The sequence below is a fragment of the Urocitellus parryii genome, chromosome 9 (assembly GCF_045843805.1).
Source record: "Urocitellus parryii isolate mUroPar1 chromosome 9, mUroPar1.hap1, whole genome shotgun sequence".
NCBI lineage: Eukaryota > Metazoa > Chordata > Mammalia > Rodentia > Sciuridae > Urocitellus > Urocitellus parryii.
In genome coordinates this window covers 126,604,513-126,676,601 of record NC_135539.1, presented here as the reverse complement: position 1 = coordinate 126,676,601, position 72,089 = coordinate 126,604,513, and positions in this window count along the sequence as shown.

Here is a 72,089-nt window from a genome sequence, read left to right as displayed (position 1 = left end):
TGGTGCATATATTTTGAATCTGGAGAGTGGAATCTCTCTACTACGGATCATCCTTTGAGCCGGTTCCATCTGCTAATTTCTTCCACTATGTTGCTCTGCCTTTCCTGGAGATCTGAAGAATTAATCTGGCTGTCAATGGAGTGAGAACTCGGAAACCCTAACCCCCAAATAAACTCTTCCTCTCCTAAAATTGTTCTGGTCAGATCTTTTAATCACAGCAATGAAAGAGCTGTCTGAACCAAATACATTTTAAGTGATTGTATAGCTGGAAAAATAATCTTCATAAAGAAGAACATATTTAAAGACATTACATTTCCTGATTTCAAACTGTTACAAAACTATAGTAATCAAAACAGTATGGTACTGGCATTTACAAAAAAGACACTTAGACTAATGTAACAGTATAAACAGCCAGAAATGAATGAAAACACATATATTCAAATAATTTTTTAAAAATCACCAAGAAAACACCAGAGGAAAGGATAGCGTCTTTCATAAATGTTTGAAAAACTGAATATTCTCATGGAAAAAAAAATAAACTCACCCTTACTTTCAGCTATAAAAAATCAACCCAATCTGAAGAGGTAAGGGTTCTTAGAAAAAAATGTAGGAAAAATGTTCCTCAGCCTTGGCCATGGTTTCTTAGTCTCACATCAAAATTCAGGTAGCAAAAACAAAAACAAACAAATAAACCAGAATTTAATCAAACTAAAAATCTTACCTAGTGCAAAGTAAATATTCAACAAAATGAAAAGACAGACTATGGATTGGAAGAAAATATTTAAACATGTATCTTATGAGAAGTGAATATCCAAAACATGTAAGAAAAATTTACAAGTTGAAACAATAATAAGAAAATCAGTAATAACTGGTCACAAAATAGGCAAGGACCAATAAACACATTTTTTCCAAAGAGCTTTAAAGTGCATTCTTTGTAGTGAAAAGAATGTAGTCTATTGGAGAAAATCAAGTTCTTTTATCAATTATATTGAAGGTAGAGGAAGGAAAAAGTACACATCATAAATGTAGTAGGCAGATTATCAGGATAAAGGAAAGAGATCTGGGGAGGAAGGACAGAAGATAAGGAGAGATAATGGGGAATTGAATTGATCAAGCTCTATTATAAGCTACAAAGAAATTCACCATTATGTATATTTAATATGTACCAAAAATAAATAAAATAGAATAAAAAATTAAGAACTGCATGTTCAAATTCATGTGAGAATGTACTCTTTGCTACAATATCCATGTGAGCTGCTCTGGCATGCTAGTTTAGTAAGTATGCAGATTTAGAGTTATGAAAAATGCATGTGTGTATATGTGTGCATTCACATTTTAATATTGTGGTATCTCAGGACAACATTAGAATTAAGTTTAATAATTAAATGTCTTTTGTACTTTACTTTTTTATTTATATATTCATGTATGTATGTATTTGTTGGCACTGGGGATCCAGTCCAGGGACTTCCTCATGGTACATGCACTCTACTACCAAGCTATACCTTTAGCCTGCTTTATTTAAAATTCTAGAATTGGCAACAATTCTTTCCATAAATTAAAGCAAGTATTTTGATAATCTGAGCAAATCAGGTGGGTTTTATGCAGAGAAGTTCTTGAAGAAAGCAGAAACAAAAACAAATGTCAGATTGGTCATTTCATTCTTGCTCTTTGTAAGACAGGGACAAGGAGACAGAGCAATGAGAAAATCAGCATCACAATACTTCAGGTTACTCTTTTTGTGTGTGGGTTAAGGCAGAAGAAAATTGATTATCATGTCAATTGAAATGAGCTGGTTTGGAAAATTTGGCTGTCATCTCTCCATTTGTAATTCATCATATATTTTCTCCCTGCCTCAATCAAATAAACAGCTCAGTTGTAGCAGGTGGCATGGAACTTTAGCATGAGGGCCTCCATTTTTATTTTTCTCCTAATCTGTGCAGGATCTTAGTACAAAACCACATCCTCCTATAATTTTTACTAGCAGTTTGTGGAAAGTTTAATAAATTATCAAAATAAATTGAATTTATTTTTTTGTCACAGAGAATGAGAAAAATTTAGAGTGGAAAAAATAGAAGACAGTTCTGCAGTGTGTGGTAGATGTAGACCATGGATTTGAAGTTGTTTTGTTTGTTGTTTGTTTTGTTTTTAATTAACACAATTGTCTGTGTTTATGGGATGCAATGTATATCTCCATACACTCATACTTTGGTTGTTTCACTATATCTAGGACCTGAAACACAAATGTCAGAGCAAGAAAACTGCACAAAGAGTTAATATCAGATAACTCAAACTGAGTGTATAATAATGTATAAGTCATGGACTATAAGGTTCATTTGAAAGGAAATCTACTGTGCTAGGAAGCAGACAGCATAATTAAGACATGGGATTCCCCCTAGGCTCAAATATAGATTGAATAAATTATATCATCATTATAATTCAGTTCAGTTTTTCAATATTCTCATTGCTGTTGCTGTACTTACCAGTCTTTCATAATTGCCCTCCAAAATTCAACCTCTGAATAAAAACCAGCAATCTTCTCTAAGTTTTAGTAAATTGCTGGTTTTCAACCACAAATTCAGATATTTAACAAAGTTATTTCTATAAATCCCAATCACCTGATATTACAATAGTATCATAAAACTTCTGTGTTTTTAATCTTTCCAATGATCTTGGGAAACTTTCAAGTGTTTCATCCTGAACTCTGATACCATTGCTAGCAAATGATTTTGACTTTCACTTCAAAGGAAAAATAAAAATAAGCAATTTTTTTTTCAAATCATTTTTACCACATGTACATAAAGCTGAATTTTCCTATTTTAGCTTTCTTAAACACTCTGTCAAAAAACAAGGCATTCTCATTTCCATTCAATATAACCCACACATTCTCTAAATGACAACAGTTTATTTATCACTGAGGCAGGGTTCTACTAAATAAATTCACTTTCTCTCCCACATCTTAATCTCCTCATTTTCTTCTGTTTGTTTCTCATGAACAGAAAGTCACAAGGATGTTCACTCTGAACCACCAAAATATCAAAGTGATTCAACCTCTTTAACTTTCACTTTCTACAGTCTTATACTATATCATTTAGTATTTTGCTCCTTGACGTCTTTAGTTGTAAATGATTTTTTTCTCAATGTATTATTATGATTTCACTCCAAAACCAACTAACTGTCTTCTTCACTCTTATGAAACAACTGAAGTCAATCAAGAAACACATAGCCACCAAAACAATGGCTTAAACTGGGCCAGGGTGGTGCATGCCTATGATCTCAACAGCTTTGGCGGCTGAGGTAGGAGGATTGCGAGGTCAAAGTCAAGCTCAGAAAAAGGGAGGCACTACGCAACTCAGTGAGACCCTAAATCTAAATAAAATAGAAAATAGGACTGGAGATGTGGCTCAGTGGTCGAGTGCCCCTAAATTCAATCCCTTGTAACCCTTCCCCCAAATAGCTTTATTAAAGTTATATCATATCACAATTTTTACCAGATATTTATCTTTATTCTTTGGCTTATTTTAGCATCACCCACATGTCTTTCTTATTGCTATGAAAATTCTTTCCCAGTGATTTTGGATTCATCTCTCCCACCTGCTTTAAAGATTGACAACGACTCCACTGTTTCTTCTATCCTTGCCTCTCATGTTGGACTATAACTAAAAATCTAGACATGTGTGTTATCTCCATTTTTCATGGTGCTTGACAATTCCAGGAACTTTTTGAGATGATAGTAAAGAAAACTAATAGCTAAAAAAGGTGGCTAAAATTTTGCCATTTTGAGGGGACAGAAGGCTTGAATGCCTTCTTGATAATTCTCAAGAAAAAGTATAAATTCTCAAGAAAAAGTATAAATTTGCAGATTACAGAATTTGAGTTGTAAAAGTAAAATCAGTTCTGAGATTCATTAGGATATGAATGAGGATAAATTATTTAAGGTTTTTAAATTTGTTAATTCAAAATTAGGATGATGTGCACATTGTGAAATAAAAATGGCAATCAATGGAGATAAAATATGTAAAACAATTGGCCCAGAGCCTGGAATACAAATCATGTCAGTATTACAATTATGCACTTATTGTCATTTTTATGCCTGTTGTTTTTTTAAAGGTTTATGTATTCTTAACTAAATAAGAAAGATTCTACCTGGCACTATGGGATAGAGATAAAAACTAACAGCTGAATGAGATGAATTCATTCATTAAAAATTTACTGTGCCTTACAATGCACATAGCATTGGACTCTGTTCTATATAACTGAGTGTAAATGATAAAGAAATTACAATATTTTCATTTATTCATTAGCAACTTGTTTTGAAAATACTATTTGGGAGTTACTATATCAGAATTTGAATGAAATGTGATTTTTTAAGAGCTTTTGTCCAAAAAGAACTATTAAGTCAGTCAGCAAACACATTGAAAATACTTTCAAATCTCTGAACTAAAGTAATTGACTGCTAAAAGAATTAAAGAGAATAATTCTGGGCCCCAACTGCCCAGAATAACTCTTTCTAGGAAAACTCTATTTAAGCTAATATTTGCAAGATGAATTTAAAAAAAAATACTATCAGTGTAAAAAATAGTTCAATAAAAATAATTGGATCCATGTAGATAAATATCCTATAGATAGGAACATGGAATCATAGAAAGAGAAGAGAAGCAGTGTAGTCACAACACAGGGAGTTAACAGGAAATGGCTGAGAACTGATTTTGGATAGAGACTGACTCAACTCCTTCAGGATCTTATAACCAACACTATAAAATGTAAATGATTCTGAGCAGTGGAGTGACTCATTTATTAACCATCTATTAATGTTTGCTTCATTTCATGCCAGATTTTTTTTTTATGAATTAGGGGCAAAATGTTATGTGCCGAGGAGATATTTGAATAAATAAGTAAATTATAGAGTATGTGAGAAAATGTGAGCAATATGGAAAAATAAATGTTAAAAGGAATAAATCAAGCCAATCAGTTGAAGTAGTAGTCTTAGGGATACTGCAGTTTTAAGTGGGGATGTTAGAAAGTTTATTGAAAAGATGGCATTTATTCTTTTATAACTGTTTAATATATTTTCTTTTTTTAAGAGAGAGAGAGAGAGAGAGAGAGAGAGAGAGAGAGAGAGAGAGAGAGAATCTTTTTTTGTAGATGGACACAACACAATGCTTTATTTTTTTATTTTTTTATGTGGTGCTGAGAATCGAACCCAGGTCCTGCCCATGCTGGGCGGGCGCTCTACTGCTGAGACACAATCCCAGCCTGTTTAATATATTTTCAACCTAGTGACATCAGTAAATTTACACTCATTGTAAACATAAATCGTCTCCTACTTTCTACCTGAAATATTTGTCATGTAGTGTCATATTTTATGGTAGATTGAGCTATCGCCAAGAATTACAATTATATTTACAAAAGTCTTAATTGTATAGTCTTTCCACTTTTCTTCTTTGCAATTTCAATATATCTCAGCATCTCACAATTTCAGAACACTTATAAATTTCTCTTTATGTTTTATTATCTTCTGAGATTTTGATATTAAAGGATTTCTACTAGTTTCACACTAATAAACATAAGAATGATTCCTTGGACAAAAAATATTTCAAAATAATATAAGGAGATAATCATGAACATATCTTTTGAAAACATGTAATTATCTCTGTAGGGTTTAGGGGCATAATAACTTCTATTAACCAAAAACTGCTTTGACAGCAAACTCTAGACTATTTTTCCAAAGAATGGATCAGTTCAATATTAGCCAACAACACTATTAAAACATGCCAGCTTTGTATTCTTATTTTTCAATGATCACCTAGTTTTCATAATTTTTCAGTAGGACTAAAATAGTTTCTCATTATTATCATTTAATTTTCTTGAATTATGGGTAATTTTATTTTCTCATTGTTATCAGTGTTAGTGTCCTTTATTTGATTCACATTTTCCTTTTTGTATTTAAATCTCTTTGGTTATTAAGAAAATCAGATTTTTCTAAATGTGCTAAAAATACTTTCCTGAAGTCTTTTAACTTTTTTTCAGTCATTGAATCTTTATTTATTTATTTAATTTTAGGTGCCACATACATGTGAGGCAAGCACTTTACCATTGAGCCACAGCCCAGCCCTCATTGCATTTTTCTTTAAAAACTATTTTATATTATATATAGTCAAAATCAGTAATATCTTTCTGGTTCCTTGCTTTTGAGACCTAGTGGATTTTGCTTTGAAATATATTCACGTCCTATTTTTATGAAGCATTCATCCACCATTTCTTGTTGCATGGTTTAATTTCTCATGTTTCAGTTATAATAATTTATGACATTTGGTTTGAATTTTTAAATTTTGGTAAAAAATATTTTTCTTCAAACAGTAAACACTTATTATAATATTTTGATAAAATGTATCTATTCCTTGGTGATTTAAAATGCTAACAAGACCTACAGATTGGAAAGGATGAAGTCAAATTATCTGTTTGTGGATGTCATGATTCTATATACAGAAAAACCTAAAGACTCCACCAAAAGACTTTAGAAGAGAGAAATATAGTTAGTAAAGTTACAGGACACAAAATCCATGTACAAAACTCAGTAGCATTTTTATATGCCAAATAAGAAAATTTCTGAGAAATACAACTCCATTTTCAATAGCTATAAAAGTAAAATAAAATAAAGAAAAATACTCCCTTTACAATAAAATTATAATACACTAATGAAAAAAAATTGTAGAAGACACATACACAAAAAATGGGAAGGCCTTCCATGTTCATACATTCGAAGAATTAAGACTGTTAAAATGTTCATACTATCCAAAGTAATTTACAGTTTCAATGCAATCCCTAACAAAATACCAACATGGTTGTTTGCAGAAACTGAAAAAAAAATCCTAAAATTTATTTGGAATATAAAGTACTTTTAAAAAAAGTAAAAGCAATCTGGAACAAAATGAATAAAGTCGAAGATATCACAACACCTTATCACCAGACATACTATGGAGCTGCAATGATCAAGACAATACAGTACTTGTATAAAACAGTGACATGAAGGCCAATGTAACTCAATGGAAATCCCAGAAATAAACTCATGCATGTGCTGCAAATCAATACTCTATGAAGGTGGCAAAATGCTACAGCAGAGAAAGAACAGTCTATTCAATAAAGAACACTGAGAAAACTGGGTATGCATATGGAGAGGATTGAATGTTGAAACTTATATCCCAAAAATTCAACTAAAAATAGATCAAAGATCTAAATGGAAGACCTGAAGACATGGATGACAAACTTCAAAACTTTATTATAGGTAATATTCTTTTTGAAGCTAGATCCCATAAAGCACAAGCAGCACATATTTAAAAAAAAAAAAAAAAAAAGAAGGCGTGGGGTAGGGGGACAATTAGGATTATACCAAGCTAACAAACTTCTGCACAATAAGGGAAATCATCAAGCATGAAGAGGTAACCTGCAAAACAGAAGGAAGCATTTCCAAACTGCACATCTCATAAGGATGACTGTTCAGAATATATAAGAAACTCTAAAAACTCAGTAACAAATACAATAACAAAATTAAATAATCCAACTACAGTAGAAAGTGATTTGAATGTTAGTTCTAAAACAGAGAGAATAAAATGGCAAATAAATGTATGAAAAATGTTTTTACATTATCATCAATCAGGAAAATGCAAGTCAAAACAGTAAGATACCATCTTGCCCCAGTTAGAATGGTCATTTCATAAAAGTAAAGGACAACAAATACTGGTGATAATGCCAAGAAAGGAACTTTTATTCACTGCTGGTAACAATGTAAATTAATGGAAGTATCATGAGAACAATATGGAGTTTCTTCCAAAAATTACAAGTAGCATATGATTCAGTTAAACCTATAGGATGGAAAGGAAAAACACATATCGAAGGATCCCTGAACTCCAGTGATTTTTTTCAAAATCAATTTATTTGAAGTCTATAGGCAAAAGCTTGGATTGAATTATTTACTGTGTAGGTAATGGATGATTCTTGACTGAATTTACAATCAAAATTATAATTAAAGACTAAAAAGAAGGCACAGGTTTATGATAGAATTTGTGGAAAAAAAAGAGTAATTCTGATCTTCTAAAGCAGATATTATTTTCACAGTTGCCCATGGGATCTGAGCACCACATTACAGATCATGCATTGAGAAAAATAATGCTATCAAGCAGATTTAAAAGGTAAAATAAGACATCTCAAATAGTTCAGAGCTGTGGCTCAGAGATTCACATAGTACATTTTGGAGTTGACATATCTTGGTGTTCTATTTGCTCTGGGGTAAGATTCCTGGAAACTTAAATGTGCCTTAAAAAAATTTATATGGATGCTCATTTCTTAATCAGGAGCATACTAGGTAATAACTCAAATGTTTTTATTTTTTTTCAGACTATCAGATCTGTGAATTCCACTGTTCTTTGGGTTAGATTATCTACAATTAGATGTTTGCATCAAAATATGACAAATAAAACTTGTAACCTTTTATAAAAGGAATTATTAAATATATATTATGCCACAAGTGTAATCCAAGAAAAATATCCTGATACAACCACCACTATGTCATTCTTCTAATTAAAACTGGAATTCTCTTTTCAATAGAAAATGCCCAGGAATCCAGAGTATATGCAGCTTGGTGTGGACTATGTCTCTTTTAGATAGAGAATATCATTTGTTTTTGTTCTTTTTCCTCAAATAGAAACTGTCAGTCCATTGTGAAAATTAATGAAAATTTCCTTTAACCTCTGTGAGGTGGATATAAATAATAATTTTTTTTACAATTCATTTGTAGAAATTTATGTCAAAAATAAACAAGTAGAGTTATCAAGAAAATTATGAAATATATAAATAAAACATATTTTCTTTGTTAGCATGTCTTTTTGGAAAGTAGGTGTGTTTCTGTGTGTCTGTAATTGAAATAATGCTTTTAGCTACTGAATTAATTTTCAAAGTAACACAAGAGGTAGCTTCTGTAAGTATATTCACTATATGCCTAGAAAGTGAGGAACAATACAGTTTGGGGGTTCACCCTTGACCACCCAGGTATCAAAATGCAGGACCCTTTTAGAAGAGAGAGCCCCTCTTGGCCACCAGCAGTGTCAGGTAAATACTCTTCCTTTGCCTGCTGTGACTCTGATGAGAATGAGCATGTTGCTGATCCAAGCCATGCTCCACCTCACAATCTCTACATTTTCTCTCCTGTTTCCTCCCCAGAAGTGCATCCCAGAAAAGAAAAATCACAGGAGAATATGTTAGGAAATATGCTCAAAGCCTGGGACAGATCCATTTTAGTTAACAGTTTGTAAATATGTGTTTACAATTAAAACAGTGTACAAAAATTCAGGGGGGTGGAGGGTCATTGAAATTCATCAATGAATGCAATATAAAAATGGTGTGATCACTGTAATACTTTGATTTTGTTTTGAGTAGATAGCTTTCACAAGTTTCACCAAGAAATTATTTAAAATAATGAAAGTAAACATACAGATAACTACTGTATGAACAAAACCAGTAATCTTGTAGAAATATTCTCCTTTTTGACATTTAGATACCAACTAGTCATGTAATGGTACACTGACATAGAGATTTAAGTACCAAAGATGTATCTCATAGAAACTTTTAAAAAGCTCATTTGCAAAAAGTTTTAAGTAACATGTACAATTAAGAAGATTAAACTAAAAAAGGATTTGCCCCATTTAATCCTTACTTACAGACTTTTGAAACACTGGTTATTGATGGATTAGTTTGTCATAAGGGTGCTATATCAACATTTCTATAGCATATACTGATTTTCTGTACTTGATGGCCCAAGCACAAAAAGCCACATTGGTTTAAAGATACCCATTAGCCCATCTATTTCAACTAAAAAGGTGTTTTTAAAATTTTATGTCTATATGTACTGGGAAGCTATGATCTCTATATTAAGTCATATCAACACTTCAAATTTAAGTTGTAAATTATTTGGCAACTAAATGCAACCAATGAATATACAAAATAGGCCTGCAGAGAGAGACCTGGTTGTTGATATTGATCTTAAAATTATTTTGTTAATGTGTACATGTTACTGTGCTGTCTTTATGAAGCTGTCTGTGGGACTCACTCCCTCTAGCTCCTTTCATGTCTTTAGTTCCACTTCCTTCAACAGATATCGGGTGCTCATTATAATAATAATATCAACCATTTCTTTTCAAGCTTTCCCCCATGGTTTAGCACTTCCAATTGCTATTAAATGTGTAAGAATAATAAAACAGATATTTGTAAATACCTACCACACAAAGAAGCAAAGAAGTAGAACATTCTAGAGTCCTAATTATTGAATTTTTTTAATTTAGAAGATTAATAACAAAAATAACAACACATTGCAAAACACCTTTCTTCATTGAGCACCTGCTGTGTGCAAGACCATTAGTAGATGTTTTCTTTAGTCACTTCAATCAAGGAAGTTAATATTATTCTGTATTTTTGTTTGAAACCCAGGTTCTTGTACAAAATCACATTGTGAGTTAAGTATCAGTGTCTGAAAAGGACCCTGTCATGTGACAAAATGTAACATTTTGACAACAGAGGAAAACTGATTTATAGAAGTTAAAAATAGCTTCAGTCTGTTCAAGTTAGAATTTAAATCTCATTCTTAGTGATAATATATGTGTATCATTCATATGATACACTCCAAGTATACTAAGAACATAAATGGGAAAAGAGAAGATATTTTTTTGTTGGACAGTTGTCATTAAGCAATAAGTAGCCATCAAAGAATTTACAAATTATGATCAAAATGAAAAAACAATGATAGTGATGTGCAATGTATTTTGAAAATATGGCAGACAGTTGTGCAATTAATTATCCATCTTTGCTGTAGAATCTGTATGATACTGATCACATTTTCTTGATCCAATTAGTTTCTGCACAATTTTCATGCCAGGGACTCTGATTTTCACAAGCCCAGCTTTATTCACCCTGGCTAGGCTTTCTCTTTTCCCATAGTTTCTTGAAATTTATTCCACAATTGGACCACACTCCACCATTTTTCCTAATGTGCTTCAATTTTTTTTATTTTAATATTTTTTTAATTTATTCTTTAACTGATAAATAAAACCATACATATTTATGGGGTCCCATGTAATACTCCATAGTTGTATATATTGCATAATGTTTAAATCAGATTAAACATATTTATCTTATCAAATGTTTATTATTTATTCATGATAAAAACATTCAATGTTCTTTCTTTTAACTTTTTGAAATGTGCAGTACATTATGGTTAATTATATATATATCATACTGTCCAACAGTGCTTCAGAACTTGCATCTAACTAGAATTTCATACCCATTGATCCACTTTCTCCGCCCCCATCCTTAATTGTACCTAGACTTTGGTAACCACAATTCTACTCTCAAATTCCAAGAGATCAATTTTTTGTTTTCCATAGAAGAGAAAGATCATGGGGTATTTATCTTTCTGTGCCTGACTCATTTTACTTAACATAATAATTTCTGGTTTATCTATTTTGCCAGGAAGACAACAAATTCATAACATATGAATTTTACTATTGTACTCTGTCTCTGTGCATTTTATTTATTTATTTTTCTTTCTTTCTTTTCTTTCTTTCTTTCTTTTTTTTCTTTCTTTTTGGTTTCTATTTTTGTTTTGGATTGAACTCTGAGGTGCTTTACACTGAACCATATCCCAGGTCCTCTTTATCTTTGTTATTTGAGAAGAGGGTCTCCCTAAATTGCTTAGAGCCTTTCTAAGTTGCTGAGGATGGACTGAACTTGGGATCCTGTTGACTCAGTGTCCCAAGTTGCTGGGATGGCAGGCATGTGCCACCTCACTGGGCTATGTGCATCTTCTTTATCTTCCTTTCATCAGTTAATAGACATGTAAGAACAGGGTTGGGTCCCTTTATCCTCTTCAAGGACATTGCCCTAGTGTCCGCAAGACCTCCCCTGAGACCCACCTCTTAAAATTTTCCAAAAATTCACAATACTACCAAACTGGGGACTATGCTTTTACTGCATGGGCTTTGGGAGAACTTTCATTTCCAATCTGTACCAACAACTGAGTTGTTAGTATATACCTAAAACTCAGTGATTATTTTTAAGTTCCTTAAGTTCATATCAATTACTATACTGAGATTGTTATAACTAGCTACTAAAGAAACTGGCAGTCCTGAGGTCAGTGGGTCAAATTCAAGGTGTTGCAGTAACAATCTTCAAATAAACTCAGCACAGGAGGATCCCAAGTAAGTCAGTGATTAGAAACTTAATGATTCTAATTCGCTTATCCATATGCAACAAGCAATTAGTTTTTGCCAACTTCTGAACACTGTAATGACCAAGGCATGGCTATTTCAGTGACCTGACCCTTCTCACAGAGGAGATGGGTCTGAGGAAAAGGATACAGGGCAATAGCTTAAGGAAAGTTTGCTTTTCACTTTCCTGCTTAACACTCATTTTCTTCTCTGTATGTCCGTCTAGAATTGAGCCTCTAGAATTGAGTCCAGGCCATGAGTGAGTTCTTTTGTTATGCACTAAAGAAAGCATTTTTCCCTCTCTTTGCTCAAATTCTGATCCTGAGGTCCAATTTGTCAAACACCACAGCTTAATCACATACTTTATTGGCAGCATAAGTGGCCATTTCCATATTATGCTATGAAATCTTGCATTTGATGGGAAATTAATTCCTTGAAAATATTTTCAAATTAATTTTATGTGTCTCTATAAAATAGATATTTTCTTGGTAAGTTTTCCTCATTAATGTATAAACATGTTTCATGAGTGGCACTAGTATACTCAGCATTTCTGAACTTTCAGTAAAATGCTGATGTGTAGCAAAATTCCTCGCTAAACTTAGTTTTTGCTCTAAGGTCATTCAGGTTACAATGATTAAAAATGCTCAAGGATGCACTTCATATTAATCTTGGGAGGGGCATAGATTGACTGACCTCTGTTGAAATTAAATGTTATCTACAAAGCTGCATCATTCTTTGAATCAGCTTTGTTCATCTCAAATTATTTTTCAGCCCATTACTTTTGTAAGTTTTTGTTTCAGTTTAATATATTACATAGCCTATAGACAGAACATCCATAAATTTATTCAAACAAAGTATTTTCATAGCAGTAGAAAGAGAACATAATAGCCTCAATTCATATTATTCCTTCTCTAAGATTCAAAGTATGCTTTGGCAATAGTTTTTGTCATCTGCAAAACATCCCTGAAAATATTGCATTAATTTATTAATAAGGCTGTTCCATTAAGGACACAGAGTGCGGAGTGGAATTTTATTTTAATATATCCTTGCATTGACTCATTCACCCCAATCTAAACCTTCTGAAATAAAGTCAGATTCTGAAAACTGTATATCAACTGTGAATTTGAAAAAAAAAATTCCTTTTAACTTTTCCTAGCTATTTGCTAAAGTACTTTGAAGCCAACCTAACCACTGAAAGGTTTTATATCAGTTTTTTAAAAAAAATTCATGGTTGGGTCAGAGAAATGCTTGACAGCTTATACTAATAGTTTGTCTTCAAACTTTCTTGGAAGCATTAATATAAAATGATTCTTCATGCTACATCATTCATGCATTGTAGTAAGCTTAGTAGAGAAAGAATTTTGACAGGCTCCTGATCCTCTAAAGGTTGCAATCTCTAATATCTGCATGTGCAGGATGGTGGTAAACATAGATCCTGAAATGCTTCCACATTTTACTTTGACAAAAATATGGAATATCCAGGTTGTTTTTCATTTGTTTTTGTTTTTTGCTCCAGTCCCAGTTGGATAGTTTTGTTTCCATATTACCTGTGGTGAATATTTTTGAAGGGAAGAATTTAAGGCTGTATTCAAATATATGAATCTGAATTCATAAAATTAATTTTGGTAGGCCATTCACAAACTGTGTGATGAAAAATGTCACTGAGTATCCTGCTGGCTGGGGGTGTCAATTTACTTATCAGTGTTTGATATGATTTTTGAAAGAACTCCTGGAGGGAAAATGCAGGGAAGATTTGAACACCTTTTGGAGTCTCTAGTTCATTTCTAAAGTGGCTACCAAACATATACAATTCCTTGTTTTAACGTCCAAAACATAAAATGATATTTCTAAATGTTAGGCAGGAACTTTTAAGGGGGGAAAAAAAAAAGCTGCTGTTCCTTTAAATGGTCACTTGTGTTCCTTCACATTCCTTCAAGTTGTCTTTTGTTGCTTGTGGTCAGGTCCTCAAAAACAAAACAAACAAACAAACAAAAAAAACAACCTCAGGAACCAGCCAAAATTACTGAGTCACTGAGATCCACAATTCTGGGTGACCTAACATATAACCTGCTCATTAAAATCTCATTATAATGCTAAATTCTCTGTGGGAGAGGAGGCTTTCACTATTTTTGAAAAATGCGATATATGTAGCATGACCTTAAGCTGAAGATGCTTAGGGACGTGCCTGTCTCTATGAGTGAAGAAGAGTATTTCAAAATGAATATGCACTAGTGTCCCAAATAATATCACCTTACCTTGTTTTTTCAGGGAAAGACTGTGCTTTGGGTAGTTATCCTGTGCTCTTCTTACAGCTGCAGGTCATAAACCTTTCCACACTCTTTTATTCCCTGTCGGTGCATGAGGGCTTTGGTTCACCTGTTGTATTTTTCCCCTACATTACAAGGCATGGACCTTCTGGAAGCTGAAACAGCCACCAGGTTCTCTCCTCACTGGTTCTTGTGATCATGCCAGAGAGATTTGAGACATGTTACTCAGAGAAGCAGATTTTAGATGGACAGAGAAAAGGGGACACGCCACGGAGAGAGGGAATCCCCTCAGAGAAGAACAGATTGACATGCTCCTCCTGCCCTCCAGTTCCATTGGAAAGGTCCCCAGAGGTTTCCCAGAGTACTACTCGGGCCTACCTTTTGACTTTTGATTGACAGGATAGCAACTGTGTGAACTGCCTTGAAGAAGGGATGAGGTGGTGCTCCTGCACCAGGAGAAGGAAGGAAATTGAATGGCCCTGTTTTGGCCTCAATTTTCTTTTCCCTTAATGGATTAATTACCTTGTGCATACCCCTCAGCAAGTGTTCAATTGCCAGGGTGATTGGGGATTGTGACATAGTTTTGGTGATAAGGGATGGTCTTTTTGTTAAGGGAATGTAATTAGGGCTGGGGGAGGTTGTGACATCCAAGGACCCCTCTTCCAGATACTTGCATCTCAGATAAGGCTCCCTGTGATTTTCAGTCACCCTTCATTGCCCATTTCCTGCTCACCCACTTATGACTGACTAGCCACCTAACACCAATAATACCTCAAGAAATGTAATTCTTTTTTTAAAAATCACTGTCCACATTAATTTGTGTTTTTCATGTGAACAATCAACTCCCAAGTTTCACCTTCTTATGTAGTAAGTATGAGATAACCCAGTATGTGACAGACTTTGTCACCTCTCTAGTGTCTCACAGTCAGAATTCCCATCTGTACTAGGACCTGGAAGCATGCTATAACAGTTTTTCAGGAGTTCCATAAATTTCTACTGCAAATGACTTGAATTTACTCCACTGCACTGAAAGCCTTCGTTTCCTTTCTCCTATTGGGTTTTGCCATAAACATCCTATTACTTTTGTTTTTTTCTGGCATCAATGTTCACAATAATATAGTTAAAGAAGCAGGGCTTCTTTCAGTGCAGCATTTAATTGCTCCAGAGACCATCCCTGATCAGATCACCACTGGAAACTATGGTAGTGTTTGGGGTCACGTGTTTCACTCAGTATATCAGTGATGCATGACAGCCATGTTAGGGATAAAATGAATCCAAAAACCAAGTCTTACCAGGCATTGTGCTTATTTCTTTGTGATAGAATGTATATGGTATCCTGATTAGTCCATTTCCCACTCTGCATATTCTCTCTAGATACCTTCAGTGTCTAGTACTAATGCAAACATATTTCTGTCTCCAGAATATGTGCTTAGTTAATTGAGCTTAGTATTTTTGTTCTTAGAAGTTTCAAAAATATAGTCATATTAGTTTTATTTATGTGCACAGCTTATTTCCTTCACATACTAATTTATTTGTGTCTTCGTGTTTGCACCTATCGGCAACTCCTGATTACTTATGAATAATGCTCCAATGAATGAATGCACCACAATTTGTTTATCTGGTTTTCTGGTGAGGGACATTAGAGCTCTTTCCAACTTTCCGTTATTACAAATGAAACTCCTGTGGAAATTCTAGTATAAGATTACTTCCGGATGCATGCTATCATTTCTTTCAGATAATAGTTTTTTTCTGAGCTGGAGGATATGTGTTTAGAAAAAGTCGCCAAAGGACTGGAAATACAGGTCAGTGGTAAAAGCCTTACCTGAAGCGCATGAGGTGCTCAGGGCCAGAACTAGAAAAAAATGAGAGAAACTAAACCTACCAAAATTTGTTCAAAGTATGCAACTATTAAATAGCAGATGAGTCTAATGCTATTAACCTTATCAGTGATGATACTGCAGTCTGTTACTCTATATCTGCACCATTTGGTGTTTGCCATTTTGACAATTTTTACTTCCTTTGTGAAAAGATTTATCTGTTTAATTCTTTTGTCTATAATTGTATTTTCATATGAAGTTATTATATGTTGTGTTTTTACTCATATATATGCATACACACTTATGCTATTTGACTGAAATATATGCTGACAGTACTTTCCCCCAGTGACTTATTATTTATTTTTAAAATTTTATTTATATAAATTTGACATTTAAAAAAATTCATCAAGTATATATATCTATATACACATACGTATATGTATATATATATATATATATATATGTATGTGTGTGTGTGTGTGTGTGTGTGTGTGTGTGTGTGTGTGTGGTGCTGGATATCCATGCCAGGGCCTCATGCATGCCAAGAAAGCTCTCTACTGCTTAGTTACATTTTTAATCCCCTGTGATTTGTGTTTTCTATGTCCTTTCTAGGACATTAACATTTACCTAAGACATAAAGAAATGATCCATGGTTGCATACAAATTCTTTATTATTTCAGTTTTACATTTAGCCTATCATTTATCCCTCATTAGTTTTGAGTATGAGTTGAGGCTATTCACTCTATGAATGAATATCTTATTTTTTTCTGAGTAGTAGCTTTTAGAGATTTTTTGTTTTGAATTGCTTTGAAATTAGTTTAAAAAGTGATTCAGATAATTTGGCCATACAGTTCCATGTCATATGTGTATAAAATTAATAAAATGATAAAAGAAGTAATGGCCTATTTCCAGAAAGATATTTTATTGAAGTCTATCTCTACATTTAATACATATGCATGCACACAGATACATACTTACACCGTCACAGACATATATACAATTACAAACACACACACACACACACATACACACACACAGGGTACAATGTATGAACATACCAGGAAAACAGGTGTGTGTATATATATTCTATGGAATTTATTTAATAATAGTGACCTGTGAGTTGTGTCTTCCACAAAATCTGCCAATGAGAGATATTTTTATATTTTGTCTTATGCCTGGAAGTGATTGGTATATTTAAGTCAAGGCCACAATTATAAATTTCTATCAGAAATCAATGTCATTGCTTCCTTTTCGATAATTAAATCTTTTGCTATACATATTTATAATTTTCCATGTATATTTATGTGAGATTAACCTAGTTATTTTTAATCATGTTCATCATTTTGAGTAACTGAGATAGTCTTATATCATTAGGTTAACTTGAAGATATTGATTAGAATCAGCAATTATGGTAACTTTTAAAAATGTTTTCAATCTTTTCTAAAAATAAATTAGTCTTCAAATAATTATTAAAATAATTTGCCTTATAATTAGCTAAATAATTTGTCTTCTTATCACATTTTTAAATTTATACTTTCATGAGGAATCATAATTTGTGTCTAGCATTATAAGTTTGCCACATGCAGAATTATCATATAATTATAATTTTTTCCATTTTTTTTGGTCTAAGCCTATGTGTCTTTGTATTTTTAATTTCATTTATTTGTATAAACGTTTTTTAAAGCCTTATAAGAGATTAGATTCTGAATATATTCAAAATCATCTTATTTTATTTTTGTATATCTCTACTGCCTTTTGTATCATCTTCCATTTTATAAGTATTCATCTCAATATTAATTTCTTCATATATACTATATCACTATATTATTCTTTCCCATTTTTTACCTCACAAACTCCTTCCTATTAAATATGTTTTATATTACAAGGAAGACATGGAAGACTATAAAGTATTTTTTGCCAAGTATTTTAATCATAATATTTTGTGCAAAATTTACATTTTAAGTTGTGAACATGTAAGACATTCAATTTGCCTCATTTCTTTCTGTGAATAAAAAAACACATAATAAAATATAAATTTTAAAAAATATTTATCTCACTGTGTTGTATTACTTATTTTTTATAGTTCATGTTATTAATTATGAAATAGATATGTCAATGTGTGCTGCTTTCATACTTTTTATGATTAGAAAAATTTAGCACATATGTCTTTGGGATTAAAGCTTTTATTCAGTTTTTAATATTACAAATAAAAGGTTTTACTTTGAAAGTCATTTTCTTTTAAGTTGTTCTTGAAATATTTGTTTTAACATTAGATATTTGTTTAAACTAGTATTTAATAACTTTAGTAAAATTGTCTTGAACTTTCATTCAAAATTGTGAAGTCATAATTTATTTTAATCATTGCATTGTACATAACACAAAGATATTGATTCTGATTTAGCACATATTTAGCAAAATAAAGGATTTTTTTCTTCAAAAGCCCATATCCATGCAAATGTGTATCAATAAAGAGGATAGTCTAACCATTTATGTCAGAGCTGAAGTCAAGTTGAAGTTTTAGGATGACAGTATTGCCGTTTATCAGAAATGTTGGATGAGTATGAAAGAATGCAGAGCTTTATGTATTTACAGAAATGTGCTCCAACTCCACATTTTTGTTGAGACATTCCTTCAGTTTTGTTTTCAGAATTTGGGTATTTTGAATTCACATCTCATTAGTACGTTGCTCCAAGTTGCTGTGATAGTTGGTGGGCTTCTGAGTTCACATCACATTTTTTGACTAGTGGACATGGTAGTTACTTTAACAAAATCATGCATTCTGTTTTCTTATTTGTTTCTGGCTCATGGCCAACAGAGAATAATCTTGGTAATGATGAGATGTATTAAATGACGACGTGTATTAAATGTTTCCACTGAAATTTTATCAAGATGCTTGTGTGTGTCTAAGTTATGTAAACTAAATAAGTACTTTCACATGTTTATTACCATTTTATTCTGTTTCTTAACTTTCTGACAATGTTTTTGTTTTTCCTAGGATCCTTCTGTATTCTCATTCTCAATCAATCTGTCTCTCTCTCTCCCCACAAATACATACACTTCCTGTTCTCTCTCACACTTTCACAAGTTTACTTCTTGAACATTAACTAATTTCCATATCCAATTTCTTTTTATAACACACTCAGTACTTTAAAGTTGGAGATTATTGTTGCTGTTAGCAAATTGTTTTCTTTCTATTTTTAGTGAGGATTTAACTATATTTCTATGCTGTACTTTTTATTTATTTTATATAATGGTTTTCTTTTTATTTTTTTTCATACTTCATATCAAAATGATCAAGATGCCATTCATTCCTGTATTCTTCTTTTTAATTGGTGGTTTCAATTTTTTCAAGGTCTTTACTTATAATTTTACCTTTCTGACAGTTCAAAATGTGACTTTTATTTCTCTGCAATTATTTGAATCCTCATCTGCATGCTTTTTTCTCATAATTTCTGTCTTCATGCAAATGATGTTATGGGAATATTTTCATTTTCTTTTTCTCCTTCCAAACCTGAAACTACTCTCTGCCAATACAACCCTCAGGTTTTGCTTAGAGAACAGATTATATTTAATTTAATACAGAGATCAACATTACACTATCCATGCAGACAGCTCTGTTTAAATATAAGCTTATTCAAGCTCTCTGCTATATATCCCCAGAGAATTTATGATTCTTTGTTTTAATTTTGTTTTTAATTATAGAGTTAAAATATGTACATGTTTCTAAATATATTTTAAGATTCATTTTTATGACAAAATGAATTTTAAGATTTATAAAATATTTATAAAAATGAATTTTAAGATTTTTTTTATAGCAGTTCCTCTTCTGTTCAAGTCTCCATGTTCTGACTATTGTTAATTATGTTAGATTTTTTTTCTGACATTTCTTCTTATGTATTTCATTATATATTCTCTCAACACTTTTATCCTAAAATAAGTTTTCTTATTATGTTTCAATAGGATAAGAGTTTAGCATTTTCATGTTTCAGGACTAATTATAGATCTTCTCAATTTTTTTCAAATTATTTTCCTATGTGAATTATTTTTCCTATGTATAAAGTTCTTTCTCTGTTTTCTTTTTCTTCTTGAAGTTGTTTTATTTATATATTATGCCATTTTTCTTCTCCTTTAGCTGTATTTTATAAACATATCTTTTGTTCTTCTTTTCTATACCTTCTAGCTTCACATACCATGTCCTTATTTTCATTTGTCAACTTTGTAGTTCAATTCCAACTTTTTTTTTTTATTGTAGCAGTTCAATGAAATGTAAAGGGGCTCAGAGACACATTACTACAATCACTCATTTTACATATACATCATATTAAATATATATTATAAAATGAAAAGATAGAGGATAATAGAAATAAAATACTATCCACTCATAAAAGCACATATAATTGTAAGTAATAGAAGAAAAAGTCTTAAATATATATCTTGGCCCCATTTTTTGTTGTTTTATTTTTTGTCTTAGAATATCTTTTGAACCTTGCAAAGAATCTTATGTCCTCATTTATTATTCCAGTCTCAGCAAGTTTAATATTTTGTTTCTTTTCACCATTCAGCATCTCGTTTATGCATACTGAAATTTAAAGACAAAAAAAGATAAGAAAATGGTGAATTATACCAAATTGCCCTTTTCAATAACTTTCTTTGTGTAAGAATATATAGATATTTTGTTGGTGTTTCACAGCAAACAAGTAATTAAGCTTCACAATAATTTTATTGTGAGCAATAAAATAAATGGATGTGTGGGAACCACAATTCTTCTTCTTTAATCATAATACAATTCTTTGCATCAGTGCAACTTGGGTCATTTAAGCATTAAAAACGAATTCCTTGAAGTACCCTACTGTAATTTTTCATAATAAAAGGAGTATCATTTTGGCATGCTGAGCTAACAGGAAAATGCAAGACATGAAAAGTAGTGCAGATGATGACTGGAGTCTCCTCCCCCTGCTATTATTGTAAAGTAAATAGGCTAGCTTAATGTCTTGGAGCTGTTGATGACATTTTTTCCAAGTACTTGAACATTAAATATCTGTCTAGTCATACCCTAAAGAATATTTTTAAATGCAATGACCTCTTAGAAGATCATCATAAAAATCATTCTGAATTAGATTTAGGAAATCAATTTAAGTATCTATATAAATCAAATTTTATATAATGCCATGCTGATTGCACAGTTAGGTAAGTCATATATTGTATTCAAAGAAGCCTATATAACTGCTAAGTATTAGGACAGTTTTCATTAAAAAAAGAAATATCTATTATTTTGACTGTGTCAATTTTATTTAAATACTAATTGTTATGAATAATGATTATATGATTTGAATTGATCACAAATAGAATAGGTGTAACCAGCAGTATCATTTTAAAACAATGGTCAATGAAGGAAAAGGTCCTGTAGAAAGGGCCTAAAATTACCAAATTATGTTTTTTAAATATACTACTTGAATCTTCTCATATTGTTATTGTATTCAGGAATACACATTATTCACCAAGGAATTCCTAGATTATCAATGTGATATAGGAGACAAACGCAATGTGCCTGTGGGTAGCTCCAACACTGCCCTGATGTTGTGATACCTCATAGCATATGGAAGACCTGCCGGGAAATGCTCAACAGCACTGATAGTATTTTACAGTCCTTTCAAAGTTTATCATCTATCAGATCAAGAAGATGGTGCTGTCAATGGATACAAAAATATCAGTGAATACACCTTTCACTCCTCCATAGGAAATATTGATCATTGGAGACTAAATTTGTTTATTTTATGTTTTTTATGAGAGTTTTTACTTATTTGTCAAATTCTACAACCATATGGCAATACATTTTTAAAAATGTATATATGCACAAGCATAAACCTCACAGCAGTCCTAGAGTGAATAGTATATGATACAAGTTCACACCTCACAATATGTCCTTATAAGCCTATATTTTACATGAAAAAATTGATACTAAGTGATATTCATGAGTTCTTATTTTATTAGTGTACTTTAATAACATTGTCATTATCTTCCCATCCCTTAAAAGCTTAGCAAAAGGAAATCTTAGGTAACTTGGGAATACTTTTTATAACATACCCTATTACTTATTTGGTTCCCTTTTATATACCTGGAATAACCTTTCCATTATGTATAGCTGTGTTTTGCTTTTTCAGGGTTATTTAAGGAAGGGGCATAGTAGCATGGTTCCTTTAGATTTATGGACAATTGCAATTCTTTGGGTTGGTGGGTGTATGGTCCCATGTGGCTTTGCCTTTGTGTCTATGTACATGTCTACCTAAGTCATTCTTCCTGCCACATAAACGATATCATTTTAATATAAAAGAATAAAAATATTTTCTAAAATAATCAATACAGCAGTCCCTACAATAAAAGAACCTTTTAGTGTTGGATCATGTATCATACAGACATAAAATTAGCATCATAAAAAAATAAATGGATAATAAATTATAGAAGCCAAATAGAAGGAAAATTAATTTAAATATTTGTCTATGAAGCCTTGGTGGTTTTTTATTACTATTTTTATCTGGATTTTGTATAATGAATAAAGTTTTCATAATAACTTTTTTTTAAAAGCATTCTAATTATTTTATGAATTGGAAATAATATGAAATTTCAAATATGTTATCACATATTCAATGAAAATATCATATCCAATTTATATAGAAATAATAAAGGCAGAGATATTTATTTTAAAAAAATAAGTTTATTCAACAATAGAAGTCATTTTCAGAGATTTAAGTGGTGAATACCTGGCTTTTCTATATGAAAGTTTATCTTTCCCCCTCTAGTTTCACCTACATGCACTTTTCAACATGAAATGAAATAGCTTGCATCAATTACTGCTCATATTGATTAAGGAACAGGCATTATGTACGTGAGAGACATTACCTGTTATGAACATAATCAATTCAAATCGTGAACTCACAGTGCTAATATCTATGGACCCAATAGCCCAAAGTACACAAAGTAGACAAGTTTAAATGAGATGTTATTGCCATCATAAAACTGATTCATCCTGAAGCAGCATTTTGCCTCTGCTGGGTTCTCTGACCCTTGTTTGGCACTGCTATTAGCTGATTTTTTTTTTCTTTTTATGAGCTATGGAGAAAGTAAACACTTTAGTGCTGATTGGGGTGACTTTTAGAGGCTTACTGCTCAGTCTCTTTTCAATACAACATTATGTTCTTCACAGCCACGTTGCAGACAACATGTCACTGAGAGCAAAGTCAATAAATCTAAGATAGTGACAAACCATAGGACAAAATTAGATTTTCAGAATTTAGGGCATGTATTGGAAACACAGATATTAGTTAGACTTATTTGTGATCTCTGAAAAATAAGTTAATCTAGTTGAAAGGAAATGCCAAATTTGAATTGTCAGGTGCTGTAACTCGGCAGTCATTACCTAAAATGAAATGTACTAGAGAGGTCACCAAGAGAGTGTGAAGTCCACACAAAAGTATGATAAAGGAAAAATAATCCTCTGAATATGTACAAAATGAGCAAATATCCAGGAATTTGTAAATGGAGTTTTATAACCAATCACTGTAGAATGTAAAAAGCATAGATATTGCTCTAAGAACGGCAAGAAACAAACAAAAATAATAATAATTCTCTTACCATGTTCTTTCTTTTTTCATAGTGCATCTTGACTTAAAAAAAGTAGTGTCTCAACAGAAAGTAACACGTCTTATTGTTTGAGGACACATATTCACATGGAATTTATGTTTGGTTCTTCAGGGCTAGGAAACATAGTAATCAATTCAAATAAGATTCAAGGAAAGAAAAATAAAGGATCCCAGATTTAAGATGGCTTATAATATTAGGATATTTTTAATTATAAAAAAATAACCCAACTTAAATGTATTTAATAAAAAAGACTCCTTGTTGAATCAAGATATTGTCTGATCCAAGAGCTGATCCTAATATCATGTCCCCTAGCATGGGAATTCAGTAGTGTCTTCAGGAACAGGTTTCATTTGTCTTCCTCTCTAGTATTGTCTTGGGCCTAGTAAATGCAATTAAGTTTGACCTTAACAGCTGTGTCCAAACATAAGTTTTGGATTAAGGTTCTCTCTGTATATACTAAGTGCCACTTAATTGAGTAGTTAAGAAATTATAAATTAAGATCACTAAGAGAAAACCGACCTTCAGCCAATCACAGGCTGGCAACCTATCAGACCATGTCCATATAAGGCAAAGGCCTTCTCATATCCTACCCAAATAAGGGAATGCCAAACTATAATCAATCAAGTTGTTTCTGTAGGTCAATTCTGTTTTCCTTCTATACACAACACCTGCCTCTTTACTGGGTTGAGTTCTCTGAACCTGTTGCAGTGCTGAGTTATCAGACTCTAGAATCACAAAGAGAAGTCAATGAAGATATCTGAAGTTGTTCAATTCTCTCCCTTGTCCCCCCCCCCATTTCCCCTCACGTCCTCTTCTATATAATTTTGTGTAACATTGAGGGTCTCCTACCATTTCCATTTGCTTTCCCTTCTCTCTCTCTTTCTCTCCACCCACTCGTCTTTGTTTAATGTTAATCTTTTCCTCATGCTCTTCCTCCCTGTTCTGTTCTTAGTTGCTCTCTTTATATCAAAGAAGACATTTGGCATTTGTTTTTTAAGGATTGGCTAGCTTCGCTTAGCATAATCTGCTCTAATGCCATCCATTTCCCTGCAAATTCTATGATTTTGTCATTTTTTATTGCTACATAGTACTCCATTGTGTATAGATGCCACATTTTTTTTATCCATTCATCTATTGAAGAGCATCTAGGTTGGTTCCACAGTCTAGCTATTGTGAATTGTGCCACTATGATCATTGATGTGGGAGTATCCCTATAGTACGTTCTTTTAAGATTCTCAGGGAATAGTTCGAGGAGGGCGATAGCTAGGTCAAATGGTGGATCCATTCCTAGCTTTCCCAGGTATCTCCATACTGCTTTCCAAATTGGCCTTACCACTTTGCAGTCCCACCAGCAGTGTACAAGTGTACCCTTTTCCCCACATCCTTGCCAACACTTATTGTTGTTTGACTTCCTAGTGGCTGCCAATCTTACTGGAATGAGATGGTATCTTAGGGTGGTTTTGATTTGCATTTCTCTGACTGCTAGCGATGGTGAGCATTTTTTCATGTACTTGTTGATTGATTGTATGTCCTCCTCTGTGAAGTTCTGTTCAGGTTCTTGGCCCATTTGTTGATTGGGTTATTTGTTTTCTTATTGTTTAATTTTTTGAGTTTTTTGTATATTCTGGATATTAGGGCTCTATCTGAAGTGTGAGGAGTAAAAATTTGTTCCCAGGATGTAGGCTCTCTATTCACCTCTCTTATTGTTTCTCTTGCTGAGAAAAAAAACTTTTTAGTTTAAGCAAGTCCCATTTATTTATTCTTGTTAGGGGAGGGGGGATAGTAGGGGATAGGAAAGGTAGCAGAATACAAGTCACTAATATACCATTATGTAAAAATGTGAGTGTGTAACCGATGTGATTCTGCAATTTGTATTTGGGGTAAAAATGGGAGTTCATAACCCAATTGAGTCAAATGTATGAAAGATGATATATCATGAGCTCTGTAATGTTTTGAACAACCAATAAAAAAAAATTTAAAAAAAAGATATATGAAATGTATCTAATGTAATTTTTCTCTCATGATAGGTCTGTATTTGTTTCATTCTTGAACAGATAGTCATCATATGGTATCCAAAGCAGACTATAACAGCTTGAGATTTACTCCCTTCTACCAATGAGCATCTGACATATGGGGTGATGATGCGGGGTGCGTGGCAGGTGTGACACCAATAGGCTCTTTATATCAACTATTTCCTGCCCCACTGTAAGTGGATGAAGGAATCAATTCTTTCAACCTGAGTCTCATTTTGTTTTTGTGGAGAGTGTTTTAGTCAGCATTTTTTTGCTGCTGTGCCTAAAGGACTCGGCCAGAACAATTCTAAGGGAGGAATAGTGTATTTGGAGGTTCATGGTTTCAGAGGTTCAATCCATAGACAGATGCCTCCATTCCTCTAGGCTCAAGATGAGACTGAACGTCATGGAAGAAGAGTGTGGCAGAACAAAAGGCCCCACAGCCTGACAGAGGCCTGCCCCAGCACACCACGCTTCCTGCAGAGAGTTACATGGGGCTTCCCTCCCAACCTGCAGTTCCCTATTCACCAAAGTGTGGCTCCATAGCCCAACATCAAGGTACCTATAGGCTTGATGGTGCTGCAGTCAACAAAGCAGGACATTGCCAGCAAAGTGGGACATCACTGCTTCTATCTAGGGACAAAAATCAGGACCGGATATAATATCATCCATGTCCCTATGGACCTGGTTTCTCCAGAGGTGTCTCTACCAGGGGTGCTAACAGTCATCCTGCTTCAGAGGTAACCTTGCATGGGGTTATCTTTTTCTTGTTTCTCCTGCTAACAGTCAACTTCTTTTGATTACCCTTTCACTAGCCATATGATCTAATACCCTTTATATTCTCACAACCTACCTACCTCATAAATATCACATCCTACCCACATTCTTTCTGCTGTCTATTGTTGTCTATTTTTGATAATAAATAAGAATACAACTAAGTGTGATCTTTTTCCCACGCTTTATTTGGAAGTGACCATATTTGACTATGTCATTCTCCCAAATATAAAATAAATATCTGGGTTTTCTAGCTTTTCCTGAGTCCCAAACAACTGAGTCGTCTTTGTAGAATACCTATTATTAATACTGATGATCATAATACAAACATTCAAAATCTGTTCACTCCTTTTTCCTCATCTATCCTGACCTTATCAATCCCAGTAATCTTATTCTACACTGAAAGTTTGTAATCTTATAGGATAAATTGGTCATCTGTTGTAATCACCTAGAAATCATCAATTTTAATATTTCAAATTCAAAACATTCTACTTAAGTCCATCTTTCATATATTCTCATTTTTAAAAAATTTTTAGATCAACAGCATTACACTTTCATAGAGAGGTCAAGTTATGTTGCAACAGCCTGCACTCAGTTCCGTACCCTTTGGTTGTTTCATTTGATTTTCTATTGCAATCTCAGAATCTCTATTTCTTCCCCTGTAATCAAGTAATATGGAAGAAAACTAGTCAGTTTCCATTAGTTTTCTGCTTAAACCCAGGTTACACAAAACTTGGTTATGGAGGATTATGTGCTAACATTATCAGTCATTCACCTCTAGTTTTCTCTCTAATAAAATTATAATTTTAACAGCTATAGCAGTTGTAAGAAAACATGCTCACTTTTTACAAGCTCTGTTTTAGGTTTTATCTTAGCTTCTATTTTACTGAAATAATTTAGACTTAATCACAACATTTCTCAGCATCCATAATGTTCTATATTTTTTTTTGTCTCAGGATGAAATATCTTTGTCTATTTAAAGTTAACCCTCACAGTAGAATGCCATCACAGAAAGTACACTGTAGTCAGAAGCTTTGCTTTTTAGCCTGCTATTTCTGTTATTTTGAATGAGTCACTTTACTTGCTACAACAGTATGTATTCAGTTTAATGAATGTCATTAGTCTCATGTAATTCCCTTATTGTGTACATTATTGCTTGATAAAGAATTTTGAACAATGTATTCTATTTGAAATAACTTTTCTTTTAAAGGCTTTTAAAGGAAGAGAATTTTTATAGCTGTAGAAGTAATAAATTTAAGAATAACGGCTTTAAGTAGTTATTATTTAATTGCATTTATCTTTATTATGTTTTAGAAGTCTCATTGATTATGAGTAATATAAAAAGATCATTAAGTTATCTCATGCAATTCAAAGTAGTAAACATCCCATTCAAATCAATCTTTCAGGCAGTAAAATATTAAATTGCAAAACCATATAACACACATTGAATGGACAATGAATATACCAAAATGTTGATAAATCTTTAAGAGTATTATTCCACATGATATCTGTATGCTTTAAATGTATCAATCTAAAACTATTGGCAAATTATAAAACTGAGGAATCATACAAATATATTAATTCTTAATTTTATGTTATTACCATGAAAATGAACTGCATTAAGTATTTTATATCAGCTAAGTATGCATATTTATTATTGGTATTAACTTGGTAACCCTGAATAACATTGCTACAAAACACCTTAATTCTGGTGTAATTTTCTGTTTTCTCAAGTATACCCATACTGAAGATAGAGTATTTGTCATAGCCAAGCTAACACTCTAGCACCAAGAACAGTTGAATGTGCTGTTTTCTTTGAACATTCAAACCTACTAACTTAATGGTTATTTAGGTGGTGCCTTATGATTTCATAAACACTTATAATCACTGAATTATTATAATAAATAGTGGATCATTAAACAAGATACCCTTGTTCCTCATGATAGAAAATTAATCCACAGTTAGAAATTAATCCTGATAAATGCTCCCCTCCCTAAGTCTTGGTCATAGATTACTTTTGAAATACTCCCAAATTTTCATTCTCTTACACTACTAAAATCAAAATTGACAACTTTTTGTAATTTTATCTCTAAGATAATCTGATTTTTTTTGCTATTATTTTCCTCTGAGCCTCCCTCAAACTCACACTTGATCCACATATCAATACTCTGAACAATACTCATGGTCTTAAGATCATGGTCTTTTAGACTCATACTCATGGTCTTAGTTCTCTAAGAACCTGGTTTAATTCCTAGGCCCTTGATTCACTCTGAGTTGAGAAAAAAGTAGCCCAAATCCCCATCATGTCAGATTAGGCCCCGACTTCCTTAATAAGACTCCTCCAGTGCAAGAATTAAAACCAAAAATCAATAAATGGGATGGATTCAAACTAAAAAGCTTCTTCTCAGCAAAAGAAACAATCAGTGAGGTGAATAGAGAACCTATAGAATGGGAGCAAATCCTTACCACAAGCACATCAGATAGAGCATTAATCTCTAGGATATATAAAGCACTCAAAAATCTTACCACCAAAAATGAAACTGAATTTATTGTCATTTCAGTAAATGATCTTTTAATTTACTTTGCACCAGGCATCATGCTAAATCACTACTGCTTATTTTTTTCTCTTTTAATGATTTTACTTCATATTTTTTTTAATTTTCCTTTTTTAAAAAAGAAAAGTAAATTTGAATGTTTATCAAAGTAAATTTGTATGCTTAGCTTCCAAATAGTCCTCAAAATTTCCCAGGTCAGGACCGTGTTCTTCAGAACCATAGCATTAATTGTCCATGACAATTACTAGATATTAAGTCTTTCACTGCTTTCTGAAGCTCTCATATATTTTGTTTCACATAATAATGTAGCTGTTGACTTAGTTAAAACAAAAATTTGTTCAACTAATATCCCAAGACAAATGATTTGGTAACAGTGAGTTATATTTGTCTTATTTTCTAAATCCCCCTGAAATGATTTTTTCTACATTATCTTTCCCCCCTTTTTCTTCTTTTCTGGTTTTAATTTACCATTTTATGAATCATTTCTTTCTTCTCTTAGCATGTTACTCTTCTTTTTGAACTGGTTGCTACAGAACTCCCTGGATAACACAGGTATTTTATAACAGGAAATTCTAACTTCTTCCCTCCTAACCATTATAACATTGTTATTCATTTCATGAATCCAAATAGTAGGATCACCAATCACCCAATACTTTGCTATTAGCATCATTTTAAACAGATACCTATTAGATCAATTAAGTATGAGAAAATATTTTATGTTGCCTTTTTTTGACTGAGAAATTTTTTTATCTCTCTAGATGTTTGAAGGATAATTCTGTTTAACATAGACTTCCAGTTTAGTTTGTATATTTCTTTCAACAATTAAAATATTTAACATCACTCTTTTCTCAGTTGCTGATTTCTGGTGAAAATATCAGTGCCAATAATTGTTCCTCAATAGATAAGGTATTTTTTCTTGTTGTTTATTTATCAAGATTTCCTTTTTATCTTTGGTTTTTATTTTCATAAGGAATATAAAGTTATTGATTTTAAGTTTGTTCAAATATTTTTCCTTTGTGTTTAGGATAAAAGTGATGACTGCTCAGAGCTATACCTCTTTTTGTTTTCACTTTTGTGTTCCGTAATTATCTTATTTGTAAAAAATAGTGACTATTATTATTAGGCAAATATAGCATAGCAAATATATTTGATTTATCATAAATCTATTAGAACTTTCCTATAAACATAGCCATTTAGCTTTTTTAGCATTTATATTTAGCTTATTTTTAGAATTTAGCATTATTTTTAATGTACAAATTATTTCTAGATGAAGCATAAAGAAATAAATAATGTGAAATTGCATTTTCATTATATGCAAATCAGCCATCACATACACTTCATATGTCTATTTAAATTGTATGTTTATGAATATAGGAAAGGGAATAATTTGATGAATATTCCACTTCCCAAGAGAGTTCTGCAGTATTTACATATTTTTGACATGTTTTACTTAAAATATATTTCAGTAATACCAGAATACCTCATCAAAGGTCCTGTGAGTGGACCTTAAAATAAGTGGGATATCTATGCAACTCTCCTTTATAATTCCTTCTGTGAACCCAAATTTTCTTTATAGCATATCAGCATAGAAACACAATATTTTGTTGAAAGTAATTAACTCATTATGCATATAAACTATCTAGATTCTTCTTCTAAATATCTCCTTAAGGATCCATAAAACATATATAGGCCTATAGTATCATTTTTCAATGGAAAAAAATCCAACACGCTCTGGAAATATGTAAACTTTTAGAAGTATAAAAACAGTATCTGTAGTAATTCCTCTCTCCATTAAATTGATAAGTATTTTTGACTTAAAACAATTTAGTCTGGAATTCATCCCAATTTTCAAACATCTGTGGCATATTGAACATAGTAAAAATGTAACAATATCTTATGTAGTTCTTCACGTTTGTAGAGAAAATATTTATGACAATTACATTATAAATTGAGATCAAGAGACATACAAACATAAGGTTTTTATACCTACTCTTTAAATTTGGAAAATTTAAATACCATCAGAACTTGAGAAGTTGTTAAGCACATATAATGTTAAAACTACGTGAATATTAAAAACCTTGCAAACAGACACTCAAAGACAGTATAGATAGATCAAAACTGAATTTTAAAAACGTTCAAGCAACACATATGAGGCTAGAAAAGGCAAGCATATAAATGAAAAACAGGAAAACACAAATCAACAAAAAACAAAATGCTGAAGTGTCTTAATATATCAAAAATTGCATTAAACACAAATGGACTAAGGAAATAATCTAAAAAATGAATAAAAATTTACCATGGGACCCAACTAAATACTATCTTTAAGAAATTCACTCAAAATCTAATGACATAGAAGTTGTTATTAAAATGATAAACAAGGCATGTATCATATAAACATGGAAATAACGAAAGAGTAACTATCTTGATATCAGTTGAAGTAAACTTCAGGACAAAGAATATTATTAGATATAGCAAAAAAATTCTATATGGACAAACTGATAAATATTCCAAACACACAGCAACACTAAATGAGTATATGCCAAACAACACAGATGCAAAACTTCTGAAAATAAAAATAGACAAATCAATAATAATAATAAAAAATCAGACCTCAAACTCATTCTCAAAAACTGATGAAAAAAAGAAAACAGATAATCAATGAGGATCTAGCAAGACCCCAAAACAGTACCAACCAACATGATCCAATTATTTAGTTAATATTCCAATAAACAACATCAATATCAGAATCCTAATAATTTTCTAGTTATTATGCAATATATATTTTTGGTTAGACTAAATACTGTGCTAAGAAAATATCATCAATAAATTTGAAAGAATTAGAACCATGCAGACTGTGTTACCTGACCATAATGCTTTTAAATTGTGAATCAATAATAGAGAAATAAGAGAAAATCAAATATTTGGAAACTGAAAACATATTTCTAAGTAAACAATAAAAAGGAATTTTTCCATGGAAGTTTTAAAAAAAATTATTGAATTGTATGTAAATGAAGATACAGAATTTGAAAATTTGCAAGATTCAGGTAGCACAGTGCTTGGAAGGGAAATTTAAAATTCAAAATGCCTACATTAGGAAAAGGTCAAAGTCAGTAAAAATAAAGAAAGAAAAACTATAAATTCTGTAATCAATGACATTAAAAGGAGCAAAACAATACAGAAATTCAATAAAACAAAAACCCGTTCTTTGTAAAGATTAATAAAATTGTCAAAACTTAACAGCAAGACATACAAAGCAAAAAAAGAGAGAGAAGAAGAAAATTACTAGTACCAGGAACCAAACAGAGGATATCACTGTATATCCTGCAGATAACAAATGGATTTTACAAACAGCTCTGCACAAATTTAGCCAATTAGATGAATTGGACCAATTCCTCCTAATGTACAAATTAACACAGCTTGGACACTATGAAATAGATAATAGGCTTATGAAAACGAAGAGAATTTAATTTGTAATTATCTACTTCCCCAAATATTTGTTCTGTAAAAGATCCTGTTAAGAAGACTGAAGAGATAACAGATAGACAGGTAGAAAATATTTATAAACCATAAATCTAAGAAAAAAATCAGATATATAATTTATAAAGTCTCAAAAATTCAACCAAAAAATACAACTGAACATTGGGTATTGGACATGATAAAATATTCCACAATGTAGATATATGAATGGCAAATAAGCAAATGGAAAGATGTTCAATGTCTCTTGAAAGTTAGAGAAACAAGTTGGGTGTGGTGGCCCATGTCCGTAATCCCAGAAACTTGGGAGGCTAAGGCAGGAGGATCACAAGTTCATAGCCCACCTCAGAAACTTTGCTAAACCATATCTCAAAATAACAAATAAAAAAGCATTGTGATGTGGCTCAATGGTTAAGTGCCCCTGAGTTCCATCTCCAGTAACAAAAAGAAAAAAGATCAAAAGTTAGAGTAATGAAAGCTGAGACTGTGATTAAATTTCATTGCACACCTAACAGAATAGTTAAATTTAAAAAAAATAATAATAACTAATAATAATAATAGTAAATCTTATTTATTATGCAGAGAAATTAAATTCTTACACTACTGGTAGAAATCTCAACAATTGCAGCAAATATGAATTTTTTTATTTTTCTAAAAAGACAAGGAAACGAACACTAGCCTAAGACATAATTGCATTTCTGTGAATTTAACCAGAGCATTTGAAACATATTCCACATAAAAATCATGCATAATATACATAGCAGCTTTATTTTAGTAATCAAAGACTGGAAACCACCAAAATGACCCTAACTAGGTAAATAGTTAAACAAACAGGAGATTCCTTCAATGGAATACTAGCCTGTAATAAACACAAAAAACCTTGCCTGCGCAGCTACTGCAGTGGATTTTAAGGACATCATGGTGAGTGGGAAAAAATTAAATAAAACATACTATATGATTCCATCTATGAAATATTGAAATGAAAATATTATGGAGATGGAATAAGAATTTAGGCATGTTAAGGAGTGGGGGGCATAGTGTGACTTAACAGAGGCACTACTAGGGGCCATGTCTGGGGATGAAATATTGTGCACCAGGATCCATTGGTTCTTACACATGATGCACATAAACATACACAAATGTCAAGTGCTAAATTCATACTTCTAATATTTGGCTACAATCAAGTAATATATATCTAGTGGGAGAAAGCTACAAGTATACATGGGATTTCTGTTCTAATTTTGCAATTTCCTGTGAACATTTAATTATTTCAATTGAAAAACTTGCTTGTGTTGTTAAGAGCCACTTATGCAACATTGACACTTGTTCGCTTCAGCATGATCTGTGTTCTCTATTAGTCCTTTGTGCTTTGGGGCAAAACTTATGAGAAGTTTGCATTAACCTATAGAATAGCTGAGGCCAAAACAGGTATCCTAGCTATTCTGAGAGTCAGGTTGCATTTACTGAAAGAAACCTTATTCTGTGTATTTATTTAAGGAACTCTTCAGCTGAGAATAAGAACAAGTATTTAGAGAGTTTTAATGCAGGTGTTTAATTTCCTTGACCTCAGCATAAAAGGCCAGGAAAATTTAGTTCAAAATAGTAACTCTTTTAGATTTTTATATCTTTGAAATTTAAGCAACTGAATCTGTCTACTTGAATTTGTCCTCTGGAGTTCAACACTGAAAGGAAACTTGTATTTAAATTTGGGAATTGCCTGTGTAGTGTGTGGATAGTCAGTCTTTCATTGGAGAAGCACAGCTACTATGAACACTAAAAAATAATAGATGTATTATGTAATTAGAACCTAAGAGAGGAAGAGAATTACAGTATGGGATGAACAGTTGGAGTATTACATGAAGTCACTAACCATCCCTTATTAAATGCTTGAATAAGTGGACTATAGAAGCTTACAGTGAAATCTGTGGAGCTCAACATGTCCACCAGCCACACTGAAATTACAAAAGAGAGATGGTAAGGAAGTTGATCACAAGCCTGTGTTCACTATGGAAACTGGGACTGTTAGTCACCTGGAGGAAGAAGAGTTCTATATGAGACCGGAGGACAGAGGACCAGTATTAATTTACTGCATTGCTGAGTCTTTTTCTAATGATGGAGTAGATTGAGTGCAGGTGAGGTGCACAGGCTACATCAACATCAGTTCCCAGCTTAAATCACCAGCACCTCCAGACAATAAGGATAAGGTTTCACTTGGCTTCTCAAAATTTCACTTATGTTACTTTTTAAAAAAAAATTTTTAAGAGAGAGGGAGAGAGAGAGAGAGAGAGAGAGAGAGAGAGAGAGAGAGAGAGAGAGAGAGAGAATTATAGTATTTATTTGTTAGTTTTCGGCGGACACAACATCTTTGTTTTTATGTGGTGCTGAGGATCAAACCAGGCCAGCGTGCTACCGCCTAAGCCACATCCCCAGCCCATTTATGTTACTTTTTAAACCAATTCTAACTTGAATCCATAGAGGAAAATGAACCCTGGTAAACATCATCTCACCTTCATCAATGTGACACTGTCCAAAACCACCATAGTTGTTATATAGTAAATTCAGAATTTTATTGCTGACTTTTAACTCTTTGCTGAATCACTGCTGTAGCAGGTTGCACAAAGGTAGACATAAAGAGAACTGAAAATCAATCTTTCAAATATGGATAAAGTATTCATGGACTTCATTTTTGAGACAAAAATGATCTTGTCTGTCATTAGTATTTGAAGAGGATACTACATAAGAAATAGTTTGCATGAATGTAGAGGTCTCATAAGTGTCTAAGAACTCATTTACTCTTCAGTGTACAAAAACTCCCTATCTATTAGATTGTTGGCTTAATAGTGTAAGGAAATGGGTGAATGGCAAAATCTTTGGAAAAGTGAGAAGTAACTCCTCTTCTTGATGTTTCCAGCCATTTAGAGAAAATAAACTAATGTAGTGTCACTGGCATCCTTCACTCCCTCAACTTACTCATTTCTAGCAAAGGAGGAATAGATCACATGATTAAGGAAAAAATCTATGATTAAGAAAAAATTCACACGTGTTTGGAGAGAGGATCAGACCACATATTCAACTACAGCATCATAAATGTCTTAGTAAACAGTTATCCACAGAAAAGACTTTATTCTGTGCAGACCTATCATTTCGTAATGCCATCTGTAGATGAACCAATCTATCTAATTCTGATTTTCAGGAACAGAAAAGCCATTATCTTCTGATAATGTCGGTAACCACATGAGTGGTTCCTAATTTCCATCCATTGCTTCAGAATTTGGGCAGGGGACATTGGTGGTACTTACTAGTCTTCTTATACTTAAGCTGCTGAGCTTTCTGTTACTTAAATGCAGAATCCAGGCTTTATGAGAGAATATTTTTCTTCTCAGAAATTTGCCATCTTTTATAAGCATAACATGCTAACTGATTACACTAAAGGAACTCTGTAAAATGGTATCTCAATTGCTCTTACTAGTGAATAACTGGTGACTTATATGATTGAAAATAGTGTTAATTGTTCTTATAGATATTAGTAAGATTGCTACTAGATGGCACAAGAGCTTCCAAAATATATGGCTTTTAACACAGAATCATTTATTTCCCCCTCAGGAGACAAGGCAGATGATTTAGGACTGATCCTCAGAACATGAGTTCCCAGTGTTCTTCCCATTCATTCTTAGGATGGGCCTTAATACATGATCAAAGATGTCTTTTTTTCTGCATTCCAGCTGGCATAGGAAATGGGCAGAGGGAGGAAGAAGGGAAGGAAGGACTTACTCTTCTCAGCACAAAGACAGAACCAAAAGTAAGCTCCACCTAATCTCATTACCACATTATCGAAAGGGAAGCTTTAAAACTAGGAGACTCATTCTCAGCTAATCATTATCATTTAATTATATAAAAAGAGAATTAAAATTGGATGGGAATTAGCAATCTTCTACCTTAAATCCTACCCTGGACGGATGACAAAATCAGACTTGGGATGAAAAGGGCCACATTAGTTTTTTGATCAGCTCTGGAAGTGAATCAAACTGGTTCAGAACTCATGCCATGCCTTCTGGTGGCTGGCCAAGAAATATACTGCTCTCATCCAACTCTTGCTCTTTTGTATCTGACAAAGTGTGAAACAAGGTCACAATGCTTTATGAGCATAACCTGTTAATATATTACCAGTTCTCCTCTGTTCACTAATTGGTGCTAACATCTAGATTTAGGAGATGGTAATTTTGTTAAGTTCAATTCCAAACGACCTTCAATAATCCAGTCTAATTATAAAAAAGTTGTCTGTATTTACATCCTCAACATTTTTATTTCATGAATTTATTCAAATGCTGGCAGGAAAGAGGTATAAATAAATGTCACTCCACCGCCGATACATATTTATTTTTTTTTAAATAGAGAGAGAGATAGAGAGAGAGAGAGAGAGAGAGAGAGAGAGAGAATTTTTTAATATTTATTTTTCAGTTTCGGTGGACACAACATCTTTATTTTATTTTTATATGGTGCTGAGGATTGAACCCAGTGCCTCGAGCATACCAGGCCAGTGCTTGAGCCACGTCCACTTGAGCCACATCCCCAGCCCCCATATTGATTTCTTTAATGTTATTATATAACAGTCCAATGCAGTATGTGAGGCAATGTTTTTATTTCTAAGACAAGAAATTTCACATTGGAAGGGATGAGACCATCTGCAAAATTTGTCAAAAACAGTTAGTAGGTAGAAAAGCAGTCATTACATCAATCTCTGTGGAGTTGAAATAGCAGAATCATTAACATATTTCATTAAATATTCAGATGATTATACTTACTCTCCTTTAGACACCCAAAATAGAATAGAGAATAATTCAGACCTTATATAATGTTAGAATATTCACACCCTTGGAAATGCTAGTGAATTTTACTCAATTGCATATTTGCTCAAAAATATACAAAAAGATAAGAAATGCTTTTAAAAACATGATAACATCTTTATAAGGGAAAATAAAAATTATTAGTATTGCAGCGAGGAGAGAACATGGCTTTGGAATTAGATGTGTTTTTTTGTTGTTGTTGTTGTTTTTTTTTTTTTTTTTTTTTTTTACTTTTAGACCATTTATTTCTAGGTTATATGAACTTTGAATAAACTCTTCAAACTTCGGTTTCCTTTCCTAACTGGGTGTGAAGACTTTGTTCCTTACCTTTGTTTGAATTAAGTAAGTTATTGTATGAAAGCTCCTGTGCCAATATTTAACATAACACAATATTTAGCAGAGAGAAGTATCATGCATGCCCATAAAGCCAAAGGTATTTGTATAAAATGAAGTAAGAGCTTGTATTCTTTAGTTTGTAATATCAGAACCTTAGATTTAATCTAAAAATTTACCAGTAGGTAACATCAGTATATTTTCCCACTCACTGAGCAGTAGTAGAGAGGTTCAATAAGGTTTAGTGAAAGACTTAAAAGTAAAGGCTAAGTAATGTAATTTCCTTGAAGACCTTACTGAATTAAAGAGGAAAATTAAATACAGGGCTTGAAGCTGAAGAGAATAAACATTGAATAAATGTATCTTGCCACTCCTGTTTAAAACAGAATTTTATATAATTATATAGAATTTTACAGAAAGATAATGCTAATGTTTTGATGAGTTAACTTTCTATAAAAATTTAATGACCTCTGTGCTTCCTTCAAGGGTTAAAATATCCCTATTTTCTTGTAAATTATTTCAAAATTTCTAAGGAAAGATTTTCTTCCCTTCTCTTTTCTCAAATGAAAACAATCACAACATATTCAATACTACACATAAAAATATTTTTATTTGATACTGAAAGAGAGGATCCCATTAAGATGATTATCACTTAAAAATGTTTCATTTTAAAATTTATGATAGGATGTAAGCTCAAGATGGCGGCGGGGAATGAGTGAGCCGCTCTGTGCTCCGAGCCACCGCCGCTGCAGCGTATGTTGCTGCTTCTTAAAAGAAGAAGTAAAGATCATTAAAGGAGATCTGTCGACAAGGATTCAGCACCGTGTCAAGAAAAGGGCCTAGATGGAGTGAATCTGCCACGACTTAAGCGCAAGCAGTAAGGCTGCAGCCCCCGAGCTGCCGGGCTCCCTGGGCCCCTTCTCACTCCCCTCTCCGCCTCTCCGCTTTGCTTCTCCCCCGCCATCTCTCCTCCCATGCTCACTCCCTAAATCTAGATCTCAATCTCTTTCCCCCACCCCACCCGCTCTCTCACGTGCCCAGTACCCGGCCCGCGCGGGCCCCGAGGCGCTGCCTCCCCTCCCCCAGCCCGCACCCCCTCCACGGGGGTCCCGAAGGCCACAGCTTTGCCGCCACCGCCGCCGCCACTGCAGCCACCGCCGCTGCCGCCACTGCTTTCCGCGGAGCACCTTAGAACAGACTCTTAACCGAGTAAAATGGAACAGCTGATAAGATGAGTGACAATTTAAAATCTAAATGATCCAACATGGCGGCGGACGCGGAGAGATCAAGTCTCTAACCCCTTCAGCTGCACGGGCATAGGGAGAAGTAAACTGTCAAAATACTGTTCGCTCAGGACCACTAGGCACGGTTGAGCTGAAGTGAACCCCGGGCGAACGGTCTAGCCTTCTCAGAACACACCGAGCCCGAATTGGCTGCATTCTAGCTCAGGTTCGCCTGCTTCATGGACTCAACACTAATGATCCCGCTGAAATAACTAGTCGGCCCGCCTGAACTCAAAGAGGTAAAAGCCAACTGAGCACCACAGCCAGACCCAGGGAATCAGGAGTGACGCAGGACTAGCGGCGCAGGACTCCCAGCTATTGCTATCACCAGTACTGACAACAGGCCCCTTGCACCAGCTATCAGGGGAGTTGCTGCTACCTGAGGGCAAACAAATTCGCTGGGGGCCCTCAGCCCCAAGCCCTACAAACTTAGGGTCTGAGGGAGGCAAACAGAAAGGGTGTGCCAGGCACCCATGAAAACAGGGCTCCCAGGAGCAGCAGACCTGGCGTGTAGTCAGTATTGTGGTGAGTGTCACAGGTGAGCGGGGCCTGGCTTGAGGAACCACAAGAGAAGGCCCTAGGCACTCAGGATTAGAGACCCACACAGTCTGGGAAGAAGAGCTGAGGCACAGTGATTGGTTCCCTCCTATCAAGAAGAAAAGCCTGGCCCAGTGGGCATAGCTCCACCAACTGGATGAGAAGTTAATCGAGCTATATGACTGCATTTATTATTATTATTATTTTTTTTAATGATTATTATTAGTATTTTTTTTTATTTTATTTTCACTTTTTGTTGTTGATGTAGTTGTTGTTCTTTAACTTTCCTATTAATGTTTTCAATTTTTTTAAATTCTTTTTATTTTATTAGTATTACTATTATTTTTTAAACTTTAATTTCCATTTTTTTACTATCATTATAAAATTTTTTCTTTTTTTCTTTTTTTTTTTTGGTTTTAAATTTTTATTTTTTTTCGTTTCTTCTTTCTTTCTTTTCATTTTTTTTTCTTTTGTCTTCTCACTTCTTTCAATTTTCCTATTCCACCTTCCTTGAATTCTACCTGCCTACACTCATTCTCTTTAGTGACTTCTTCCCTCCCCTTCTAATATCTCTCCTCCCCAGTATCACACTAATTGGAGGAGGATCACAGCCACTACCTGCCCTGAAAGGGTGATTTTTCAACTATACAAGAGCAATATAATTAAATAGAGGGGGAAAATATCAAAGACACAACAATTTCACCAAGCAGAAAGAAACGCCAGCAGTATGAAACGACAAGGAAAGAAAGGACCACAGGCAATGCAGGTCAACTCAACTTTAGAAGAGGTAATAGCTGCAACAGATGGAATGTCAGATAGAGAGCTCAGGACATACATGCTTCAGATGATCTGGAGTCTCAAGGAAGACATGAGACAGCAAAATCAGACAATGAAAGATCATATTGACAAACAAATCTAGGAAGTAAAAGATCAATTTCACAGGGAGATAGAGGTAATAAAAAACAAACAAATAGAAATACTAGAGATGCAGGAAACAATAAACCAACTTAAAAACTCAATTGAGAATACTACCAGCAGAGTTGATCACTTAGAAGATAGAACATCAGACAATGAAGACAGAATATTTCAACTTGAAAAGAACATAGATAGCTCAGCAAGTCTACTAAGAAACCATGAGCAGAACATTCAAGAGCTATGGGATAATATCAAAAGACCAAACTTAAGAGTCATTGGGATACAGGAAGGCACAGAGCTCCAAACCAAAGGATTAAGCAATCTATTCAGTGAAATAATACAAGAAAACTTCCCAGACTTGAAGAATGAGACAGAATCCCAAATCCTAGAAGCCTACAGGACGCCGAATGTGCAAAATCATAAGAGATCCACACCTAGACACATTATAATGAAGATGTCCAACATACAGAATAAGGAGAGAATTTTAAAAGCTACAAGGGAAAGGAAGCAGATTACATTTAGGGGTAAATCAATCAGGATAACAGCTGATCTCTCAACACAGACTCTAAAAGCTAGAAGATCCTGGAATAACATATTTCAAACACTTAAAGAAAATGGATTCCAACCAAGAATCGTGTATCCGGCTAAATTAAGCTTCAGATTAGAAGATGAAATTAAAACCTTCCACGATAAACAAAAGTTAAAAGAATTCGCAGCTAGAAAACCATCTCTTCAAAAAATCCTTGGCAAAACATTACAGGAAGAGGAAATGGAAAATAACATTGATAACCAACAATGGGAGGTAGGACAGTAAAGGGGGGAAAGTAGTCAAAGAGGATAACAAATCAGGTTTAGTAATATCAATAAACAAATATGGATAGAAGAACAAACCATATCTCAATAATAACCCTAAATGTTAATGGCTTAAACTCACCAATTAAGAGACACAGGCTAGTAGAATGGATCACAAAACAAGACCCAACAATATGCTGTCTACAGGAGACGCATTTGATAGGAAAAGATGTACATAGACTGAAGGTGAAAGGTTGGGAAAAATCATATCACTCATATGGACCACGGAAACAAGCAGGAGTGTCCATACTCATATCTAATAAAATAGATTTCAAGCCAAACCTAATCAAAAGGGATAAAGAAGGACACTTCATACTGCTCAAGGGAACCATACACCAACAAGACATAACAATCATAAATATATATGCCCCAAATAATGGTGCAGCCATGTTTATCAAGCAAACTCTTCTCAAGTTCAAGAGTCTAATAGACCACCATACAATAATCATGGGAGACTTCAACACACCTCTCTCACCACTGGACAGATCTTCCAAACAAAAGTTAAATAAGGAAACTATAGAACTCAATAACACAATTAACAACCTAGACTTAATTGACATATATAGACTATACCACCCAACATCAAGTTGCTACACTTTTTTCTCAGCAGCACATGGAACCTTCTCAAAAATAGACCATATCTATGTCACAGGGCAACTCTTAGACAATACAAAGAGGTAGAGATAATACCATGCATCTTGTCTGATCATAATGGAATGAAACTGAAAATCAATGATAAAAGAAGAAAGGAAAAATCAAGCATCACCTGGAGAATGAACAATAGGTTGCTGAGTGATCAATGGGTTTTAGAAGACATCAAGGAGGAAATTAAAAAATTCCTAGAGTTAAATGAAAACACAGACACAACATATCGGAATCTATGGGACACATTGAAAGCAGTTCTAAGAGGAAAATTCATTGCTTGGAGTTCATTCCTCAAAAAAAGAAAAAACCAACAAATAAATGATCTCATACTTCATCTCAAAATCCTAGAAAAAGAAGAGCAAAACAACAGCAAAAGAAGTAGAAGGCAAGAAATAATTAAAATCAGAGCTGAAATTAATGAAATTGAAACAAAAGAAACAATTGAAAAAATTGACAAAACTAAAAGCTGGTTCTTTGAAAAAATAAATAAAATTGACAGACCCTTAGCCATGCTAAGGAAGAGAAGAAGAGAGAGAACCCAAATTACTAGCATACGGGATGAAAAAGGCAATATCACAACAGACACTTCAGAAATACAGAAGATAATAAGAAAGTACTTTGAATCCTTATACTCCAATAAAATAGAAGATAGTGAAGGCATAGATAAATTCCTTGAGTCTTATGATCTGCCCAGATTGAGCCAGGAGGATATAGACAACCTAAACAGACCAATAACAATAGAGGAAATAGAAGAAACCATCAAAAGACTACCAACTAAGAAAAGCCCAGGACCGGATGTGTATACAGCAGAGTTTTACAAAACCTTTAAAGAGGAACTAACACCAATACTTTTCAAGCTATTTCAGGAAATAGAAAAAGAGGGAGAACTTCCAAATTCATTCTACGAGGCCAACATCACCCTGATTCCGAAACCAGACAAAGACACTTCAAAGAAAGAAAACTACAGACCAATATCTCTAATGAACCTTGATGCAAAAATCCTCAATAAAATTCTGGCGAATCAGATTCAAATACATATCAAAAAAATTATACACCATGATCAAGTAGGATTCATCCCTGGTATGCAAGGTTGGTTCAATATACGGAAATCAATAAATGTTATCCACCACATCAATAGACTTAAAAACAAGAACCATATGATCATCTCGATAGATGCAGAAAAAGCTTTCGACAAAGTACAGCATCCCTTTATGTTCAAAACTCTAGAAAAATTAGGGATAACTGGATCATACCTCAACATTGTAAAAGCAATCTATGATAAGCCACAGGCCAGCATCATTCTGAATGGAGAAAAATTGAAGGCATTCCCTCTAAGATCTGGTACAAGACAGGGATGCCCTCGCTGGCCACTTCTGTTCAACATAGTCCTCGAAACACTGGCCAGAGCAATTAGGCAGACGAAAGAAATTAAAGGCAAAAAAATAGGAAAAGAAGAACTTAAATTATCACTATTTGCAGATGATATGATTCTATACCTAGCAGACCCAAAAGGGTCCACAAAGAAGCTATTAGAGCTAATGAATGAATTCAGCAAATTGGCAGGATATAAGATCAACACGCATAAATCAAAGGCATTCCTGTATATGAGCGACAAATCCTCTGAAACGGAAATGAGGATAACTACTCCATTCACAATATCCCCCAAAAAAATAAAATACTTGGGAATCAACCTAACAAAAGAGGTGAAAGATTTATACAATGAAAATTACAGAACCCTAAAGAAAGACATAGAAGAAGACCTTAGAAGATGGAAAAATATACCCTGCTCATGGATAGGCAGAACTAACATCATCAAAATGGCGATATTACCAAAAGTCCTATATAAGTTCAATGCAATGCCAATCAAAATCCCAACAGCATATCTTATAGAAATCGATAAAAGAATCATGAAATTCATATGGAATAATAAAAGACACAGAATAGCAAAAACAATACTAAGCAGGAAGTGTGAATCAGGCGGTATAGCGATACCAGACTTCAAACTATACTACAGAGCAATAGTAACAAAAACAGCATGGTACTGGTACCAAAACCGGCGGGTGGACCACTGGTACAGAATAGAGGACACAGTAACCAATCCACAATACTACAACTATCTTATTTTTGATAAAGGGGCTAAAAGCATGCAATGGAGGAAGGATAGCATCTTCAACAAATGGTGCTGGGAAAACTGGAAATCCATTTGCACCAAAATGAATCTGAATCCCTATCTCTCGCCGTGCACAAAAGTTAACTCAAAATGGATCAAGGAGCTTGATATTAAATCAGAGACATGGCATCTGATAGAAGAAAAAGTTGGTTATGATCTACACGCTGTGGGATCGGGCTCCAAATTCCTCAATAGGACACCCATAGCGCTAGAGTTAACAAATAGAATCAACAAATGGGACTTACTCAAACTAAAAAGTTTTTTCTCAGCAAAAGAAACAATAAGAGAGATAAACAGGGAGCCTACATCCTGGGAACAAATCTTTACTCCACACACTTCAGATAGAGCCCTAATAACCAGAATATACAAAGAACTCAAAAAATTAGACAATAAGATAACAAATAACCCAATCAATAAATGGGCCAAGGACCTGAACAGACACTTCTCAGAGGAGGACATACAATCAATCAACACGTACATGAAAAAATGCTCACCATCGCTAGCAGTCAGAGAAATGCAAATCAAAACTACCCTAAGATACCATCTCACTCCAGTAAGACTGGCAGCCATTAGGAAGTCAAACAACAATAAGTGCTGGAGAGGATGCGGGGAAAAGGGCACTCTTGTTCATTGCTGGTGGGACTGCAAATTGGTGCAGCCAATTTGGAAAGCAGTATGGAGATTTCTCAGAAAGCTGGGAATGGAACCACCATTCGACCCAGCTATTCCCCTTCTCGGTCTATTCCCTAAAGCCCTAACAAGAGCATGCTACAGGGACACTGCTACATCGATGTTCATAGCAGCTCAATTCACGATAGCAAGACTGTGGAACCAGCCTAGATGCCCTTCAATAGATGAATGGATAAAAAAAATGTGGCATTTATATACTATGGAGTATTATTCTGCATTAAAAAATGACAAAATCATAGAATTTGGAGGGAAATGGATGGCATTAGAGCAGATTATGCTAAGTGAAGCTAGTCAATCTTTAAAAAACAAATACCAAATGACTCCTTTGATATAAGGGGAGTAAACAAGGACAGGGTAGGGACGAAGAGCTTGAGAAGAAGATTTACATTAAACAGGGATGAGAGGTGGGAGGGAAAGGGAGTGAGAAGGGAAATTGCATGGAAATGGAAGGCGATCCTCAGGGATATACAAAATGTCATACAAGAGGAAAGGAGGGGTAAGACAAGATAATACAAATGGAAGAAATGATTTACAGTAGAAGGGGTAGAGAGAGAAAAGGGGAGGGGAGGGGAGGGGAGGGGGGATAGTAGAGAATAGGACAGACATCAGAATACATCAGACACTAGAAAGGCAATATGTCAATCAATGGAAGGGAAACTGATGTGATACAGCAATTTGTATACGGGGTAAAAGGGGGAGTTCATAATCCACGTGAATCAAACCGTGTAATATGATGTATTAAGAACTATGTAATGTTATGAACGACCAATAAAAAAATAAAATAAATAAAATAAAATTTATGATAGAATTCTTATTAATTTTCTATTCTATAATTCCCCCCTTGCCTAACTTCTAAGATTTGGAACTTCCTATGTTTCCCTCAAAATAATTCCAAATATTCAATGTTATTCTTCACTGAAAAGCATCTTACAATAAACATACTTCATGCTATGTAAGAAATTTTTATATGATAACAAGTGATCTATAATAAAATATAAGGATGAAGAATTTATCCATATCATCAAGATTTCCAATATAAAAAAGCAAGATTAATAAAAAAAAAAATCTGCCTGTTTAGGACAAGATGAGCCTCAAGTGAAAGAACTGGAGAAAGGGATCAGCGACATTATGCAAGTGACAGGAGTAAGTGGGGCTTAGAACAGGCACACAAACAAAAAAAGACCATGAAAAAGTCTGGCTAAATAGGAAAGTCCCCAATGATAGGAACCTAACTGATGGCTTCTCTGAGTCCACAGCTTCAGGGAGAACAAAGCACAGAAGCTGAATTGTAAGATAATAACTAACTTAATATTCATAAGCCGTGATGCCATTTTGTAACATATATACCTATAATTTCTGATTTTAAAGTTAAAAGATTAAAATTAAAACCTATAACTATACAAATCAAGTCATGTTACACATACACACACACACACACACACACACACAAACATTTAGATTTGATAAATGAAATTTCCAGTTTCATTTAAAAAGTATAGCCTAAGATTTGCCTCTTGCATTTAGATCTTCATATCTTCTTTAGCTATGATGTTCATTAAGCCAAGTAACATAAGAGTCAGACCTTTGAGTAGCTTAATTCAAAGTATTATATTTTTAAAAATGCACTTGTTCATTCATATTTACTCACTAAAAAAGAAGCCAAAACAAAACAGGATTCTGTACTGCTAATCAATATTTCAAATGCTGTGTATTTCATCTTGAGCCAATATTTTATAATTCCCTATTTGTACTTTATCATTATATGATTTATTACCCTTGCATATAAGTACTTTGTAATATAAAGAGTTATAATCCTCATTATGCATATTGAAAGCTAATGATGAGACTGACCAACATTAAAACCCCACAAGGGACTACAAGGTAGAATTCTCAAGAAGACTTACAGTTGACCCAAGATAAGAAGAATAAATAGACACTACTATCTTTAAAAGTTTTATTTTTAGCTTTCATATGAATGCTAGAGTTCTGCAAATCATTTATTAATCTGCTGATTTATACACTAAAAATGAGGCATAACAACTTTTTGAGGATTGGACTTTCTTCAAGCGATATTAATTTTATGGTGAGAATGCAGTTTGGGAATATATAATACATAATTAAGTCACGTTACTGTGATGATAGTTAACTTGATTAAATCCTTCTAAAATGTACACATAGATGCAAAGTTTACATTATACTTCATATGTACGGTTATTATTTTTACTTTAAAATAAAATTGCTTATTATTTTTACTTTAAAATAAAATTTCTAAATACGATACAATACAATAATCAGCACATAATACATCAATACAATAAAACAGCATATTGTCTTAAAATAAAATAAGTATAAACTTAAATATTAAAATAAAATAAAGGTTTCATAAAATGAATAAAGAATATTAACTTTAATCTGTAAGAAGATGCAGAACATTTTAATGAGAATGGCATTTCAGTTAAGAACATGTCACATACTTATATAGTATTTCCACTCTTGAGAAGGAAATTTATTGAGATATCTTTTTAGCTTATCTAGGGAGAAGAAACTTTTGGGCTTCTATGTTCATTGACTGAGTTGGCTCCATTCACATGATTGGAGCAGGCTTCTCTGGGGCCAGCAGTCTTAGTGACATAACCATCTTGAGTAAAGGCTGACTGGTAGAGGAGCACCTAAATACTCCACTGAAATAATTTGTAAGCTTACAACAGATTTATAAAATGCATCAAAAAGAAAAGAAAAAACTACATGTAATTCTTCAGTGAGAGCATGGAATTATATGTACTTATATTTAGGTGCAGCTTCAGCTTAATACAAGCACAGTATTAAAATAATATGTACCATGTGTCATGTGAAAATGAGACTATACTCTGAGAAATTTACTCCTTTAAAGATTTTGTCATATGTACATAAAAGTGTGTATTTGTGCACACTAAAATTGTATCATATCTCTAGGCAACATGACCTTATGGGAAAACTGTTAGATTCAGTCTGTGCAAAATAACTCTTTAAGAGAGATATGACTTATTTTAAAAATTGAGTTTTGGTTGTCTGTTCATTTCATTAAAAAGAAATGTTGTACTGCAAATTTTATTTGAGGTGCTCAAATATGAAGAGAAATTTATTTTACCAGGTTCACAGAACCATTCATTATGATGCAATACCATTTTTATCTCTTTTTGAATAAATAATAGGTTTTGAGATTTAAATGGAATATTTTGTTTTCAGAATTCAGATTTGTACGTGTAGGCCTGCCTGTAAGTTTATGCTTATATCAAGAAAAATATCAGTGAAATTCTGGAAAAAAATAGTACACACTATATGATTCCACCCATGAGATGACCAGATAAGACCAACATTTGAAGACAGACAGCAAGTTAATGATTGCATGAAATTAGAGGTGGGAAGGAACACTGACAGGAAATGGAAATGAGAGATTTTCTTAATATAATTAAAGTTGGTCTGAAATTTAATTATGGGGATGGTTGTAAGACTGTGCACTTATTTAAAATCTTTGAGCTGTTCACTTATAATGGGTAAATTTTATGATAAATTATACTTTGATAGTGTTATTTTAAACAGAAAAAGGAAAATCAATGTTTTCCAAATAAATATGTTACTTGAAAATAAGTCGTAAATCTCATCTAGAAAAAACGTTCAAACACATTACCATTTAATAACTTTCAATTATAAATAGTTTCTTAGAGCTTTAGATATTAGAATGTTTTTTCCAGTGATATTTTAGCAAAATAATTTAGGCAATGTTATAGTCTAAAATAGTTTTAATGGTATTATTAGGTATGTTGAATATTCATACATATATTCACATTTTATAAATATAAATTTTCACAATTGTAAAATATTCCATTGATTAGACAAGCTATAATTAAGCAACATTCTATTAATGAACTTTTAAGCTGTTTGCTCTAGTAAATAATCCCTTTAATTAATACATTGTTGCATATGTTCATTTAAATACTTATAAATAGTTTGTTTTTATATTTCCTATTGTTTAAAATGTGCAAAAATTTCATATTTCTTATCTTAGAGGTTTTGGTTATTGACATTTATTTCAATATAAACATCAGGTTTAAAATAATTTTCTTTGTTAATTCATTTCAGATTTGACATTTGTTATCTATTATTTTCCCATCAAATTCTTTTCCCATAGAATTATTTTTTATGGCTATTCTTCTTTATTCTTTTTTTTCTTTTTGTACCAGATACTGAAGTCAGTGGCCTTTAACTACCAAGCCACATCCTCAGCGGTTTTTTTTTTTTTTTAGATTTTTTTTACAGAAGCAGAGTCTCACTAAGTTGTTTAGGGCCTAGCTAAGTTGCTGAGGTTGGCTTTGAACTTGTGATCTTCCTGACTCAGCCTGTGGAGTTGCTGGGATTACAGGTGTGTGCCTGACTATTCTTTTCTATTTTGCATATTCCTTAAAATACCTTGATATTTTTAACTTTATATTTGATATTAGAAATTTTATCAGAAGGTATTTAGATATACTTTTACATGCTTCTTCTGTTGACATTTGTGTGTATTTCTAATTGGGAAAATGAAGTATTACTTAAACTGAGGGAAATATTCCTTGATATTTGAGTGTTTTATATTTTTATTCAGTAGCTACCTCCCCTCTCCTGTTACATGTTTAATTTTATGGAAATCCATTTAATTTTTTTTTTACATTCTTCAAGATTGAAATTTCTAGAACACCTACATGTTCGCCTCCAATGTCAATTTTATTTACATCTCTGATGATGAATATTGTTGTTAGTAATATATAGAGGCAGTCATTTAGTCTTTACTCAACCAGAATATCTTAGCATATGCTGCAATAATAACCAACCTCAAGATCTCAGTGATAATATTTTAGCCAGGCTTGGTGGCACACACCTGTAATCCCAGCAATTTGGCAGGTTAGGGCAATAGGATTCCAAGTTACAGTTCAGCCTGGGAAATTTAGGGAAGTCCTGTCTCAAAATAAAATAAAATAAAATAAAATAGAAATTAAAAGTACTGGGATTCATTTCAGTGGTAAAACACCCCTTGGTTCAATTTTCAGTACTACCCCCTCCCACCAAAAAATAACCAAAAAAAAAAAAAAAACCACTCCAAAATATTTGTCTCCTCCCAAATATTCCATCCTGGAAAATTCTTCTTTACACAGTTGTTCAGGGAGTTGAGCTGTCACAAATGCCACCATCTTCTAACTATATTATTTGGAAAGATTCTCCATATTTTGTAGCAAGAGGAAGGTCTGGAAATTTTGCTATAAGATTTTGAGTGTCCCAGCCACAAAGTCACACGCATTATGATATCTGCTTATGTTTTCTTTGACAGAAACTTCACATGGCTCTACTCAACAAGTACACAATCAATATCCTGTGTGTTGGGTACTGAAGGAGAACTGGAGGTTGGTCATACTCAGATTGTCTTCTACAATCTATTTTTTATTATCGAATATTGGCTACATTCTTGTTCCTCCATACTCAACTCTCATTAGAGAAGTTAATATAGAATTAGAAATATTTATGGTATTGGGCTTAAATTGCAAAATGCTTAGGAGATAAAGCATTGGTCTTCATATCACATTTGGTTATGACTTCTCTTGATTAATAAATCTATTAAGAAAAAAGTTACCTACCTCATAAACAATATTTTTCAATATGCAAAGATGGAACAGGGAAAGATAAGCTGCAATAAATAACCTATTAAATATATGAAAAAGTTGAAGACATATCAAAGCCACTGATGTAAAAGAAATGTGTAGTCTTGCTGGAAAATTATCATGTTGGCTCACATCCCTAATGTGTAAAGTATGTTCATTTCTACTATTATAGGAAATGTGTCCATGTTTATTTTTCACCTTGACCATTCTCAATTAACTGCTTAAATCTGTTTTTTGTTTTATTTTTAATTTTTTTTTGTTGTATTTTACATTATCCTTGGTCACATCAGAAAATTTGACCCTCTTTAACAACTGCAAAGATTATACATTCCTGTGCTTACTGAAGTTTGAAAGTTCAAAGAGACTATTTTCAATCATTTGATTATTACAAATTTTACTGTGAATGAAATTCCAATATCACATGGATTTGTTTTTGTTGTTGTTGTTATTTTGTTTCTTATTGTTTGGGGGTGATGACAGTTTTTTAGAGAACTGACTAAACTACCCTTTTTCCAAGAAGTTGTTCAAATTCAACTTCCAATCAATATTATGAGATTTGTTATTGTGCCATTTTTTTACCAAAATTTAGTGGTGCCAGTCTCTTTATTTTTTGCCATTGAGGGGTCTGTGTTATGGTTTTTAGAGCAATGCCAAGACAATCATAGTACTTCTTATCCAGGATCATAGAGCTTATTTGTTTTGTTTTAATAAGGTCACCACTTGGACACATACTGTGCTTCTTTTCTATTTGTCCCTAATCTGCACGTTCCTGTAATCACTACAACAATTGCTTGAAGATATATTTTCATTTCAGCTATGAGCATGTGCTTTGTCACCCTCTTTTGCACTTAAAAAGAACCACATTGAAGGCATTGTTTTTGAGTGAAGGTGCACTGTTTTTCCTATCTTTGCACTGAGTCATTTTATTCAAATGAAATAATTTTCTTACTGGCATTCTTTAGTTTGATATTTATTTAAGGCAATATAAATATTAGAAACATTTAACTTGGATTAGGTTGCTTAAAGTATTTATCAATCCCGCTTACAACTCTTTTACAGCTTACTTCTATAAAAATGGCTTCTTAATCCTGCTTCCAAAAATACAAATATATGTACTAAATATTGTACTAAATATATTCACTAAATTTCAGTAATCCATTCTCTTCCTCTAAAATCATATACAATGCATGATATACTAGCAATAGGTTTCTTAATTTTCAAGTTGCTATGTAATATAGATCAATATGTTCCAGGCTTCCATATAATTATTCTCCAAAATAAATCACCTTGTTCACATTATTATGTGTTGTATAGACAGTAGTGGCTTCCGTCCACTAAGTCATGTGGTAACCAAACTTTCAGGTACTTATCCTGGGATATGAAGCCTCCTCAGTGATCCAGTAAAGGAAGTGAGCAATTAGAAGATGAATAAAATGAAACGCAATGGACATGGCATAAAGGAGCTCTCAGGTGAGCATATCAAATAATTAATGAAAAATGCTTTATTCAGATACTTAGGAACTTAGGGTGCATACAATACACACTTAAGTTTTCCATTGTCTTAAAGTTATTAATACTAGCATTAAAAATATTTTTTAATTATATTGACATATCATGTGCATGTATGAATATTTAACAATTAATCTATTGTGTGACATTATTATAATGCTCCTAAAATATGAAAACTTTAAATAATAATAAATAATTAAATACAGGAAAATTATTTTCTCACTGATTTCATACAATTGCTATCTAATTATATATGGAAGACTTGTGAAAGCATTTTGTAAGGTGCAATTGTTTCATCACAAAAGAATTTAAATAGTCATTCACACTGACCAATATCAGTTTAATTTAATTTTTGACAGTGACATGATAATGAAAGGTACATATGTTAATGTTTAATGATGAAGACATTTTCTTTCAAACTTAAGAAACTAATTTATAAATAAATCGAAGTATATAAAGCCTCATATCAATCATATGTGCACAAATGAGAGAGGTTTTGAAATGTACCTGACACTTTCATTTAACTTAGTAGAGTATAAAATCAGTTACCACTGCTCTGTAGTCATAAAAATGCTAAAATGAAATTCTTGAAGCATAAAAAGTTGACAAATCATTAATGAAGGTTTCAGCATTCACCCCTTGTCTTGGCTAAATTGAGAGTCTCATTTAGTAACGCATTAAAATCATTAAGAACATGATTTCTATATGTTGCTAGAAATGTAACTTTGTAGCTATCTACCAAATGGTTTTGAATGTGTTATGAATCACACATAGAACGCATACCCTGTGATATGATGGGACATTATTCTTTCTATGTTTAAGTATGTTGTATGTATTTTTTGTTTTTCCAAGTGTTGACTTTTTTGTCAAAAAAATGTCACATTCTGATCTATAAAGACATTAATCATTAAAAGAATGTCTCAAAAGTGTGGGGACAAATGTATTGTCTTTTAATGATGATATTTTTAGGTTTGAAAAGCTGTATGAGTGAAAATATTGCATTATAACACACATGCAATAACCACCCATGTTTGAATAAGAAAGTTTAAAAAACTGTGCTCAATTTGATTTGAAAAATCTTAAGAATTGCTCCCTAGGGAAAAAAAAAATGGGAAATAGAAAGGCCCTCAAATGGATCAAAGCTATTTACCAATAATCTGTCAAGTTGGATTAAATTGACAATGTGGTAGAAGACCACTAACACTGGAAATTCCAGAGCAGATCAATACCTAGATAGACAGGAATTATGTTAAAACAGTTACTAAAAAGTTGGGGAAATAATGATATTTTAAATAAATGGATCAATCAAATATATGTGTGGAAAAATTAAAACTTGACCCAACCTCATATGTGAAAATAAATTCCTGTTTAATTATAGATTTTAAAAATTTTCTAGAAAAAAATAAAGACAATATATCCATGACCTCATGGTTTGAATATGTGGGATATCATAGTTATTTGTAAGGATTATTGACAGATGTATTACAATTAAGGGCATGTGTTCATCAAAAACACACACACAAAAAGAATGAATAAGAAAGCTATACATGTGTTCTCTAACTCTCCCCTCCCTGTGTATATATAGGTATATGTATGTACATATGTAAAATCATCTACTCAAAAGAAAGAAACCAAAATATTGAAAACTTGGCCAGAAATTTTATAAATAATTTACAAGAAAAGAATTACCAAATGTTTAATAAGCATAGAGAAAAATGTCTAACATTTATAATATCCAGGGCAAAACAAATTAAAATCAAGTGGATTGTCATTGTCCACACATCATGCAACTAAAGGAAAGAGCATTCTGAGCTTTATGCCATTTGGTGATGCGTGTGCATCCCAGGGGACGCTCTTGCAACTCTTGGATGCCCCTGTTCTGGGCAGCTCTATCCTCAGTCCTCTGTCCTGCACATTCTGGAAGCCTTGGTTTCCCAGCTTAACCTCCTCAACTCAGGAAGTTTTCTGGGCTTTGCTTAAGGCTCCTCCCCGAAATTTCTCTCAGGGCAGCAAGCTGTGGCAAGGGTAGGGTCCATCTCATTTATTTTCCATCTTTCACAAATCATTGTGGGTATTTCCCTTTTCTCTAGTATCTCTAAGCCATTTTGTTCATATATTCCACTTTTTCTTATTGATTCTAACAATAGAATAAATGTGGCTTTGTTGCTCTACTTGCCAGAAGCAAAAGTACTATCATCAATTTTTAAACTGTATTCTTCCAGCATAGCTAAAACCAGGGATCTGCTGTGGCAAATTTGTTTTTCATTTCACTTGCTCTTCCATTTGCTTTCCCAAATCTGACACCTTTAACTTTTAGTTAAAAAATAAAATACTAATTTGCCATTATTTTCTCCATTGCTGGCATCTGGTTCATGAAAATAAATACTTTCTGAAATTCTACTTTTGTAGCCATCTAATCATCACGATTCCTGAAGCACATCTTGTCCCTTTGAGAACAATTATAAAATTTTATAAGTTTTCCTGAAACTTAACTTTGTTCATATCTCATACCTTGCAAAAGGTGGCAAAGGATTCTTTCAGTAATTGATTCAATGCTGTTATATATGTGGAAATGTAACATTCCATGTTGTTGTAATAATAGTTTTTCAAATAAGGAAGACGGATTTCCTCCACTACATTGGAAATCCAGGCATTTTTCTGGTCATCTTGTTCTAACACAGTTCCCACCTCAGCAGGTAACAAGTGTCCCTGCCTCCTTGTTTGTTTCTCTAGTCTGTTATTGGGTGCTAATCTCTGAAGGTGGAGGCCAGTTCAGATTAGCACATTCTTTACTGTCCTCTCTTTAATCAGGTCTTCCCTACATCTGAGGTCAAATGGGGCCATGATAGGTATCTCAGGAGACAGAAAGTGAAATCTTCACATGGAGAAGCATACACTGTGTAGAACTTGAGGTCCTGTATTGGAAAAGCCAAGGTCAAAAACAGGTTTTTGAGAAAATTAAAAATGCTGAAATAAGATATTCAATGACACTCTTTTTCACTTTTTGTCTGCTTACTTGGGTATGACAATTATATTATTATTGTATTTTAAGTCTTTATTACAGTTACTATGTAATTTCATGAGTCATATAACATGTTGTCTGCATATGTGTGCATGTAAATTGGCTTCAAAATGCTCAGCAAAACAGTTGGGTGTTTATATTTGAAGAGATGAAATAACAAGAGAATAAAGAGAGTATAAAAAACTTATTGTGAAAGTTGTGATAGTAACTCCAATGAGTTCTAACAAGGCAATAATTGACATGCTAAAAAAGAATTTGCTTAATAAACCATATCAACTTATTGTGATAAATAATGCATGTGTAGATTATGAAGAATATAGCATTAGTAATAAGAAATTTCTACTAATTTCTGTGGTTGATTGATCATCACGTTCAGGAATATAGAATGGCCCCAAGTTTTCCATAGAGAAAGTAAAAGTAAAATATTAATGACTTATGTTTTGAGATGCAGAGGAAATTCATTTGCATTATTCTTTTAAAGAATATCTAAAGGACATATTCACTCACACACATGCATAAATTAGATTAATATGTAGTTGTTTAAGGGATAAATGCAGAAGAATTAAGAGGTATACCATAGGTCCAGGATAGAACACTATGATCCATGGGCCTAACATGGCTTGCACCCATTCTTGCTATGAAATTTTCTTGAATATAACTATGAATATTTGCTTACATCATGTCTGCAATATAACATTTTAGATATTAAAATGCATTTATAATATGGAAATTATTATTAAATTTTCAAGAATCAGGGAAAATTAGATAAATAGATTGAACTTTTAGTTATGCCAAAGCATGGGCAAAATATTTTGAAAAATTATAGATTTCAATTAATAACGTAATTGTGTCCACAGTTTAATTTTATAATTTTTATCAAGTTATAAATAACTTGAAAATAAGATGTTTCAAAAAAGTAAATAAAATAAGTTTTTACTTAAAATACTTTTGTTCTTTTGAATGGTTTAAAATGCATGAAGTATACAAAGGTTAAACTGAGCAAATTATATAGGTTTTTATTGTACCACAACACAGCTTTGAGGTGATTTTCTTAAGTCTTCAGTATATGAAGACATGCATTACCCTTGGAAAAGCACTGAATTTGTTCATACAGAATGTACATTTTAGGTTTTCTGACCTCTCAGACAGATTTCAATTCACTCTTGAATACAAAGAAACAGTATTCTTTTCTAAATAATAAGCATTTTAATGTCAGGATTTTTTATCCTTTTATAATATAAACAGAATACTAAATTCATTACGTTGTACAGGGAGTAAAATTTACTTTATGAAAAAGAACAAATCACAGCTCTCTCTCAGAAATAATACTCTAAGTGTTCCAGGCAAGTTAAATATTTCATGGAAAACATCAATAGCAGCAGCTGTTCACAAGAATTAAGACAACAAAATGTTTTGACTTTGGAAAACAAGTTAGATTAGATAAAATGATTCATTTAAATGTGAATGACTCATCTGTCTGTGTGACCTGGCCGCCATTGGAGTGTTTGCACAAATCACTGCAGAACTTGTCCAATAGCTCATCTCAGAGTCTAGAGGGAAGGGAGGTTGCCTCAGGAAGGCTTTGACTCACACTTTCTCCTCTTAAGCTCCTGGTCTGCAGGGCTTCCTTTCATAGACCATTCAAGTTCAACTAGACCTTTGTATGAGCAGGATAATAAAGGTCATCATTCTATGTTATAAAATGTTACAAAACAAACTTATCTGATAATGTCAAGTTTTCATTGGGGATGTTTCTTCTTATTGGAATAATTACTAAGTTACTAGTTAGATTTTTGAAGGTTGAATGATTAGCAATTTTGTCCCTTTTTTAAATTCCACTAAAGTCATAGGAATAGACACCAAGTTTTTATTTATATTTATCATGGACTCTATATCAATTTACCCTGATTGACTAATTTATGAGTATGCCAACGGAGCAAATAATAGCATTATTTTGATTTCTAAGTCATTTTTGGTAGAGTCAAAAGATAATCTTCTTTTTTCCTGTATATGTTTTGAGTCATTCAATTATTTGGTTTTTATACACTTGAAAAAAATTAAAACATTATAATTCCATTACTACTACAAGTATTTTATATATTTAGAAAGTAATGCCTTTTTTATTAAAAATTCTACAATATATTTTAACTCATTTTGCTATCATTTTGTCACTGTTTAGCCACACCAAATCATTAATTGCTAAGGTAAATAAGAAATTTTACTAAAAAAAAAATTAATGCCCAGATTTATGATAACTTTAAATCATCATGATTTATCTACTGAATTTCTAGTATTGAGAGATTATTGACTGAAAGCATCTATAATATTAAATGCATAGACATCATTTAGTCGATCATAACTCCATCATTTTAATTATATGAAAAATAATTATTTAAATAAACGAAAGATAACTAGGATTGGCAATTAGCATGTATTGCAGCTAAGCACATGCTGTTATTGTGGGGAATTGACAATCTGATATTCATTTACCATATCTGTCATTTTGCAGATAATACACAGACTGGAATATTAAATGACTTAAATGATGTCATAAAGCTAAATAGTTTGACATCCTAAATAAGGGTCATCAATATAACATTAACTCAGTTTTAGTTCAAAACTTTAGGAGGCATGATTTATGAGATGTGAACATTTATCAGGGCCTTTATTTAATTTTTATTTTCAACACTTAAATTTGTTTCTTACCAAAAAAAGGGAAGCTTGGACACAAGGATATAAATTTGTTAATAGTGAGTTTCTGATTAACTCAATCTACTTCTCTTGACTATCACCTTTATCAAAGACCTTCATAAGAGCTTAACTGTAATAACACAAATGTTTGATTGCTTTCAAGTCTTACCCATCCAGAATCAACTTAATACTACCATTTTACTCTCCTTTTAGAGTGGGAAAATAAAAATCACTTCTATGCTATCAAATATATATTTCCTCTTAATGATAGAAATAACTATATGTGTATGTATTTAATATGTATATGTGTTAATAAATATATATGAATATATACAAACATATATGAATAAGCATATATATTAGTATACATATCAAAAAGTATATAAGTGAAAGCATACACATACTTATATATACATATAAGCAAACAATGAACTTAAATTTATATTTGGCACACATATACAAATTAAGGCAAAATAGATTATATACATGAATGCATCACTCTCAAGAATTCCAATAAAACAATATGATTTTATATTCAATGAAATTTTTTACAATGCTAATATCATGATCAATAGAAGAAAACATTACAAATAAGACATCATCATAAGTCTGTTAAATGCAATATGCTGCTCATAGAATAAGAATAAGCCAGAAAAGGGGAGAAACTATTTTCAAAAGAAGAATTTGATAATGAGCAATACACAAAAAGAAGTTTCAAAATTCAATGATAAAGGAAAAAGTTAACTAAAGTAAGTTCTCTAAAAGCTATCCATAGCCTTTCTCTCCTTTCTAGAAAATATTACTTTTCAAAGAACTATGCCAGTAATTTTCTTTATTCTCACTTTATTTTTTTCATTTTATGTTTACATTTCTAAATTATCTAATCTTCTTCCTTTAAAAACTGTGTAAATTAAACAGAAATTTCATTATTCTTTCTTTCACTAGTATATAAGACTCATCCACAAAATTGCTTAGCTATGATCTTTTTTTGTTCCTTTTAATATTCATTGAATGATTTCTCTGATAACTCAATCATTTATATTGAGGTTTTTAACTTTTAATGTTTTAATATTTACATTTGCTGCTGTGTTATTCAGTTCTTACAGATATGAGACTGCTTCTAAATATATACTTTAGCTTTCAAAATTGCATGGCATTTTTTTTATCTGTTTAGTGCTGCTACCTTTTAATTCCATCTTCTCAGAAAATAAGGCCATTTTCAATACTTGACTGTGTTTGCACTTTCTTAAAATGTAATTTCATATTCATTTATAGAAAATACTGGTAGTGTCTTTGCTTTCAATGTGTTTCTCAAAAGAAAAACTTAACTATGTGATTTTTTTAAGCCGAATCTTCATGACTTTATTTTCTAAGAGACAATACAGTCAAGCTTATATGCAAGTGTTATAACTGGTACATTAGTCAATAGACATCTAAGTTATTGTTCCTTGTTTTATTTTCTTGTTTAATATTTTTCTCTTCATCCTTATTTTTAGTAATATAATTTTGTATGTAGTTAAGTAGGTTACCTTTATTTACATCTTAATTTTTAAAATTCTTCTACTATTTAAGAAATCATACAAATATTTATCTTACATTTAATTATTTAATTGTTTTTTATTAGTTGTTCAAAACATTACATAGCTCTTGACATATCATATTTCATACATTTGATTCAAGTGGGTTATGAACTCCCATTTTTCCCCTGTATACAGATTGCAGCATCACATCGGTTACACATCCACGTTTTACATACTGCCATACTAGTGTCTGTTGTATTCTGCTGCCTTTCCTATCCTCTACTATCCCCCCTCCCTTTTCCTCCCCTCCCATCTTCTCTCTCTACCCCATCTACTGTAGTTCATTTCTCTCCCTTGTTTTTTTCCTCCTTTCCCTTCACCTCCTCTTATATGTAATTTTGTATTACGATGAGGGTCTCCTTCCATTTCCATGCAATCTCCCTTCTCTCTCCCTTTTCTTTTTCTCATGCTCTTCCTCCCTGCTCTATTCTTAGTTGCTCTCCTTATATCAAAGATGACATTTTTATTGATGTATTTTATTTTATTATTACTGAATGTCTTATTCTCTGAATAAGATTTTTTTTGAAACTTTTATTTGTAAACCATAATCTGTGGGATAATCTGTGGGATATATGGGAAACACTTGCTATTTCTCTTATCTCAGGCTTCCCTTTCCAATAGTATATTTTGTTGTTGCTTTTGACAAAATTTAGGACTTGTTCCTGTAATTGGTTTACTGTGACTCAACTCAAAAGTTACTTTTTTCCTGCTCTAGGAAAATGGATCTTGGCTCCTATTTTCTTCCCCCAGATGTCTCTGAAATCCTCCCAGTAGAGGGCAGTAAAGGGTCAAGAGGATATTGCACTGGCTTCCAGTTTCTGAGTCCTGCATTGCTCTACTTGTCCTCTCTAGAGCCCACTGACTGCAGCAGGGCACTTTCCTTGGCTGCCACTGAGCACCTGAGCTTTCCAACTTAATGCACATAACAGCTGTTAAAATCCCCATATAACATACTGACCCATGTAGGGGCACAATGATAACAAGAACTAAGTGGAAGCCCCTGAAATGTCCTTTCTCTTTAAGATAACAAGTCAGAACCCATACTACATCTCTATGAAAATTGTAGAAACTAATTAATTACATTAGAAAAGACTTAGAATAAGCAGGACTGTTCACACTTACCACACCCCTCTTTTTCTTACAATCTAGGCCAGTGTATAAGTCAGATGGAATCATTGGGAACTATAACAAATTGAATCCATTGGTGACCCCATTTATGGCTACTTTCCCTAAGTAGAATATTTTCAGGAAAAAAAAATTAATACCTGAGCACTCACTGTTCAGCTTTGATGACTAATCCTGTTTTCTGTAATATAATTTTCAAGGACTGTCAGAAGAAGTTTAACTATCAAGTCCAACAGTTTACCTTCACCATGTTGCCTCAAAACTCTGCCAATTATATGACTCAACCGAGAACAGTTCCCAGAGATTTTGATCATCTTGACATTCATATAATATCACAGTGCTCTACTGATCTGGCTACATTATTCTTACCGGATCTGATGAGCAGAAAATGGCAAGTGCTTGAGATGTCTTAGTAAGAAGGATGTGGATGATGGATGAGAGATCAACCTCACAGAAATTCAAGAGCCAATCACCTTATTGTAATATTTAGTATTCAGTAGTCCAGGGCAAGTTGAGATATTTCCTTTAAGATGACAGTCAAGTTGCTCTGTCTTGTACTAACTTTCATAAGAGAGAGAGAGAGAGAGAGAGAGAGAGAGAGAGAGAGAGAGAGAGAGAGAGAGACAGGCATAATACTGGTAGGAAATTTTAATACATAGACAACATATGGCATAGAGTCTCCCCTAATGATTTGAGTTTTCAGTGAGACTAGAATAAGTAAAACTTTTGTAATAAGCTCAGGCTACAGTATAAGTGGTTCTAATAGTTGAACCTTATTATCTTCTGGATCCAATGATATTTGAAATGCCTGTGTGAAATGCAAATGCTGCATGCAGTCTCTGGCTGAGGTCAGTGGAAAAAAACGGAATGAATATCAAAGAAAGGATGGCACATATACCTTGCTACACGAGTCAATTTTAGGAATTAATCTTTGCACATTTCTGTATCATGTTAGGTTTTTTAACATATATATGTATGCATATATATGTCTGTTTACTTGAAAATTCTGTTTTCTTTATCTCTTCCAATTTTAATTTCATATTTAAATTGATAAAGATTAACTTTACAAATCACTTTTAGGTAACAGGATATTCTGTGGGCTGTGACTGAATTTAAAGGGTAACTAATATTTTAATATATTCAATGATTAACACAACAAATCTTGTAATGACATGTGTCCTTGTTTGGGGAAAGGTGAACTTTTTTTTTTCTTTTTCATTTGCAAGAATGATAGGTGTATCTTAAATAGAAATACAGTTATTTTCCTGTTGGACCAGAAGTTGAATGTATGTAGAGGATGTATATAGAAGCTGCATAGTTAAATGGAAAGGTGCTCCAGTAACTCATTACCATAGTGTCCCCTTATCTGCAGTTTCAAATTCTGTGATTTTTGCTTTCTGCAGTTTAAGTTACCTGTGCTCAACTGTAATCTGAAAATATTCAAAGGAGTATTCTAGAAATAAATACCTCATAAGTTTAAATTGTATACCATTCTGAGAAAAGCAATGAAATCTTGAGCAGTCTCATTCCTTCTTGCCCTAGTTGTGAATTTTTCATTCATCCAAAGAATCCACACTGTCTCCTCTAACTGCTTGTAAATTGCTCAGTAGCCCCCAGGTTAATAGACAGATTGTTGAGGTATTACAGTGCTTATGTTAAAGTAACCCTTATTTTATCTAATAATTATCCTAGAGTGCAAGATAGTGATATATACTGGCAATATGTATATACCAAAGAGAAGGCATAAGGTGCTTCTCTTAAGTGAAAAGATTAATCCCCAACTTATGGAAAAAAATAACTGTATGTCGAGAGTAGTATATTATTATTGTTAAATCTCTTAATGTGTGCAGTCTGTAAATCAAGATTCGTCATAGGTGCACATGTATAGGAGACAACAGTATATGCAGAGTTTGGTATTATCCTTGATTTAGGCACACACTGGGTGCTTTGGAATGTATCCCCCTTAAATAAAGGACACCTTCTGTACTTCCTGTTAGCCCCTAATTTCTTTACCTATTCCAGCTAGTAGTGAAGCCTTGTCAGTAGAGGGTACTAGAGAGTTGTACAAAAGGAAATGCCTTTTAGTCTCTGGCTGGTTTGCTCACTGTTTGGAGCCCCTGTAGTGAGTGCATTTGGCTTTCTCCAGGACCCAGCTTCTAATGCTCCCCTGGTCTCCAGTGCCTACCTCCTGTGTTTCATGGAGGCCAGAAGTGCCAAGCAGTCAGCAGCTGTTCTTGGCGTCTCCTAGGTGGTATTCACAGCTGTGTGCCTCTGATATCTTCAGGGCTCATATTTTCCCCCAAACGTGCCCCTGTAGTAAATGATCAGCATAATCCCTTCAGCAGCTTTCCTCAACACCCTCCTTTAGGCTATTTGGTAGTGAAGTGCCCCTATAGAGACTCTACACCATGATCAGCACTCCCTAATGTCTTACAGAGAGGGTTTCCTACAAGCACCAGAGGGCAATTTCCAACTTCCTTTGGCACACCACCATAGTCACTTCTCAGCATTCAGTGAGCCATGGCTGTGCCCGCTCCAATAAGAGGATCTCAGGCCTAGGCAGGGGGCTCATCTTTCTGTGCTGCATCTCTGCTCCTCCTAGCTGTTCTTACTGTGTAATTAAGTTTCCCTTTGTTTCTTTCTGGCAAGGAGTGGTTATTCAAATCCCCTGTTACAGTATACATAGGCACTCATATGTATGTATATATGTTAATATCCCTCATTTGACCCAAACTAATACATGACTTTTCTCTCCATATGGTCAGCAGTATTCATTTAACATAGGAAATATGTTCCTTCTGTCTCTGTAGCACCATCTAAAATTCATATAAGACATTCCCAAATTATTATCATTAAATATATTACATTAAACAGTGCATATTTACATATCTATGTATTTCATATACATATGAAATGTATATATAATATTTATGTCAATGTTTCCTCTCTTTATTTGTCAAGTGAAGCCTCAAGGCCTCTATTCATTAACTTGCCATTCATATTTTTCTCTGAATATTTTCTTCAAATGAGGTGTGGACATCATAGAATGTTTTCACCTGTTTCAGCCTATCTGCAGTATTTTGTTCCTCTTTTAATTATTTTACTTGGGCTTTCTTTCTCTGATGTCTCCTCCACTTTGGATGCATTGGTTTTTTTTTTTAAGGTTTATTTTTTTAATTGTAGTTGGAAACAATACCTTTATTTTATTTATTTTTGTGTGGTGCTGAGGATTTTCATGCTAGGCCAACCGCTCTGCCACTGAGTTACAACCCCAGCCCTGGATACATTGTTATTTATCTTTGTCTGCCATTTATGTTCTGAGGCTGGCTTACCTTAGTGCTCAGTATTTCTGAGACTTCTGGATCATGCATTGATCTGTATTTCTACATGTAGTTTATACATCTGTAGATCATCAATTCGGGCCCCAGAAACTAACTTCCTCACTCTCCAGTCTCCTACGACCTCTCAGCCTGATGTGCTTAACCTTTCTGCAAGATATAGAAACATCTAGTGGGTAATCTTCCTCATTGAGAAATCTTGCTTGGGTGAAGAAACCCTGTAAGAGTGGCCTTGAGCATCTCTTCCAATGGCAGCTTCCTGCTGCTTCTGCAATGAATTTGCTCTGGAAATATGGATGACTTAGACATGAATTTGTTTTTGCAGATTTTTTATGATATATATAAATATATAAATATAAATATAAATATATATATATATATCAAAGGAGAGATATAGATATATTTCTGTTTTTGCTATCTAATAATATACCAATGCTATGCAATTTATAAAATTTAAAAATATTCTTGTAAATGTTTTGATTATAAAAAATATATATTTTGTTGTGGTATACTTTATATGAAGTCCCTTATTTAGCTCTTTAAATATTTTTTTTCAAATAAATCTCCTGTAATGTATCCTAGTTACAAATATATCTGTATCACTTACTTAATGTCTTATATCTGTTACAATGTATAATATGTTTTTGTAATCTAGTATATAATACACATATATGAATAAATAATTATAACTATCTATTCTATATCAGAGTTATCTGGAAAATGCTATAATATCCCCAAGGTACATACTTAAGAAAAATAAGAGCCAATTTGATCTGGAAGTTTACAATATATATATAATTTTAAATAAATCTTGCCATATAGTAATTTGAAATTATGTTATATATCCATGTGTGCTTAAACAAGATAGGCAGAATATCTGGGAAACAGGCTGGGAATGCAATGGCAATATGAAGAAATTAGATGAAATAAAAGGAGAGCTGCATGATCAAATTCAAAATTAAAACTAACAATGGTGTGACACCATACAGATCTAGATTAATTTGGTTTATTTTTTCTTAACATTATTAATTTTCCTCTGATTTGGCTTTTTTATTCCATTAATAATTGGCATATTTTGGGGTAATGTAGAAAAATAAATTGATCTGATACAGGACCTGAAAGGGAGTTTTTTTTTCCTAAAATAAACTGCACTATTTCTCCCCAAATATTGCATGTGAACTAGAACATCTGGATAATTTTTCCAAGTGAAAAATTAGGTACTAAATGAACCATGTAGTGTGTTTATGCTACTTAATGTATAAGAAGCTGTAGAGGCAGAACTGTGTGTGTGTGATTCCTGTAATGAAGCCACACTGTGTCATGGAACTTCTGCTCTGCTGTTTTATTTATTTTTCCTCCCCTGGCTTCAATATTTCTGAATTAGGCAAGCATTATATGAACATATTTCCCATGCAAAAATGTTGAGGAATAATATCAACATTTATATTACAGTCAAAGAATATAAATTAAATACTGTCTTCAGAAAACTGAAATCATTGCAGCTGAAATGCTTTTTTCCTCTGTCCTTTGAGGACCTGGTATTTGTAAAAAGAACTTTTAAAAAAATTATTTTTCTTCTCATTGACATTTATCTTGCAAATGCAAATTTTAGACTGCAAGAGAAATATGAAACAAAAGTTCAGAAGCCATGCTATGAATGTACTGAATGCATTCACCACATTATATTAAGGTCTTGGTCCCCACAGTGATGAGTCCTGTGCTATCAAGAAAATATATATATATATATATATATATATATATATTAGTCATTTTACATATAATTCAAATAAGAGAAAACATAATTTTGTTCACTTGGGTTAGATATAAATAGAATGTACTGTAAAAGAATATTTTATACTAAAATGCTTTTGAACAGCCAGAAGAGACTTGATAAATAGTACCTGAATATGTAAAAGTATTCTCATGTTGTTGCTGTTGCAAATACATTCATTGATCATTAACTTCTCAAAGGTTTGTAACCTAGCTCAGAGCACACAAGGAAAAAAGTGATATTTTTGAAAATCAAAATCACACCTAAATGTAAAATATACTTATTCAGAAAAAAATATTTGAGTGCTGATTACATGGTTGACTCTGAGGAAGATATAGAATGGTGACTAAAACACACTTGGTTCTTATTCTCCTCAAGTGGAGTCAAATAAAGGAAAACTAAATAGCTCTAACTAAGGGAGGAAAAAATAAAATATCACCTGCATTCTCCCTTTCAGACCTCTAAAAGAAAAAGAGCAACAGTAACAAAATTTCACTTTGCTTTTAGAAAAGTAATTTGAATTTATCACTATAACATTTAAAAAAAAACAAAATTTATACTATTTTAATCATTTTTAAGAGTGCAATTATTCTTAACAAAAATTGGAACCTCTTAACTTTACCTTTGCAAAATTGATCTCTTCTTACGACATAGTGCTTGCTATCTGATTTTTCTTTAGCCAAGTATGCTTTTCCAAAGGCACCTTCCCCAATGATTTTTTTTTGTTTTTTGCATTACAATTCTTAATACACCATTATACCATAATTTATCATATCTTTGATTATATATAAGATATGTTGACACCAAATACACATCTTCATACATGTGTTTTGTATTACGATGAGGGTCAAAGGAGACCCTTACCACTACAACATTTTATTCTGAAATCATGAATTTGTATGAGCATATATGTCCCAAAGTAATTTGTGTTTCTTCAGGTCAGTGATGACATCTAAAACATTCTGCCTCAGTTAGAAAATCACACCAGGAGCTCCAAATTATTTTTTAACTGAACTTAACTGAAAATTAAGCTGTATGACTTGATAATAATTTGGTTTAGATTACATAGGACATAAACAAAGAGACAGACATAATGTAGTAAATTGCAGATTGAGTGAGCTGTAGCTATGCATGTAAAATGATGTCAAGGAGGTCCAGGGTCTGGAGGCTTCTGTCTGAACTTTGTGGAAAATGCTCCTGAGAAGTCGTACTGAGTACTTAGGTAGATGAAAATGGCCAAGATATTGTAAATGCACCTCAGAAAAATAAGGATGTTTTATTATATGTTATCAAGGAAATTCAAACTACATGATGATGTGACATCACTATACACCTGTTAGAATGGCCAAAATCCCAAACAATAACAAAACCAAATACTATGAGGACTTGGAACAACAGGATTTTCATTCATTGCTGTGGGAATACAAGATAATATAGTCAGACAGGCAGACCTTTTGGTAGATTTCCACACAACTAAACATATTCTTTTCACATGATTCAACAGTTATGCTCTTTAGTAGTTTTCCAAAAGAGTTGAAAGGTTGTGAGCACATAAAAACCTACAGAGCTTCATAGAAGCTTTTTTTTTGCAAGCAACCAAGATGTCCTTCAGTGGGTGAATGGATAAATATTCTGTAGTACAGCCTGACAATGGAATATTATTCAACAATAAAAACCCATAAGGTTTCAAACTATTTAAAAAAGACTTGGAAGTGATTTATAAACAAATAGCTAGTAAAAGCAGTCACTCTGAAAAGCCTACACACATTGTGTGATTCCACTTATATTACAGGCAAGAAAAGCCAAAGTAGAAATGACAAAACCATCAATGGCTATTAAGCACTGGGGAGGAAGACAGTGAATATGGGAAACACATAGGAATTTTAGGGCAGTGAAATTACACTGTATGATACTATAATAATGTGTTTATAAATATGTGTGTGTGTGTGTGTGTATATATATATATATATATCAATCATTGTTTGTCCTAATCCATGAAGGTCTAATACCAAGAGTGAATTCTGATGGATGCTATGAACTACCTAATATTGATGAATCAACTCCAGTGGGGGATGTGGATGATAAGGTACAGTGTGCGTGTGTGAAGGAAGAGGTCTAAACGAAGTCTTTGTACAGTTCTCTCAACTTTTCTTTAAATGTAAAACAGCTCAAAAAATCTTTAATGAGTGAAAGTATGAAGGAAGTTTCCCTTTTTAAAAAAGAAAGGAAGGAATGAAATAAAGAAATAAAAGTAAAAACAAGGGAGAATGTGGTTTAAACCTATAGGACCTTATGAGCAATGGCTGCTGGAAAAGGAGTCACCCACTACCTGAGACACATTAAATGTAAGTGCATGTTTGAATGCATGTGCTTTGATACACATATTTCGAAAAATTCCATCTAAAAAGCTAGAGAATAGATGGAAAAGTGATTCTCAGAATAGAAATGAAATTTGGAGAAAATGGAGCTAAAGATTATTTTAAAATTCATTTTTTAATTGCAGTTTTTAATTGTGTAGGCTAAGTTTCAGAATCCCCCAGACCGCCCCATCCCATAGTTCCAATCATTTGCTTGAAAGACTCATAAAATTCAAGAAAACTTTTATACTCCTAATACATGCAAATAACATAATAGGATCAATTTCACTACCCAGTGTTTCAGTCAGCTTTGCATCGCTGTGTCCAAAAGACCCCAAAAGAACAAGACAGAGGAGAAAAGATTATTTTGCCTCAAAGTTTCAGAGGTCCCACTCCACAGTAAGTTGACTCCATAGCTCTGGGCTAAAGGTACAGCAGAATATCATGGTGGAAGGAAATGATGGAGGAAAGCAGTTCAGACCCTGGCATCCTGGAAGCAAAGAAAGCGCTCTGCTCTCCAAGGACAAGAATATAAACCCCAAAGGCATGCCCTCAGTGCCATACTTCCTCTACTCACATCCTACCTGCCTATAATCACCTTACAGTCCATATCAGTGTATTAATCCATCAATTAAGTTACAGCTCTGCTAATCTAATAATTTGACCTCTGAGAACTCTTGAATTGTCTCACACATAAGCTTTTGGGAGACATCTCAGATATAATCTAGAACACCAGGTAACTCTGCTTCATATTCAGCCTTCTCCCCATTTCAATACAGTGCTGGGCTCCCTTTTATTTTAATGAGATTCCATTTTTATTTTTTCTTCTTTTCTCTCTATCTTCCAAATTTGTTGGAAAACCTCTGACCTTTCTTTCTGAGTCGAGGTTATTTCACTTATCATGATACTTTTCAGTGCCAACCATTTAAATTAAAATGGCATACTTTCCTTCTTTATGGCTGAGTAAAACACCAGTGTGTATATACACCATGATTTTTAAATCCATTTATCTGTCAGTGGGTACCAAGCCTGGATCCATAACTTGGCTACTGTGAATTATTCTGCTATAAACATTGCTGTGCATGTATCAATATAGTATATTGACTTTAGTTCTTTTGGATAAATATCCAGAAGTGGTATAGGGAAGTCATATGGTTTCTGCCTGTCTAATCTTTTGAGTAACAATTATACTGATTTCCATGTGGTTATGCTAATTTTTAATCCTAACAACAGAGGATTAGTGTTCCATTTTTACCCACATCCTTGCCAGCATTTATTGTTTGTGTTCCTGATGATTGCCATTATAACTAGAGTAAGATGAAATCACAGTGTAGTTTTAAATTGCTTTGCTCTGATTGCTAAGTACGTTAAACTTACTTCTAATGTTTGATGTCCTTTTGTACTTTTTCTTTCAGGACATGTCTGTTTAGTTCATTTGCCCAACAACAATAAATCATGACCGACAAATTTACTTGTATATTATATCAGCTGTAATAAGCTAAGAATTTGCTAAAAAGAAATGGAAAAAGTCCCTCCTTTATACTTTCTTTTCATTATTTTATTCTTTTCTACTTTATACCTACCTAAGAGCTCTCATCTCCAGAGATGTGGTTTTCTTATTGTAAATAGTACATAGTTGCAATTTTCACTTGACTAAATGACTATTCAAGGAATTTATTAGTCTGTGAATGAGAGAGGCTTCCCACTTCTTTACTTTTTTAATCTTTTTGGTACCAGGGATTAAACCCAGGGGCGTTTTATCACTGAGCCACACCCTCAACCCTTTTTAATTTTTTTTTTTTTAATTTGAAGACAAGGTTTTGCTAAATTACTTGGAGCTTTGTTAAGTTGCTGAGACTGACCTAAGACTTCTGATCCTCCCACCTCAGCTTCCTAAGGATCTGGGATAACAGGCATGTGCCACTGCTCCCAGGGACTTGCCACTTCTTAAAAAATTCACATTAATATTTAAGGTGTAGCATTTTATACCTGAATTAATTTCCAAATATTTTAAAAATAAACTCCTGTTTTGCAAAACTGTCAAACCAGTACAAAATTCTGAAAGCAAGAAGTGATTGATATACTCATAAAAATTAAACATATTCAAACAGACCATGTTAGAAGTATATTAAAGAAATAAAATCTATTTAATCTATTTAATGGTTTATCTATGAGATTATTTACCATTTGGTTGTAAAATTCAGCCTTGTCATTATGATTTCATTGTCATAGACAAGCTTTTAACCTTTACACTGAGTATTTCGCAAAGGCTGACAGATAAAGAATAAATCCATAATGAGAACACTTCAAACTATGCAATCTTTCAATGATTATTGATGTTGTATTTAGAAAATTTGTTTTATGTCTACCTAAGTTTGATATTAATTTGGGGAATTCAAACACCAAATAAAATAAAACTATTACAGAATAAAACTTATTTAGTGTTTTAATTTATTACATAGAGAACAAATTAACATTAGAAAAAAATTGAAAGTCACTGAAAATAATAAGTTCAGTTTTATTGAAAGCAGAAAATGAGGACACCTTTGCATTAATAATAAATTCAGTTTTATTGAAAGCAGAAACTGAGACCACCTTTGCATTAACTTTATCATCAATTAAATAGTAATATCACTATTTTATGACTAATAAAATAGGCCTTTGAAGAATTTTACATACGTTTACTCAACTATTCTTCATAATAAATCTATGTCTTTGGTATTGTGGCTTTGTCTTTTATGTTTATTGTAGCACTATTCTCTATTTAAAAAAACAACAAAATATAGAATAAACTGAGGTGTCCAAGGATGAAGAATAAAGAAAAAAGATACAAGAAAATGGAAATTTTCTTTAAAGATAAAGAAAATGAAGTATATTTACATCATGAAATGCTATTTGCCCCTAAAAAATTATGAAATACTATAATTTGAAGCACTATGGATGGACCTAGTACTCAGTATATTAATTGAAATGAGCCAGGCACAGAAAGAAAAATACTGAATAATCTCACACACATATGCAATCTAAAAAAAATAAAAAGTTGCTTTGGGGGCTGGGGCTGTGGATCAGTAGTAGAGTGCTTAACTAGCATGTATGAGGCACTGGGTTGGATTCTCAGCACCACATAAAAGTAAATAAAGGTTCATCAACAAACTAATAAAATATTAAGGAGGGGGTGGAAGTTGAGGGAGAAATAGTGATTAACAAGAGGGAGAACAGGGTGCAGGGAGACAGGGGGAGAGATTCACCAGTGAATATCAAGTTACTGTTGGAGGCCATATATAAATTGTGGGTTTGTTTGAGCCATTAAGGTAGCAAAGCTGCTCTTCCAGGAATTCCTGGGTGAAATTCCCCCAATGGAGAAAGCCCAGATCATTCCAGTGCCTTGTCTTAACTCACAGCCTTGGTACCAAATAGCATCTCAGAGATGGGCACAGCCTGCCAAACACAAAACAGCAAGTTTACTGCAAGACCTCTGCCACACTAAGAAATAAGCACCCAAAAAAGACTCTTCCCACACTGGAAACTTATACCTGCCAATCCCCTTTGATCTGTACCGCTGTGAATAAAGCAAGCAGGGCTTTTTCTTTGTTAGAAGTCAGACTCTCTGATCTACTCAATCAGTCACGCCCCTGCTTTGAAAATATATGTATTGCTTCTTTATCATTATTTCTTGATATATTACTTTCATAACTTTTATGTCGCAGCCAGGCCATCCCGAAGACAGGTACCCACGCCCTCGCCTACAAGGGATGTAAGAAGTTACCTTTAGGAGTAGCTCAGGTGTGCTGCTGCCTGGTAGGGTGAATATAGATAATTGTGCATTTCAAAAGTATGGATGAAAAGATTTTGAAAATTTCACCATAAAGAGATGATGAATGTTTGAGGAGTTGGATGTGTTTAACCTATTTAAACATTACATAATGTATACTTGTGTCAAAACCTCACATTACCCCATTAACATGCACAT